We start from the raw sequence: 54,798 nt of genomic DNA, 5'->3' as shown, positions 1-54,798 counted from the left end.
ATCACAGGTAGTGATAATCATGGGATTACTTAGTTGAAACAACATTTATGTCATCAGTTTCAGACCAAAGGATTTTGGGAAACTTCAATATTTCTTGGGAATTGAAATTGCCTAATCTAAAGATGGTGTTGTAACATCTCAAAGGAAATATGCTCTGTATATTCTTAAAGAGACTTCCTTGTTAAATTCTAAGTCTGCTGAGACACCTATGAATCCCAGTGTTAAGCTTATACCACATCAGGGGAGCTCTTTTCATATCCTGAAAGGTATATAAGATTGGTTGAAAAACTGAACTACCTCACAGTCACTCGGCCTGACATTTCTGTAGTTAGTGTGGTAAGTCAGTTTCTTAATTCTCCATGTCAAGAACACTAAAATGAAGAATCAAAGTGATGATGTGGCTGCCACGTACTCAAAAGATAACACACTTGATGATTCCACGTCAGCATAGTTTTGATGATAACAAACAAACGTGAAGGAGAATGCTCAAAGACGAAGCAACATCCAAAAGAAATCAAGCAAATGTGAAAGCATGAAAATCAAGCATCAAGACAAGTCCAAGAATCTCAATGGTATATTCTTTTAGGACTTAGGAAAATATGTAAAGGTGTATAGATTCTAGCATTGCAGCTATTATTTTTTACTGGCTCCTGTAAAAACTGTGTTGTTTTATATAAAAATAACTTTTTCAAAATTTATTTCTTAAATAGCCTATTTTAGTTTTTTTTATTTCTTAAAGAAATCTAATTTAAAAACCTGTAAAAACTCGTAATGCTATAGAATTAATTTAATTTAAAAGACTGTGATATATATAAAATTAAACTCCGCTGTAGTTTAAACGTACGTCTTAATTCAAGCTGCATTAAGTATTTTTATTTTTAATTTTTATAACAAAAGCACCATTATTCTAATAATTTAAATTTAACTGAACTGAAACGATAACTTATAAATTTAATTTAGTTAAGATAATTTCATGTTTATAGACTACTCAACAAAATGAGTACTTTTCATTAGTTGAAATGATTTTTCATTAATTAAAGTATGCTAAATTAATTTCTTTAAGGAAAAACACAAATTTGAAAATGAATACTGTGATAAAAAAAATTCACTCCTTTGCTTACCAAAAAAAAAAAAAATCACTCCCTTTAAGAGGTCTATCTTTCTACAAATAACTCATTAAAATATGACTAATCATATCTATTTTTAGTTACCGTACCATGTTTTTTTTAAATTAATTGCACTTACTTTAACTATAACACTCCGACAATGGTTTCATCAAATCAATTAACATATAAAGTATAATTGATATCCTTTTCTTCAACTTAATTACATAATTTCCACATCTTTATTTATACAAAAAAATAAAAATAGATTCCGCATCTTTATGTCAGATATACTTAAACATATTTATGAATTTACATAACTAATCTCTTTTAATTTTAATTAAATATTGAATAAAAATTTGTAAATTCAATAATAAAATTTATAACTTTGATGAATATTTTTATCATTGCATTAATAATATTTAACATAAAGTCTATAAGTTTGAAGAAATAATATGATATTTTTTAGAAAGAATATTGAAGTACACCTCACATATTTAATGCAAAGCTACAGCAACAAGTGGCATTGTCAACTAATTGGCACATTTCATGTAAATGCACAAGTGAACAACTCAGTGGCAGACACGATGAAATGAGCTAGTTAGAATTTAGTGCCCTCTGCATAATCTGCATGCTGCACGTGTCCCACCTACTCATGCTCTGCACGTGTCAACTGCATTGCTTTTTCCTAACCAAACCAAACCCCCATCTAATTATTTTTTATGCCCATCCCTCCGAAATTTTTTTCTGTAAATCGGATATACTTAACTTATTTGGGTACATTTTTTTTTATAAAAGGTAAATTTTTTTACCATTTAAACTTTTATTTTTATTTTTATTTCATTTTTATCCTAATTTTTTTGCCCTTTTTGGACCGACGCACCATGCATAGGTAGTACCAAAGAATTGCTTCATCCCTTCATTGAATACTCTCACAAATCTTAAATTTTATTTATCTCTAATAAATATTCTCATATATATTTTTTTTTTATCAACCATAATTAACTCTTTCGGACGAGTGGCTCAAGATATCTTTACAAGTTTTTACTTTTTGAACCAATTGTAAAACTAATCCTGAATCAGAACTTAATCACAGTTAAAACTCATTGCCCCTTCTTAAAGATATATTTAATAAGAATCAAACACAAATTCTCTTTTTATTCTACTCAACCTACATTATCAACTCAACTACATCCGCACTATTCTCATATATACTTTATGTGGTTGGATGAATCAGCTCAAATGATTAAACCAATCTTCGGAATTTATTATCCAATTTTAATAACATTCATCAACGTATTTTCCAATTTCAATTACATTACAGGGTCACGGGCACACTTGATTGTATATTTTCACTATAACTATCGGTTAGGTAAAAATTATAATTAGACATGAAAAAGAATAAAAAAAAATGAATTTTTCAGTTTTATAGAAAATCAATTAATCTTTTCACTTCTTTACATTATTCATTAAATATTTATTTTCCGATTTTTATGAAGGTATCCTGATAAATAATATTGTAAAATAACCCCTTAGCATTGTTGGGATTAAAAGGTGTTAGGATTAAAAATAAGTTTTAGTAATCACAGATACGAAAAATGTCAGCACGTGCAGATGTATGATACGTCATACGGTCATAGCACTAATGCGGAAAAGAAATGTCAAAAGCATATAAATAAGATAAGTTGTAATACCGAAATTATCATAATAAGATACACTTGATACTATCTTAAATTCTTAATTATTCAAAATATTGATATGGTCACTGATGATACTAGTACTGGATCTGCCAGTGAAGTTCTTATTGACAAATCTATTATAAAAAAGCAAGATTATGAAATGATGCATAATAACACAACATTAATATTATTGTATAAGGTTCTTGAAGTAGTATAACCATTTATAGGGAAAGGTTATGAAGGTTGCATAATTGACAAAATTAAATTGTTGTCAACAAAGTCATAATTTAGGCCAGATTTTGACTTAAGTAGATCCGATCTGTTTCAAAATATTTTTGACTTAACCTGGTCTATTAACTTTGTGTATGATCAAATTATAAATTTGGTATGTCTAATATTTAAAAAAGAAGACAACTTAGCCCAGGCCTTTTAGCCTATTAAACATTCAATAATTAAAAAATAATTAAAATAATATTACTTTATTATCCACAATTATTAACATAATAATTTTATTCAAAATAAATAATATGATATAGGTCAGCATGTAAACTTATAGACCGAACCTTGTAAAAGAAAACTTACGACTTACTTTCTAAAAATATTTTTTTAAAAGCTTAAACCTATTTTATTTTACTAGATATAATAAACCAAATCTGACCTGATATACACTGAATTGTGGGTCCCTAATAAATCATGTGACCCATTTATCACACCCTTGACTCAACTACTCAAGTAACTATTTAGATATGTGATTTTCTATAAGAAATAATTGAATAATAACAACCCTTATATATGTGATCTGGATAAAATAGATTCATTAGAGGTCCAAATACATAGAACAAGACCCAAACCCACAAGGCCCAGAGTGTGGCGCAATGACTTACATCGCGCATAACAGGGTGCGATGCCACCATCGCGCATGTAACCACCCTTTAACATAACTTCAGAAATAAGGAAACAAACTCAGGAACTAATAAAGGTCCACCGCGCCTTTGAACAAGTAAACAGAAGACAACACCAGCTTGCCACCACTCTATCAAGGTAGCCTGACATCAAGAGATAAAGCTATTAAAGCATTATCAGAACCTACAGCCCTTGAACAGCCAATCAGAGGCTATACCGTCTTCCTAAAGCGGCATCAGAACCACTATATAAACAGATGGTACATTGCCAGATATTATCATCTAATTCAGCAAGAATACACATACACTTGTCATTGATACTGACTTGAGCGTCGGAGTGTCATTGCAGGTACTCCTAATCTGACTCAACGCGCCGAAGGAGAACTAAAGTCCGCTCATCATCATCCTCATCCACTAGCCCAAAAGATAGATTATTCAAAAGATTTTTCGCTTTAACCATGTGTGATTTGGCCCAGTACACTTTGACCGGCCTATATTGTATTTGATCTTCTCAATATGCATTCATAATCTTAATTAACAATGGCCTTATTAATTTGGGATGAGTTAATGACCAGCATAACAGAGGAAAACAAACCTATAAATGTCAAGGGCAAATAATATTATCATAGAGATACAGTTTTGAGCAACAATTAACATAACAGTTTACAAATGAAAGGTCTTGATAACATTGAAAAGTGTTTCAAACACTCTCTGTTCCTGGACACAACGTTCAATGACATTTAATAATGTGGATTGTTTTTATTATATTGTATAAGATAAAATACTCTTCTTATATATACAAATTTTTGTTGGAATCGACTTAGTTTTTCTTTTCTTTTTCCTATTCTCTCTTATCTCTTCTCCTTTTATAAGTGTAGGAAGATTGTTTTTAATTTTATCCTATGCAATATAACAAAAACAATTCCCTTTAATAATATGTAATATTGAGGTTTTAAATATATAACTGCATATTTATTAGATGATAAAAGGGTGTCATATATAACTCATAGGTAGGAGAGAATTTCTCTTTCCACACTAGAGTAATCAAAAAATACAATATCTCATTGCCTCGTCAATTCATGTGTAATTTCAAGCTATAAAATTTCTACCTTACTACATAAGGTCATGTCAATAATTATCTTCTTTAAATGTTTGACTTTGATAATCATCACGAGAATGTCATTCACTTACCACTACACTTCACTCTTATTGGTCCATCAATCATCGAGTTTGGGTATGAATATCTTTACATTCTATAATTGTATGTTATTTTTTAATAGGCAGGGTGAGAATATTGATATTTCTATTTACCTATTCACATTTTCCTTTAATTTCTTAATGTTGTAATCATTGTAGTAAAACCTGGCTCGATCCGGCCGGATCGACTCGGGATCCGATTATCGGATCGATTCGAGTCAATCATTGGACCGGTCATGCATTGACCTAGTTAAATTTGAACAAAATCGGCCAAACTCGATGATCCGGTAGGGTCATGCATTTAAAAAAAAATTAAAAAACTAAAATTGTTTCATCTTGTCAGAAAAAAAATGTAGAACTCATTTTAATTTTTTTTTTTGTAATTTTGTTTGCTAGTATACTCTTCTACAATGACCTCAAATTTCAGCTTTCAATACCGAAACAATTTGCTGAATAACAAATTAAGAGAATATGACATATGTCATTTTAATGTAGTTGAATTTGAAAAATATGAGTTCAATGTTTATTGAGAAGTACATTTATGGAGATTCTGAGTTACAATTTAAATTGACATAGTAATAACATGCATTTTTTTTTTTTGAAAATATTTCAATCGGTTCATTGCTTCGCAATTAATCTGATTCAGGACGGGTTTAAGATTAAAGCTTTAAAGTTTAAACCCCTCCCAAATGTGGTACTTGACCCGATTCCAATAGCGTGCATTTTTATTTATTTATGTTTCATATTTTTGAGCTTATTTAGTTAACCTTATTGAATTCATTTTAGATATGAAGAATATAATTGAATTTATATGTTAATATATATATAATTTTCTTTTATATATTTATATATATCCGGATCAATCGGTCCGACCAATGACCCATTGATCCGACCAGTGATCCAGTAACTCAGTACCCCAACCGAATCGATGCCCGGGTCGGGTTTAATAACACTGGTTGTGATTATATAAAATAACCTTCACCAATTTTTTTATTAGTAATTTAAACTTTTTACAATTATACTTAATTGACTATTATCACATTTATGTGTTAAATGTTTATTTAATTAAATTAATGTTTAATGTATTAATTAAAAGTTTTTCCCCTGAGCTTAGAATGATCAGGTAAGATCTTTTTCTTAATAAAATTTTAAATACAAAAAAGTTATCACACAAAATGTTTTATTTCAAACTTCTTAGTTCTTACTCTTTATATTTTTGGACATTATAAATTTAATATGCAGTTTATTTTTTTTAATATTACTAATTACAATATATCATCTTAAAAATAAGAAAAATAAAAATAGAATTTAATATATAAATTTTTGAAAAACACAGGAGATTATTAAAATATATACATATTTAAAAAATTTGTTAAATCATAAAAAGTATAAACGAACAAATGACAATGTTAACAGGCAATAGCCAATTTTACCAAAAAAGAAAGAAAGGCAATAGCCAATAAATAGTAATTTTCCAATTAATTCAATAAACTTACCCAAGTATTTTTATGAATAAAATGAGATTAATCTTTCTCATATTATAAGTGATAATTTTATTTCTCATATACATATAAAAATATGTGAATCTCATATGTCATATGTGATTATATGAAAAGAAAAGAAAGAAAGAAAAAATAGATCTATATATTTTTGGGGAAGGGTATTGTAACAACCAATTAGAGTTACTACCAATCAATTCACCGTTAGATATATTATGTTGAACCAACAGTTTATTTATTTCCAATTTTGAATGGTTATTATCTTCCTTATTTAATACTTTATATTTATTTCTACCTTTGTATGATTTTGATTCCCCATATTTAATGTGAAAACAAATGTGGAAACATTAAATATGAGGAATCATAACCATACAAAGATAGAAATAAATATAACCGTTGAATTAATATAATTGATCTAATGGTAAAATTAATGGGTTTGTCTACTCTCATGTTATAGGATTATGCTAGGACACAAGATGATGAGACCCACCACTAAAAAAGAAAAAAGAAAAGAAAATAACAGCATACTTATCGAAGTGTTTATGGCATAAGATAGTAATCTCTTGCAACATGAGACTACTATTTCTCAAAATTAATTGATAATAATATTAATAATAACATTAATGGATTGTTACAATATCTTTTTCCTGCCGTGTACCTTATATATATGTATAGAAAAATAAAGTTAAGGAGAAATGCAATAAAATATTACCCATGAAAATCAAATCACATTCCTTGAGCCCCACCAAAGCCAATGGCAAAATAGAATTATGGTATTGTCCCCCGTGGTGGCACCAAAATTTCTATGCATTCGTTCCTCTCTCTGTCTCTGTTCTTAACACACTGTGGTTGAAGAAGAAGCTTTTCTTCCTTTCTCTCTGTTTATTATCTCACGCATATATTCCCTCATATTCATTCAATTTCTCTCAATCAATCAATCAATTAACGCACTCTTCTTCTCTTCCCTTTTACACTTTCGTTTAAGCACACTGTGTTATTTGATCCCTTTTTTCTTCACCCCAACTCTTTCAATTATTTTTCTGGGTTTCTTTTATCTTTAGAATCTCATAATCACCTCACCGCGATCGTCTTCTAATGCGGAATTGTTGTTTGGTTTCTGAGAAACTCCGAGAAAATCAGAGTGTTCCCGTGTGTACTCTTTTTTATCCTCTATTTAGAGGCTCAGAACGCTCGACCCAGTTCTAATTTTTCTGGGTTTTGTTCGTTATTCAGTGGAAAAACGAAAAAAGAGAAGATTTTTGAATTTGGGTCGTGTCTTTTTTTTTTTTCTGTTTTTTTCTCTCTTAATAATAGGATATTTTCCTTCGTTTTCTCGGTAACCAAACGGGGGAGAAGTTACTTCGTTGACAGGCTTGGAAAATGCTGGGGACTGCCCTGCAATTTCGTGGTGTTCGTGGTGAGGATCGGTTTTACATTCCGGTGAAGGCAAGGAAGAATCAGAATCAGCGTAAACAAGCTCAGAGAGACAAGAGTGGTGAAGCTGAGAGTGCTGATTCAGCTTCAAAGAACCAACTTGTTGCTTCTGAGAATAGGAATCCCAATGAATCTTCATACTCGTTGAACAAGCCATCTTCATGTCCTTCTGTAGATCCTGCTAGTAACATTGATAGGTTCCTGGAGTCCACAACGCCTTTAGTGCCGGCTCAGTATTTCTCTAAGGTTGATCTCATCTGTCCTTTATGCTATTGGTTATCTTTTTGAGTGTTGATTTTCGCTTTGTTGGACTTGGAGGGTACAACAACCTCCATTTACTGTGTTTGGTATGTCTTTTAGTATGTAACTGTTGATGGAATATTAACTCTTACATGAACAGCTAACTGGCTTAGGACATAGTTATTGATGTTTAGTATTATCATTATCACCATACATATGATTTAAGATTTGTTCTTATTCTGTTTTGGTTGTAGACAACAGTGAGAGGTTGGAAGACTTGTGATGTGGAATATCAATCTTACTTTGCCTTGAATGATCTCTGGGAATCGTTTAAGGAGTGGAGTGCATATGGAGCAGGAGTCCCCTTGCTACTTGATCAAAGAGAATCTGTTGTCCAATATTATGTTCCTTATTTGTCGGCTATTCAACTATATGGTCAATCAGCTAAGAATTCAAATGCGAAGCCAAGGTATTGGCAATTTTATATGTAGAGTCATGCTTTTATATATGTGCATATGAATTCGTAACTTTGAGTTGAGACTGCAATGACCACTGGAAAGATGGTACATTTATTGTTGATAGATGAAGCTCTTTTTCTCTATCTCTGTGATTTGTTTGTTTTGTGCTATGGTTAATTGATTTTATGAAGTATTGGATTATGTTAGCAGTGCCGGTTGAAAGGTGAAATCATGGAAGCCTTTTTGTGGTTATCACTATCTCTTTTTATACATTTAGTTCCTTGGATTTTGTTTGCTTCATTTTCAATTCTTTTTTCATCCTTGGAAAAAGACTTTCTTTAAGCTGGAAGAGTGGATTAAATGGCTGTTTGGTTCGTGGTACTTGCAGACAGGCAGCATTTGAGGGAATTGATAGTCATCTTCTTATATTTGACATGTTTCATTTCTGATTAATATATAATTTGTTTCCTTGTAATGCTTCATGGATCTCTATTGTACTGCGTTGAGTATAAGTGAAACAGAAATTTAATAGAACTAGAAGAACCCAAATGAGCAATGTATCTAGATGTTTGTTTTGTCTGCTATCTTATCAATTTTCATTTCTTCCTCTTTATTCCATTCATTTTAATACTTACCTCTTATGCAGTAAAATTTAAAATCTAATTTTGTTTGTTGGATTTAGTCCTTTTATACTACCAATTGGTTTGACTTTTGATGGACTATGATGACTTTTTTTTTTTTTAATTTCATTTTAGTGAATACTTTTTAGACCTTTTTGTATCTTTTCTTTACTCCTTTCTCTTTCTGGCTACTGATTCCTGTGTGTTACCCACATGTTTCTCTATTTGTGAATTCAGTTTTACTATTTTCATTGTATGTTATTTCGTTGTGCCCATTTCTATGCTATTTTTAGTTTTACTGAAGAATTTGTTTGTACTTTAGTTTGTAATCTTATCTCATTTCTTTTGTCATTAGGTACACCAGTGAAGATAGTGACGGTGATTACTACAGAGATTCAAGTAGTGATGGAAGCAGTGATAGTGAATTTGGAAAAAGAACTGAACCTTTTATGGCACAAAGAAGTGGTCAATATCAGACAGGCGGTGTTTCTTTTCAAATGAACAGGTTATCTGTACAGAATAAAGATAATACAATGCAAGAGGGATTTTCTAGCGATGACAGTGAAACTGGGAATCCTCAAGATCTTCTTTTTGAGTATTTTGATCAAGATCCTCCTTATAGTCGTGAACCATTGGTTGACAAGGCCAGTACTGGTCTAAATTAATATATGTCTTATTTGCAGTTATTTTAAACAGTCCATCTTATATTTTGTTATATTTGGACAGATACTAGATCTTGCACGTCACTATCCTAGCCTGAAGTCGTTGAGAAGTTGTGATTTATTGCCAGCCAGTTGGATGTCTGTGGCATGGTGAGAATAATGTGATCTATTTCTTCAGTGCTGAGTATGTGTCAACTAACATTCTTTTATGGTATCTTATAGGTATCCTATATATCGAATACCCACAGGTCCAACATTAAAAGATTTAGATGCCTGCTTTCTTACATACCATACGCTCCATACACCCTTGACAGGTAATCATGAAACTTTAACCCTGTGTTTGACCTGCAGTGGCATAGTAGTTCTTGCTTATCAAGATTCAGCACTTATTGGTAGATGTACTCATGCATTTTAAACTTAATTCATGTTTCACCTTTATTATATCTAAGGAACAGAAAATTCACCAAAAAAGTATTCATTTTTTTGGTCATCAAATATGAAAGATGGGCTTCTACTCAACTGGCATGCATTCACTGAACTTAGCTGTTATTTTTTATTTTTTCCTTTCATTTGTCCTTAATAATGATAAGTTCTTCCTCAACACACTCTCATAAATAAATCATATTCTTCTCTATGTGCCTGTGTGTGTATTGAAATGAGCTCTATAATTGATTATGATAATACAGTACGAGATGAGGAAACTGAGGAAGAGAGATTGTGTTAATCATAATTCTTCTGTCTGGGTAAAGCATGATGGGAGAGGTTTTTTTTTTTTTTTTGCCTTGTCAATTATGCCTTGATCAATTTAAGAATATCTAAAATATGTACTTGAGTCTTGACATTTGTAGTTTGTACTGGTCGTTGGTCGATTCCACTACACTCTGTTTCTTTTATTCCTTATATAGATAGTAGATACTTGAATCTAGTTCACAGCTTGTACTTTAACTTCCCTATTTCTCATTTCCCCCCTTGCATATTATGATTTTCTGGAGTACTTCATTATTTTTTCCTTTCTTGGATATCATCTCTTTTCTGGAAAAGTCTAGATACACATCACTTTACAATCACATTGCTCACACCTGCTCAGGTGCTAGCTTCTGAATGCAGTGTGTGGGACGAGCTGTACTCATGTTTCAACTTGTGCAGTTATGAACATATTTATTGCAAGTGATCTGCATTTACTCGTATTTCATCTTTTAAAGGATCAATTTGTTAGAAGCATAGCACTCTGGGAAGGGCATATTGTTATTCAAATTGTAAAATAAGAAAAAGAAAATTGATTCTAGTAATAGATTACTTTACTGGCTGATTGTTGTTATATCAGCTGTTATTAAAAGTAATGCTTCCTTGCAAAAATGTGAAGGTAATCTCAGTTTGCGTGTGATGTTCACCACTTATTTAAAAAACTTTCTTTTAATTACATTTTACAGGAAATGGAGGTACTCAGGCTCCAGTTTTGGTTTATCCCAATGACATGGATGGTGTACCAAAGATTTCCTTGCCAACTTTTGCAATGGCTTCATATAAGTTAAAGGGGTCTATTTGGATGCACGATGGAGTTAATGAGAGTCAACTATCAAATTCTCTCTTGCAGGCTGCAGATAACTGGTTAAGGCTGCTTCAGGTGAATCATCCAGATTATCAGTTCTTTGTATCCCATGGCACATACCACAGGTGAACCGAATGAGTTGACATGTCATTACATTCTCATGGGTAAATCCTAAAGCTATTAGCCTTGAATTTCTGTGTTCATTGCTTGGTGCAAACTTGGTATAGTCCATCCATCTATTGAGACACTAGTGGAGATGGGACTGCTAATGTGTGTTCCTGTTACACAAAAAATGAGTTGATCTCAAGCGAAGAATGAAAAAAGAAAAAGATAAAAAAAGTTGTTTTGTATGGAAAAAAAACTGTGACATAAGTGGAATGCCCTAATGGAAAGGGACAAAGAGCTGAATAAACCGCAAAACAGGTTCACAGGGAATATTTGTGGCATTATCCAATCGTTTTCAGCTCAGTAATGTTTTGAGTTTTTAGACTTGAGTATTTTTCTTATATTGTGATTTTGAAAAGAATGGATTAGATATGTAGATTTTTCTGTATAACATGGTACAATTTTGGCTCTCCATCAGCATATCTGATGAACATGTCGTTACTCTGGTGAGAGAAAAGGGAAAAGTAGATGGTGCTGTAAAAGATTCTACTGTTTCAAAATAAGTATTGTACTCTTATGTCAGTAATTAGGTCAATTAAGGTGTAATGTTTGCAAGAGTATGAATGGAGCTGATGTTACTGTACAATATTCTACTGTTTCATTACCTGCTATTTACTAAATTCTATTTATATGAATGTGATATATAAGACTTGATAGTATAAGTTTGTACTATACGTTATGACATTTTTAGTTGTTTGGTGTAACCATCGTATAGTATAAACTTATACAACATAATTCTTTAATACATCAAAATGATGTATAACTTAATCAGGCTTAAGGGCTTGTTTGGTGTGATGTATAAGGCCTAATAGTATAAGCTTATACTATACGTTATGACATTTTTAGTTGTTTGGCGTGACCATCGTATAGTATAAGCTTATACACCAGGATCTCTTTATATATCAAAATGATGTATAACTTAATCAGGCTAGAAGGGTAGGATTAGGCCTGATAAGGGGTTGATGTATTAACCAATGCAATTCTCAAGAATTAATATATTATTTTAATGTTAGTATATTAAAATAAAAAATAATTTTTCAATATATAATTTTTAAAATATTGGAGATTTTTATTTTTATAAAAACTAATATATTTTTTGGACATATTTATCAACATATTTCTATAAAAATTAATATCATCTGATATACTTGGAAGAATTATGTAAATTCATTATTAAAATGTATTTTTGACAAAAATATTTATTTTTAACCTATATAGTATTATACAGTATATTATCAAATTTTGGATGATATTATCTTATACAATATATTATCTTATGCAATATCATGCCAAACGCTGGATAGTATTAAAATTTAATCAAGTCTTATACAATCATGCCTTATACTATCAGGTCTTATAGCCTTATCATATACTATGTACCAAATATGCCCTTAAGTTTGATAAGGAGTTGATGTACTAATATTGTTTACAAGTACAATTCTCAAGAACTAATATATCATTTCAATATTAATATATTAAAATAATTTTTTTAATATATTATTTTTTAAAATATTGGAGGATATTATTTTATACAATATCATACCAAACGCTGGATATTATTAAAATTTAATCAGGTCTTATACAATTAGTGTATTTTGATTTTTTACGACAATAAAGAAAATGTACATTTTAAACAGTTGACAAACTTATGCATCTCACGGATAAATATTAAATATTAGAACTAAGGATGTACATTGGCTGGGCTGAACCTATTGAATGAAGTAACCTCGGCTTGTATTTTAATCAAGTTAATTTTCATTACTGTCCTAAATCATATTAAAGTACAAATTAGGCCAAATCAAGACTTGACCAACTATTTTAAATACACAAATATTTTTTTTATAAATATGATTATATTTACTTTTTCCCTATACCAAAACCTAATCCGATTGACTAATTGCATAATAAGTGAAGAAGATGACAACAAAAACCATATAGAATCATGGGTCTTTATCAAAGTTTAGGATTCGATAATATGTCACAGCCGATGAGCAAATTTTTTGAATAAGATATTTAATATTGGGTAGGGGGCCCAATTTGGACCCAAACACTTTGTATAAGAGTGTCAAAACGGACAGCAATTGATAATTCAGCACGATTAGCCAAATAAAACAAGTGGATTAGATAAATAAATTCGATGTGTAAATTTATTTTAACCTGACTTAGTAACCTTAAAAAATTGTCAAAATCAACAACTAATTTATTAAAATTACTATGATTATCTTTTTTTATAAGTTTACAAAAGTTTCTTATTAATTAAAGACGTACTAACTTTAAGTAATACTTAATTTAAAATCTTTCGGTAGTTAACTTAAGTATACACATATAACCAAATGAGGTGGTAGCTCAGTTGGCGCATGAGAGCTAAGCAGGTGGGGATGAGAGCATATGTTTGAATCTCTCCAGTACCACTTTTGGGAAGGGCTTAAAGCCTTAATCCTGGATTTACCCCGAATCGAATTAGTTGTGAAACAATGAACCGATTGGAATATTTCCAAAAAAAAAAGTATACACATAAGATAATCAAATAAATTATTCAAAATTTATATTTTTAGATAATAAGAATAAAATATTGTAGACTAACATATTGACGTTAATGATTCACAACATGCATTGAGTTGGACTGATAATTTATTAGTCAAAATTAAATTTGATTGGCACCTGAGAGTCTGCGACCCGCTGGTTAATCCAAATGTATTAGAGAAGAATTGTCAAATCTGGATGCCATCCACTTCCTATATATCCCAAACAAATATTATATTTGGTACGTAAATAGTGTTAAAAAATTGCAATCTCAACAATATTTCCGAAAAGTTATACTCTAAAAATAAAGGGCAAATTATTTTAGTATTTGTGGAGGAAAAATATTTTTTGCAATAGATACCAAACAAGGGTGGGCTCCATATTAGTGTCTCTTTCTTTTTTCTTGAAGATCTCTCTTTTGTGTCTATTGTCATAGGATTTGGATTTTTTCATGTGAAAAAATGATCATATTATTTGATCACAGTTACTTATTTAAAAATTATATATTTTTACTTTTTTTATTTCATCACCAATAAATAATTATGATTATAATCAAATATTATGATCATATGTTCACTTTTCATACTCAGAGGATTCAAATTCATTGTCACATATGCAGAAATAATTTTCTGAAAAATAAAATATAGCAACGACCTTTTTGATATTCTTTGTCGGAGAAAAAGCAGTTTAAATTTGACAAAAGTGACAAAATAATAATAATAATGTCAGGACAAAAAGAATCATGAAACGTTAGGATTTGAGACGAGGGGCCCACTCGATCTGTGTCAGTCAATGATTATCTGGCGAATGAAAACGTTAGACGAAAGCATAATTAAATTATTAATTATTAATCAAAGCCATAAATTAATTAATTAATTAAACTGAATAAAAAAAAGAAGGAAAAAGGAAACTAGCCGTTAGAGTTTGCCCAAATTCAAATGAAGTAGTCTCGCGTAGCACACACACTCCAATGCCGTTTCATTCATTTGAAGAATCATCAACCACACAGAGAGCGATTACTCTTCAAACCCTAATTTTCAGCTTCGAATCTCTGCTTTCTTCTCCTGGATCTGAGTTGAAGAAATTACTCAACTTGTGTTCGACCCAAGATTGAAGTGAGTTTCTGCTTCCATTTCCATTTATTTTCTGGATTTCCTTTAGGACTTTCTGATCTGTTTCCATTTGGGGATTTTGACTCTAATTTATATGCTTCTTCTTTTTTTCTTTTAATTTACTTTCCTATTTTATGGTTTTCCCAAAGTTTAATGCGTAAAATCAGCGTGAAGTTAAATTAACAGTGTGATTAAAACTTTCCTTTTTTTTTTTCCTTATTAATTTCCGCGATTTGGGTTTGGAATTTTCTTAATTAATACTTTGCATTTCATTATTCTGCGGCGAATCAGTACTATATCATCACATGAAGCATTTGATTTTCTTCAATCCGTCAATCTCACCTTTTTTAATATAAATTTCACTTAATCTTTTTTTTTTTTTTTTAATTTTTTTTTTGTTAGAGTTGAAATTTTGTGCTTGGTATTTTATTTGAGCACAATTCATGTAAATGTTTGGTATTAATGCAAGTGTTGAACAATAATCAGGAACAGGAATTGTATGAACAATAATGTTGAATTAATAAAATGTTATCTTTTCAATCTTTTTAGATTTATGTCCATTTTCTTGATAATTTCCCCACTGTGACTTTGTCTAGAAGATGACTGTGAGAACACCTGGAACACCAGCTTCAAAGATAGATAGGACACCAGTATCAACCCCAGGAGGACCAAGAGCTAGGGAGGAGAAGATTGTGGTTACAGTAAGGTTAAGGCCTTTAAACAGAAGGGAGCAATTGGCTAAAGATCAGGTGGCATGGGATTGTATAGATGATCATACTATAGTGTTTAAACCACCGGCACATGAACGTGCTTCCCAACCAGCATCGTTTACTTTTGGTATCAAATGAAATTGCTCACCTTGCTTTATTTTTCCAATTCACTATAAGTTCAAAGTTCCTTTTATGTTTTTCTTTCTTTAATGTCACCACACTTTTTATTTTTTATTTTTTTTGTGAGATTGTGGTATTATATTTTATATATTTGTTAACATTGCTTTTCATTTTGCAGATAAGGTTTTTGGTCCTGCTTGTTTAACTGAGACTGTATATGAAGAAGGAATAAAGAATGTTGCATTATCTGCATTGATGGGCATTAATGGTACTGGGATTGGATATTTGTATCATTATGTATTGACCTCTCTTTATGATTTGTGCCTCTGCTAGAGCCTCACTGCATTATATAATGATTGCATGCTTATTTTATTGCAGCAACTGTTTTTGCTTATGGGCAAACTAGCAGTGGAAAGACATACACAATGAGAGGAGTAACAGAGAAGGCTGTCAATGATATCTATAACCATATAATGAATGTAAGTTGTTCCAAAGATCCCAAAATGCAAAAAAGGACTAGATAGGATTTCGAAGGTTGTTAAATAACGACTAATCTCTTCAATTGGCATGATTTCAGAACCCTGAAAGAAATTTCACGATAAAAATTTCTGGACTCGAAATATACAATGAGAATGTCAGGGACTTGTTAAATTCAGAATCTGGTCGCAGTTTGAAGCTTCTAGATGACCCTGAGGTAACCGCTGAAAATCCTTTTCATTTTTTATTTAACGATCATGCAACTCAGAAGCTTCCTTGTCCTGAATTTGGAATTCATATTTTCATATCCTGCATCATCTTTGAAAATCTTTTTTTATCTTTTATTTGAGCTATCAATTCAGTAGTTTCCTGAATTTGGAATTTTATATTTTAATATCCTGCATGTAATGTAGAAAGGTACGGTGGTTGATAAATTATTGGAAGAAACAGCAAAAGATGACAAGCATTTGAGACATTTGATCTCCATTTGTGAAGGTAGGAAACTTTCTTGGCTTGCACTGACTTATACCTGCTTCCTTATTCAAACAATTTAATAACTTTCTTTTGTTTGGCAGCTCAAAGGCAGGTTGGCGAAACTGCTCTAAATGATAACAGCTCGCGGTCACACCAGATAATAAGACTGGTCAGTGATATACAATTATTTGCTCTAACTCGCAGGAGATGATTCTCTTTTCCTTTTTCCCTATTCATAAGTAATATGATATGGAAACATTTTTTGCCCTTTTGGTGTATATTGCAGACAATTCAAAGTACTCTTCGTGAAAATGCAGATTGTGTGAAATCTTTTGTTGCAACCCTGGTAATTGAAGTTTCCCCCTTATCTAATTTTAAATAGGTAGAGTAATTCTTATGTCTAACTAATGTCAATGACTGCAGAACTTTGTTGATCTGGCTGGAAGTGAGAGGGCTGCACAGACACATGCAGATGGCACTAGGCTCAAAGAAGGCTGCCATATTAATCTTAGCCTGATGACTCTGACAACCGTAATCAGGAAGCTCAGGTAAGAATCGATGTTGTTTACAGAAAGTTGATTAGGTCGTCTTAATGACAGATATCACCTTGGAGTGCCATTAGAACTGAGTCTCAACTTCAGATTTCACCTTCTTCTGATCGATTATTTTCATATCATCAAATGCAGTGTTGGAAAAAGAAGTGGTCATATCCCTTACAGAGATTCAAAGCTCACACGTATATTGCAACACTCCCTTGGTGGGAATGCACGCACTGCTATCGTTTGTACTTTGAGTCCAGCACTAAGCCATGTAGAGCAATCGCGAAACACTCTCTTCTTTGCTACCCGGGCAAAGGAAGTAACAAACAATGCTCAAGTTAACATGGTAACTACTGGTTCAAAGTCACCTTGATGATATTTTTTTTTTTTTTCAAATCAGCAGAACAAAATTTGACATCTTTCTTTTCAAATGCTCTGCATAGGTTGTTCCAGACAAGCAGCTTGTCAAACATTTGCAAAAGGAAGTAGCAAGGTTGGAGGCAGAGTTGCGCACTCCTGATCCAGCTAAAGAGAAGGATTGGAAAATTCAACAGGTAAATTGAAAAAAAAAAAAAAAAAACTGATTATTAGGAACAAGTGTGATATCATAGTACTCAATAATGTTTCCAATTATGTCCAGATGGAAATGGAAATTGAAGAGCTGAAACACCAGAGAGATCTTGCACAAACTCAGGTGGATGAGTTACGCAGAAAGCTTAAGAATGACCAGCAGGTCTCTCTCCTCTCTCTCTCTCTCATGATTCATTTCTGTAAAGAATCAATTCAACCAAAAGGTTAAGCTGGTGGGTGAGGGGCTTTTTAATGGTTTATAATATTCTCTGACAATTTCAATTGACTTTAAGATCTTTTTGCACTTCAGGTCTCAAACCCAATTGAATCACCACAACTATCAGTCAAGAAGTGCCTATCATTCACTGGTGCACTATCATCGCCAAAACCAGAGATAGGCTGTGAGAGAGTAAGAAGCACAACATTAAGACAGTCCATGAGGCAATCGTCTACTGCTCCTTTTACCCTTATGCATGAAATTCGCAAACTTGAGCACCTCCAGGAGCAGCTGGGTGAAGAAGCTAATCGAGCTTTGGTAGTATTACAAAAGGAAGTGGCATGTCATAGATTAGGTAACCAAGATGCAGCTGAGACAATTGCAAAGCTGCAAGCAGAAATAAGGGAAATGCGTGCGGTTAGGTCAGCACCCAAGGAAGTTGAAGTTGTTGGAAGCATGGTTTCTATCAACAAGAGTGTCAATGCTAATCTCAAAGAAGAGATTACCCGACTTCATTCACAAGGCAGCACCATTGCAAATCTTGAACAGCAGCTTGAAAATGTTCAAAGGTCCATAGACAAGTTGGTGATGTCTCTCCCGAACAATTTTCAACATGTAACCAGTGAAGCATCCCCTAAGAATAAAAAGGAACACAAAAGGAAGAAGCTGCTTCCTTTGTCTTCAAGTAATGGTACCAATCGCCAAAACTTCATAAGATATCCCTGCTCACCATTATCAACTACTCAGCAAGTTTTGGAATCCAATATTGAAAATAAAGCTCCTGAGAATGATGATACTGTTTCAATTGAGACTCTGCCAGAGTCTGAGAAGGGGACTCCATCGAAGAATGAAGAAGTTGGAGATGTTTCATCGAAGGAAAATACTTCAGGTTATCGACGCTCTAGTTCAGTCAACATGAAGAAAATGCAGAAAATGTTTCAGAATGCAGCAGAGGAGAATGTAAGAAGTATAAGAGCTTATGTCACAGAATTGAAAGAACGAGTGGCGAAACTACAGTACCAGAAGCAGTTACTTGTTTGCCAGGTGTGTTATATATAAAAAATCTTCCCGCTTTCATTGCCATTGCAAATTCTCTATTTTCATGTATTTACTTACTTTTCACTCATGTCCTTTTTATTTGGATATCTAGGTGCTTGAACTTGAAGCAAATGAAGCAAGTGGCCACAACATAGAAAATGAAGAGTATACATGTGAGCCGGAGGAACCACAAGTTTCATGGCAAATAACATTTAGAGAGCAGCGGCAGCAGATCATTGAATTATGGGATGTATGTTGTGTCTCCATTATTCACAGGACCCAGTTTTATTTGTTATTCAAGGGAGACCCAGCTGATCAGATATACATGGAAGTTGAACTAAGGCGTTTAACATGGTTGCAACAACACCTAGCAGAACTTGGGAATGCAAGCCCAGCTCCTCATGTTGGAGATGAGCCTACTATCTCTCTGTCTTCAAGGTTCTCTCTCTCTATATATATAAAACCATTCTCTATTAAATCCCGACTAATGAGGATAGGGGTGAGGAAAATTCTTCTACACAGTTTTACTTTGTATATTTACAAAGAAATTGTTTCCCACTTCTTCATGCTCACCCTCTTCCTCTTCCTCTTCCTCTTATATATATATATATAAGAATCATGTTATACGACGTCCTACAACAAAAATAATATGTGCTACGGATAGTACATAGTTATATCGAGTATGGAAAAAAATATAATATTATAATTATGTACTATCCGTAGTATATAATTATTTTTTTTGCATGACATCCTGCGACAGAACATCCGACGGATCCATATATATATATATATATATATATATATATATAACACCCTTCACTCGGTGAATTTTGAATGTGAACTTTTTATTGATATTTATAATAATATGCAGTATGAGAGCTTTGAAACGAGAAAGAGAATTCCTTGCTAAGAGATTGACATCACGTTTGACGCCAGAGGAGAGGGAGGCGTTATATATCAAATGGGATGTCCCCCTTGAAGGGAAGCAGAGGAAGATGCAATTTGTCAGCAAGCTTTGGACAGATCCACATGATCAAATGCATGTGCAGGAGAGTGCTGAAATAGTTGCAAAGCTTGTGGGTTTCTGTACTGGAGGCAACATGTCAAAGGAGATGTTTGAGCTGAATTTTGTGCTTCCATCTGATAAGAGGCCATGGTTAATGGGCTGGAATCACATAACAAACCTTCTCAATCTGTAATAAATTTTATGTTTGTAACTGAAGTACCATTCAAATCTTGTACATGGAAATTAATTTTGGCGAAATGATTGTTTTCGACAATATATTTCTCCAATAAACTAATCCAATTCATGGGATTATCATCTATAGAAGAATTCTTTTTAACATGTAGTTCGCAGCCTTGGAGTGCGATTTGTGCTATATATGGAGTACTGATATACTCGGGGGTGACCATTTGGAAAGAGCTAAAATTTGATCGGATTCTTGGAGTACTGATATGGCTCTCAACTATCTCATTTTCATTGAGTTTTTAATTCTTATTCTATTTATTTTATCTTTCTATTTCTGTAGGGACAGGTTTTGTAATTTCTGTTATTTTCCTTTTCATTATCTTATTCTGTAGTTTTTTTTTTTTTTTTTATATTTTGAATAAAAATTATATCGAGAGTTGCGACTACTCTAAATCATTATTCGTTCTGCTCAGTCAATTTTGAATATGCTGGCATTAATAAGTACAAGTTTATGTTTATGACACCCGCACTCAAAAAGTTGAAATACATGGTTAGTTTGCCAGCTCAGATTTTGACCACACCTTGTTTACTTGCACATTCTGTGTAATATTGTTTATTTGATCTAAACTTGTGCTAATTGACGTGTTCCAAACTTTAATTCTTACAAAACTTAAAGGAGTTGTTTAGTGAAAAAGATAAAGAGGATATGATAAAATAGATTATGATACCCTGCTTTTTCTCTGGTATTTGAGGAGCTAGCATGATCTCCTTCTGTCTCATTTTATCTAGCTACAGTCTTGCTCTTATCGTATGAGAGCCTGCCCCCTCCACTAGTCAAGAAAACAAAAAAGCCATTAAGAAATTCAAGAAAGCAATCTGATTTACTAGAGTGAAAAACAAAAAATCTCGAAACAGAACAAATTCAAGAAAACAGTTGAGAAAACCTAAATGACTTAAGATAGAAGTCTAACACCCCGTTCTAGAACCAGTTTTGTTAACATTACGTATGGCATTAAGCGCAGTTACAATCACAACAATTGAATTATAATACGGATAAACTTTTTTCTTTTTATTAATAACCGTTTCTGATAAAAATCAATTCTGTAATAAAAATTCCAAAAACTGTAATCATAACTTAACCTACGAGTGGAACACTTAATGCGATTTTATTTAAACCATACGTTGGTACCCCAGTGTGCCAAGTAGTCTCCTTAGACCAACAAGGCTTAAGAACTCATTTTTATTGTTATTCAACACTAAACACCTCCACTTTTTATTTACTTAAGGAATTTTATACTACTTTTATGGTCCTCATCTCCCAATATGTTATAGATCTTTCCGTTAGCTACGCGTGGGTTCAAACCGCGCTCAATTCGAAACACCGTAGCTCAAGTTATAAATTTTCTAAGAAAATAGTGTTGAACCCACAAGGCCCGACGCGAATAGCGCCACGAGGCAGAGAATTTCTAGATTTTTGGCGCGAACAGCGCCACGGACAATGCCAAGAATACGTTTTTCACCTGTATGTGGGCGCGGTTAGCGCCACAGGTATGGAGATTGACACCAAAATAGGATAATTCAATCTACTTTGGTATTTTACCCACAATTTGAGTTATACTAATCTGATTGACGCATTCTTGGTCTCGTTGGATAGCTAAGAAAAAGATCTATAACTTCTATTAAGACACAAGGGTCCAAATCTATCATATAGGATATAAAAAATGGACAACAATACAGGATATTCTTATACTTACATTGATTCTCAACCCCAAAGGTTTTCTTTCACCTAATAGACATTATATAACCACTCCAATACATGATTCTTAGCTATTTCAAGACACATTTATCAAAATAGGCATCCATGCCCTTCCATCATATATACAATAAGTACAATATTACACATTATCCAAGTGTCTTTAATACATAATAATGGGACTTTGCTTCAAAACACTATGATCAAATCTTTGGCTCCCATCAACAAAAGAGACACCAAAGGTGGTGAGCATAGGCTAAGTCCACCAAAATAAAGCATGATGTACACATATCAAATAGCTTTCAAATGTGAATCCTATACATGGAAACTACTAAATGAAATGCATAACCAAAATAATGCAACATCCTTATGTATCAATCTAGTCCAAGTATGGTCACTTGCCACTAGAGGCTCCTGCAGCATCTGTACCTGAAAGGGGGTCCCACAACACGGGGTGAGATATATGAATATACCTCGGTAAAGCAGGGGTCCTTGGAGCATTTCTCTACCCCATAGTTTACTCACAATATAATAGCAATAATCAGTAAATAATGCAGTAAATACATATCCATGCAGTGTGTAAAAATATCTCTATGAGACATCTCTCGAGCTCTCATGTTGTCCTAAGGATACTTAGATGCAAAATAGTCCTACTGGCCAGCTAAACTACCAAGTATGAATTACGCATCGTCATGCAACATACAAAACATAGGGAAACACCATAAGACACCATCTTATGCCACACCCAGTGCATACATATACGTATAACAAAGCATTAAACTACTTTATTGCATTTATATACACTATTAACAACCACTACCCATTCCGGGCTTAGTGGAACAATAAAGGGATCAATTCCCAAGGTCCAAAGGCTTACCTCAATTGCTTCCAATCTCAACCTTTGTTTACCACCAATGAGCAATCAACCAAGCTTTACAACAATACCAACAATCTCACAAACAAACACCTACACAAGGTGTAATGCAATCAATCTATTGCATCCAAGAATATATCGATATTCCTCAACCAAACAATCAAATTCGCACCATAACTAAGGCATGAACTTACCACTCCCAATGAGCTAGTCAAGCTCCATGGCTTCCTCCAATAGTTGGTCACTCAAGGATGGTCCAATTGCCTCAATCCTAGCCATCACATGGACACAATCAATATCCAACCAAACCATTGTTTACAAATGCAAGAAAATTCACAACCAAGCATATATTCTTGCAATTTTCATAGTATAATCAAATGACTATCTAAGTTCATTTCTACCATTTATTCATTATTCCTAACAATATTTGTAAAGGGATTTAACTTCAATATAACTCAGACTCATAAAAATCACAAAATCACTATTCATCATCTTCAACCTCAAGCAATCTCCATGGAAACAAGGTTGGAAGAGTGGAAACTTACCACACAAGGTCACACAACCAATGAATGTTGACCTCCTAAGCTTCCCTTGAAGGAAATGCCTCTAAACTTCTCCAATCTTCAAGTTTTTCGCCCCCTAAACAAGCCAAGATCTCGACCCATAATGGTTCCCAACTAACAAGGAGTGGTGGGTTTTGAAGAGGAAGGAATTTAATGCAAGTTTGCCCTTGGAATGGATTGATTTGGGTAAGAGATGAGTGAGCTAGGGTTTCTTGGTTGAAAATGGATTCTCCTCTCCTCTCTCTAATTTGCATGAAGAAAAATGAAGGAGTGGTCTCGTGTTTCACAACTTAACATAGTTAAGTTATTTTCACGGGTAAAAGTTATCTATCTAGTTAACTCCGTTCTCTTTCAAATTTTACTCAAAAGTCTGAAATATTTTTCTAGGAATATTTCTAACTTTACTTTTATATTTTGGGTACTTTTGCCTACATCTATTTTTACCTTGTAATTTTCACTTAGTGCACTTTTTACCTCAAAAGTGCCCATAATTCATTTAATTAGATATTTTACCTAATTCAACTCATTAATACAAATTTAATCGTCTAATTATATGTAATTAATTAAATCTCATGGTAAAAGATATTACAAGAGGTGTCAAAACGAATTGACGTGACATGAATTTAACATAATATGAATACATTAACACGAACATAATATGAATAATAGACAAACTAGAGATCAAAATGGTAGTTGACAAAAAAATAGGTTAAAATTAAAAAAATTACAAATCAACATGAATTTGACATGTGGCACTACACAATTTTGGATATTTTTTTTCAACATGTATTTTTTTTCAACATGCAAATCAGATTGCTTTCTTGAATTTCTGGATTGCTTTTTCTTTTTTCTTAGCTAATGACACGGGTTCGTCGGTGGCAGAGGCTGGTAGGTGATGATGTGGTTTACTCTCACGTTGCCAGCCCAAGAAGAGGAAAGTGCTACAATCGGGAAAAAAAGGTGTGACTTTTACTCTCCTATCCTAATCTATCCCATTCAACCCTAACCCAAAGTCTGCTTCACGATAGCTTAAGAGACATGTTAGGTAACAATATCATATATGTTAGGTAACACGATATCATACAGCTAAAATAGAGTTGACTGAAACCAGAACCTCAAAACACTATTAACCACGTCAATTGGTCGGATAAATGTAAATTAGTGGGAGTCTTTGTGTGCTACACAACATAACTAATCAAATAACCACTCGTAGACATTAATTCCACGAGAGAGATAAATGCGCCAATTGTGTCAAAACGATTTTCATTACTTGGAAGAAATTACATTTCTCTCTGGAATATAAAAAGCTAGCTCAAAAGGTGAGAGTGATCTAAGACTTTATAAATTCCACATTAATTGCTCATTCAACCAACGTGGGATTCCAAGTCCCATATCTTGCAAATGGGTCGTGAGAGTATATCACATTTTTTTAAACTAGGAGAATACACCTCAGTGGGATGATAGGAGAACACTTTTGAACTATGCTTGAACAAAAAAGCAGTGGTTCTATTTATAGGAGAAGATTTAATGTGTAAACGCGTTGATCCATTTTTCTTCTTCCGTGTGCAATTTGATTGCACTTATTGTTTTTTGGCCACCCTCCAATGAACAATTTGAATGCAACCAAAACTCATCGTTCACAAAAAAGTGGCTTTCAACTGCATCTAGGCTTATGTCAAGGCGTGAATAGAATAAAGTGAACTAACTCACTAAACATTGGATAAGAGTAGTACATGGCAATCTATCCTATCATATCTTCTCTATTCTTTTCCTTTCCTCTAATTAAAGGTTGAAAAACCACTAATTTTTTTTCTCATTCTTTTAATTGATCATAACTTCTCTCTTGGTTGTTTATGTTAATGGGTTTTTATCATTCAATTGAAGGAAGGAATACTAATTCATAAGTTTCAATCTGTCCAACGGAAGTCAGGACAGAATTTCTTATTTATGGCATTTCCATACTCATAAGGTAACTTGAATGGTGCACAATTACATTGTTATCTTTTTTCTCTGTTTGTTCTTGATGGCTTGTTACATTTATTTATATCAAATGCTGTTCTCACAACAACTCCATTCCAAAGTCTAACTCTTCACTAGAGCTGTTGTAAACTGTAAAGAGAGAGAGAGAGAGAGAGAGAGAGAGAGAGAGAGAGAGAGAGAGGATGTTAAGAAGTAAACATGATCTGATAATGCTTTGATATATAAATACAGCTTTTTTGCATCAACCAATGCAAGATGAGACCACACCATAGAACTGAAATGGAATGACATGAAACCACAGCATCACATCCACTAGGACTAGCACTTTTACTACTATTAAAACATGTAGACGATAAACCACACCAAATATAATATACTTTTTTTTTCTAGTCTCTGGCCAGAACACTTGCATCAAGATGCATATGCAGGCAGAGAGAACCTCTTCATGTTTTAACACTTAGCACCTTGGGAAGGGAGTCCCACAAGTGCTAGCAACTTTCCTGGCATTGGGAGAGTCAACAAACTTCTTGAGATTGGGATTCTTGAGGTATTGGCAGAGGCAGGGTTTCTGTTCCTTGATCTTGGAGCAGCATAGGTTAGATGGAGGAGTTGAAGAGGTGATTGCACTCACACATGAGCTAAGCTGTACTGGGCTGCATGTTACTGCCATTGACACTTGAACTTCAGCCAGAAGCAGAACAAGCAAAGTGCACAAAGCAATGTGTGCTGCTTTCATTTTCACCTTAGGATGGATAGGAACTTGTGCTTGAGTTTAGAGGATGAGAGTAAGAATGAGAGGGATGATGAATTGCTTCTGTGCTGGTTCATTTTGGGTTGAGTTTCCTCCCTATTTATACTGTGAGATTAGTGAAAAACAAAAAATAAAATATGTGAACTGAAAATGTGGGAATGTGGGGATGAATGTAAGTGTAAGGGAGAGTGAACTGTAGGTTTGGCCCACCTATTTGAAGTTGGTCTTACATGATAAAAATTACTGGACTCCTGAGATTTAGCACTCACACTACCACTGCTTAATGATTTCAGGTAACTGTAAATATTTTTAGATGTAATCTGCACAAGTTCCTTTTTGTTTTATTGATAGTATGTTTGTTTTTTTTCCTGGTATCTGATGGTCAAGATTATATGACCATTTATATGTTCCTGTATAATATGTTGCTTGGTATCTTAGAGTTTAATTTTAGAGATGTTAATGAACATTTGTAGTATTTTAGACTCTTAGAATTATTGGTTCCCTCAAAGTCCATCTCAAGAACTATGACATTGCACCTTTCGGTGGAGCTTCATGGTCAAACCGATTGTAACTGATAAGGTTGAATTGCTAAAGCTGAAGCCAAATTTATCTTCAGTGCAATGATTTCCTACTGTCACAGTTGTGTTACAAAACTTCAATCTCTAACCAAATGAGGGTAACAAAGGGAAAGAAAGACCCCAAAACATGCGGATGAAGTTATTTTTCAGAGTAAAGGACATTACATTGTGGCAGGGGTAAGAGAAAACTAAAGATATCAATACAAAGCTCTATATTTCACCAGAAATTTTTTCTTGACCTTATAGCATCCAAGAATCTTGGCATCCAAATGTTGCATAAAAATGTACTAAAACAAGGCCATATTTGAACTTATCTATCGTAATAAACACTTATAAAGTATTTCAATTCTATTCAAATTAGTTTAACAAAACATTTAATTCATATAAACATTTTTAAAATCATGTTCATAAGTTAGTGTTAAAGAACTTTGAGGTCACCACCCCAAAAGCTAGCTCAAAGGGTGGGAGTGCCCAAGACTTATAAACTCCACATTAATTGCACATACAACCAATGTGAGACTATATATCTCAACACGCTCCCTCACACGAAAGCCCACTGGGCTTGAAGGGTGGACAACATACAAGCCCATCTACATGTGGAAATTCCACTACAAAGAAAGTGGGAGGCGGTGAGATTTCGAACGCTCTGATACCATGTTAAGAACCTTGAGGTCACCACCCCAAAAGCTAGCTCAAAGGGTGGGAGTGCCCAAGACTTATAAACTCCACATTAGTTGCACATACAACCAATGTTAAGAACCTTGAGGTCACCACCCCAAAAGCTAGCTCAAAGGGTGGGAGTGCCCAAGACTTATAAACTCTACATTAGTTGCACATATAACCAATGTGAGACTATATATCTCAACAGTTAGAAACTAAAACCTTTGAAAGTAAGCTCTGTTTTTGCAAAAGTTTTAACAACTTGGGCAGTAATTTTTCTATAGTAATTTCCCCCTAAACATATTAGAGCCTCCATTTCTCGCATGGTTTAGGACAATATTATAATATTATATATACTCACTTTGTAACATCTTGGGCGCTGACGAGGGCGGGGAGTGATCGCCGGTGTGAAAGGGCATGGACAAGGAGCGGCCCTGGCAGACTTCCAGCGACGGAGATACATGGATGAATCGAATCAACACCCGAAAGAGATGGATTCCAGAGACTATGCTGGTATGGGATGGTACAGTTTGGGAATAGCTTATAAGAATTAATTGGTACTACCTATACTAACAAGATGCATCTAATTTTCGGTTGCCCAGAATGGAAGAACTCTATAGTCAAGCGTGCTTGACTTGGGGCAATTTTAGGATGGGTGATCTCCTGGGAAGTGTGCGAGTGAGGATAAAGCACGTTAAAAAGTCTGGTGTTAGTGTGTAGGGACAGTCGTTGATCCTTGCAAGTTGCCAGGCGTTACAAGTGCTATCAGAGCAGGGCCTCTCTTCCAGTACGGTGTGGTTCGAGGACGAACCAAGCGGAAGCTGGTGGGCATGTAACATCCCGGGCGCTGACGAGGGCGAGGAGTGATCGCCGGTGCGAAAGGGCATGGACAAGGAGCGGCTCCTGGCAGGCTTCCAGCGACGGGGGTACATGAATGAATCGAATCAGCACCCGAAAGAGAGAGATTCCAGAGACTTTGCTGGTGTGGGATGGTACACTTGGAAATAGCTTATAAGAATTAATTGGCACTACCTATATTAACAAGATGCATCTACTTTTCGGTTTTCCGGAACGGAAGAACTCCATAGTTAAGCGTGCTTGACTTGGGGCAATTATAGGATGAGTGACCTCCTGGGAATTTTTCTTGGGAAGTGTGCGAGTGAGGACAAAACACGTTAAAAAGTCTCATGTTAGTGTGTGGGGACTTGATCCTTGCAAGTTCCCAGGCGTTACACACTTCACAAGAGGGATGATTTTTTTTATTTTTCTTATATAAATTCTTAAAAAGTCAAGCCAAGCCATTCAGATGTGTAACTCATAAATGGTTAACCGGTTCAAATGACTTGATTAACTACTTGTTAATAATCAATTTCATTCTATCATTTTGGATTGGTTTAACTTTTTAAGAATATTCTCCTATTCTTTTCCCATATCTTTCTATTTTCTACTACCGTTCATGAAGGTATGTGACCCACCACACTGACACCTTTCGGTGATATTGATGTGTGTATTTGCTTACATCCAGATATAGTTCTTTTATGATACAGCCACATGCTCTCTTATGATGAACAAAACACGCACTCGGATATTGGTGAGATGGAGTTTACAAACACTAGCCATCATGACAAAGCAAGGTACTACATTGTGCAATAGATTGCAAAGAATAAGAGTGTTGCCATTGTATGATTAGCAATGTAAAATTATTTTTAATGAGCAAGCCGATTGAGAGAAATCTCTGAGATTTCATTGAAGCAAAGGATTTGAATTTGATCACTATCAAATTAATATGTTATAAAAGGCAGTAATTAGTAAGCATTTCTGAATTGTCTAAAGAAAATTCCTATGATCATGATGACTAATTAAGACCCATTTAATTGACCTTATACATTTCTCGCCAACTTAGAAGTTTTCTATATTATATTGGAGATTGGACACATATCACCACAAGAAGATTCTCGTAGAAATGGTAAAAAGTGAGGATTAGATTTGCTGTTTTGAATGTGAAAATTTGTCCTAAGAAAAGTGAAAAACAACCAAGTGGGGGACTTGTCACATTCAAAAGAAGGTGGAATTTTGCCTTTGTAGGCGCCTGATCTTTGAAACTTTCATTTTAGTTCAGATTTGCAGCAATGATCATAGACCTCTACTGTGAGTGGAAGAGAAAGCAAATCCCACTCTGCCTTGGGAAGAGAAGGCTTCTTTTTTCTTTTTTTATCCTCTAAATTTTCTCTTGTTCTTTTCTGATATGATGATAGAGGGGAGATTATGTAGAGTGGAGGAAAAAAAACTACTATAAGACAGGTGTATTTGTCCATTTTCATTGGCAAATCTTGAGTTTAACAAATGTTACTATTAGAATGCCCTTAGTATATATGCTATGCTTTTTGTAATTAAATTAACTGCAAAAAGATCATAGTTTAAATTTAGCTTGGATGTACTGTATTTTTAAGCACGCCAAGCATTAATAATTATCAGCTCAATTGTACAATAGTTAATTAGCGAAAAGCAAAAGAGGGATCAAATTGGCGTGAATTCATGCATATAATCATTAAATTTACTGGATTATTTTGGTCTATTCTAAGTCAAAATGAAAGTGGTTGTAATTTGATTCAACAATTAAAGTGCTTGTTATCATGCAGTGTGTGGGACCATAAAATTATGGTACCTTCAACTTTTAATCTTCATGCTCACTTGACCATTGATGATTTATCATTGCTAAGCATCAGTCAATTTTGTCCTAGAGAGTGCTGAACAATGATAAGCTCACATATCAATCTGCACTAGCTTATTTCACTGTTATCAAGCACCCAACACCAGCATCCAACTTTACTTTTTCTCAAGATTCATGTCCCTTTTATTTTCCTTATTTTATTTACTTGTTTATTTGGCCATCCATATTCCTTTTGCGGGAAAATCAAGGTTAATTACTTTATATAGTTTACATAGAATGACTATTAAGAGAGATCTAGTAGTAATCTTGCATGCTCACCTTCTGCTTGCTGTAGCCATCAATTTGCTAATATGAATGGATCAATGAGACTCCTTTCAGTCTATAAACAGTTTTTCTAGGCTCTGCAGTGCTGTTCAATATATTAATCATCGATTATGAGGTGATTTTGTGGGCCAGAAGTATGCAATTTAATAGAATATAGCCATATAGGCGTGTAATAATGTATGATTACATATGCAATGTGGGATTAATTAGGCATGCTTATGCAGCAACTTTTCCGAAAAGAGTATCCCAAGAGAGTAAAATATTTGTCAATTCAATCATTAGTAAAATTTAATAGAAATTAAAATATAAGCTGTGATCACAAATTTATTTATCAACAGAAATATTTTTACTTTTTTCTTCTTTTATATGAAAGTTTCAGCGAAAGTTTAAAGGGGTACATAGAGATGATCAACAAATATAGGATCTACGACTATCATGCTTACTTTTAGAGTAAAGTATCTTTTGGGTCCTTAACAAAAATTATAAGATCTATTTTAATTTTTTAGGAAAAAAAAGTCGTCTTGTAGTTTTTCTGAAATTTAAAATAGACTCAGTTAATTAAAACTATGGTCCCTCTGAAATTCAAAAAAGACTTGCGTTAATCCCTCAAAAAGATTAACATGGGTCTATTTGGAATTTCAGAGGGATCATAAGTCAATTTTTTTTTAGGAGATTAAATTGGGCCCGTTAATATTTGTCAATGACCCAAAAGTTACTTTACTCTTAGTTTTATTACTCCAAATAAAACAAGTGTTTGCGTGAACCAAAGTTTTGTGTTTTGTTAGTGGATAGTAGTTAACATGAGATATATGAATTAGTGGTGTTTATGGAGGATATTATATATTGCAAGTGATGGCAGATCACCATGCACAAAAAGTAGGCATAGAGTCAAAAGAGGTAGGTGTGCACACGTAGTGACAACTAAGAGAGATTATGATTTCAAGGGAGATACTTATTTATAGAGTGGTTTACCTAATAATAGATAACACTTGATCAGTCCAAGAGAAAGTTAGACTGAATCACATACTGTTAAGTCTGATCCAATAACAATTTGAGGCGATTTGCATTTGGATGGATGTTATCGCGGGATACACTTGCGAGATGGTAGAGCTAGTGTTGAATAACTTTACTTGCTTGAGACAAATAGGGTGAGGTACTTGCAAGACACTTCCACGCTTAAGTCAGTATATGATCAATGAGTTTAGGTTAAAATAGATCATATCATCTTACATGGGCTTCAAATCTCCATTATATAATAGTTGTTGGATGTCTTGTTTATGCCGCCTTAGTATGATAATATTTAATTTCATTGGTGGACTAAGGTAACTTCTGTAATCGATCTTATGTGTGAGATACCTATTTGTGTATTTTCCTTAGCTATTGGCTGCAGTGGAGGCTATAGAGTTCTGAGCAATTATTATTGGGTTTTATTAATCTCATGTTAAAGGAGATAAGTTATCTCATGACATAGAGATAAATTTATGGGTTCCACCACCTGAAAAAATAAAAAGGAAAGAAAAAAATGTGGCACAGTTATCGAAAGGTGTGTAGGAGAAAAACTTATCTCATGTAATATGAAAATAGTTTTTCCCATTATTATTATAACTCTATGTCTATGGGATAACTTGGGGGTAGATGTGTTTCCTTACTCTTTAAGCCTTAGTTGTTAGGTCTCTTGGGCCATATATTGGTTGGACCCAATATCCCGCTTGGAATGATCCAGATCAAAACACATTCTCCACGACTTGTGGGGCCAATTATATGGTGAAAACAACTTTAATTTTCTAATTGGTTCATTAAGTAAAACATCATATATTGGTTTGGGAAAAAGAAGATCCAAAGCTTGAGCTAAATAAATATTGAAGGGAACATTCATATGCGGTTGTGTTTTTTTTTCATTATGTAGGTATCTTTATAATTTTCGTTAGTGATGATTCTTTGTTATATCTCCCTATTTAGAATGAATATTCATATTATCATAATACTCATCATTTTTGTCAAAACAATGGTGCCATCTCATAAATATTTTTGCATGTTTATTCTTCTTCTACTGGGGTAATTATATACATAAATGAGGACTCTAGGTCCATTACAAATTAGTTGTCAATCAGCTATAAATAAGCAAATGAAATAACCTGTTACTATTTTTATTTAATACAAATCTCCTATTGTTATTATGCCAGTCTCCTATGACTATACAAATAAGGAAATTAATCTATTTAATACAAATCTCCTATGATTATGTAACTGCAATCAATGATAAAAATTCCAACAATTGTATAGCTCAACAAATATTATCTCATTTCAAAACTGCCCATCAAGTTGGTACATAGATATCAATCATGCCCAACTTGCTAATTGCTTCGTCAAACACTTTTCCCGATACAGCTTTTGTCAAGATATCGACTAACTGATCTTCAGATTTGATGTAGAGAAATTGAATAATATTTTGATCTAGCTTTTCCTTGATAAAGTGCCTATCCACTTCTACATGCTTGGTTCTATCATGTTGAACTAGATTATGGGCAATTCCAATAGCAGCTTTATTATCACAATGTAACTCCATAAGCTGAGTGTAGCAGATTCCTAAGTCTTGTAGGAAGCTCTTAACCCACAATAATTCGCACACTCCATGTTTCATTCTTCTAAACTCTGCTTCTGCACTCGATCTAGCCACAACTTTCTGCTTCTTATTTTTCCAAGTAACTAGATTGCCTTCAACAAAAGTAAAATATCCCGAAGTTGACTGTCTGGTAGTTTTATCTCCAACCCAATCTGAATCTGTGTAGCCTTTAATTTCGGGATTGTTGTTTTTTTGAGAAAAACAGACCTTTCCCTGGACACCCTTTTAAATACCTCAAGATTCGATTCATAGCAGCCATGTGATCCTCACTTGGGTTGTGCATAAATCTGCTCACAACACTAACCGCATAAGCAATGTCTGGCCTAGTATGTGATAAATAAATTAGCCTCCCTACTAGCCTTTGATATCTGCCAACATCAGTCTGTACTTGATCAGGATATAAGCCCTGTAACATCCCCGTCTCGAGCCGGTTCAATTAACATACATATGATAAAACAGAAAACAGCGGAAGACTTAACTTACGAAAATACGAGTTAACTTTTTCTTTTTCTACTTTAATTCTTACTCGGGGTAAACGAAATCGGGCAGAGTTTCCTCTATAAATCGGACAATCGGGGATTTTCCAATCCCTCTCAGAAGCATTTCCTGATAAACAGTTTATACAACATAGTAATCTAGAAGTACCAGTCATGCAGATACAATCAGATACCCATCCATGGGCGCATGCAAAATATGGCTCTGTGCCACTATCCTAATCAACATGCAATCCAATACGAAATCATAAACTGAATAATACATCATCATATGACGTGCCTGAATACCCAAATGTACATGCATCCAAGTGACAGACATGTACAAAACATATACAGGCCATATACAAAATAAAGGATCAATATCGTGATCCATCAAATGCGGAAATACTAAAAGACATCAAACACTCCAAAAGGTAGTAGCCTACAACCACTCAAAATCCGATCTGTCAACTGCCTCAGCCACGTGTCGTGTCCCTGCCTAGGAGGACTCACCGGGAATCTGGGCACCTGAAAATATGTCCCCAAAGAGGGGTGAGATTACAAATCTCAATAAGCTCCAGGTTTATAGAGAATTCTCCATACCCCTGGCTCACTCCTGCATGAAAGTCAGATACAGAGTATACAAATACAACATATAACAGATATCATAACAGAACAGAGCATATATCCATATCATATCAGAGATGTGCACCGTCATTCCCAAGGGAGGACCCCAAGCGGAACCAGACATATCAGAGGCGTACACCATCAGTCCCGAGGGAGGACCCCAAAGCGGACATCCGGGTACTATACAATCAATGGCCAGAGATTGTTACAGAAATCATATTACAGAAGTCATATCAGAGCAAAACATATCATGTTATCAAATAACTCTATATGAATGCATCTATACAAAGCATCTAAATCACAGTCATACAGTCCAACCATAGTTCACTAACCATGGTGGAGCACTCAAGCAGGAAAAGACTCCTTAAACATAGAGCTTACCTCTTGAAGCTTTACCAATACGCTTACTTGTGGAACAAGTTACTTTTATCGCTTCAAGAGATTTCTGATCCTTCTCAATCCCTAGGCACACCTAGAGAATAATTTACAATGCATCAATAAAATGATGCAATACCATGATTATTTCATAAGCATACATTTTATCGCTTATTTTCCTTTCTTTATATTTTTGCCAATTCTATGCCAATACACAAGTCTAGACCTCTATACACCCGTTGGCGTTCTTTAATTTAATCAAGCATTTACTTAAGAATTTTTCACATAAATCATGCTATTTTTCTTTAAAAGTCGCGGGAATACCCTTAGGGACTCAAGGTATTTTTCAACCATTTGTTAAAGCATTTCACTTCTTAGCTCATCCATTGGTATATTAAAATGCAACACATTTTATTAGAATAAAATGTAACCAATATATATATATATACCCCTAAACATCCTATAGTTCGAAACATAGAGCAAGTATTTGTAGGATTTTTTTTTTAACTTTGGCATTTCCACCAATTTATCCATTTACACTACATTCCAACATATTTTACCTTTTCAAACATACAATAAAAATTTGCATGATGAACCCTATATAACCCATGAAGGCCGAACCTAGGGGGAAAATACAATAGGGCTTTTCAATTATTTTATCACATGTGGATACTTACTCAACACTATAACTTCCTAAATAACAATAATCCATCATAATTTTCACATTCTATACTACTTTATTTCCTACCCAACCATGCTCATGACTTTCAAAACATTATTCACACTAATAAAGCCATAGGGTTAGAGTTTTGTTACCTCCAATGAACTACCCAAAGCCTAGAAGGCCTTCACCAAGCAAAGCTCGCTCCAAAAATCCATTTTTTCTTCTTGGTGAATAGTAGCTCGAATTTGGGGAAGAGAAGAACTCTTCACACACTCAACAATAGCTCAAATTGATGGGTGTAATGGGTTCATTGGGTGGTTTACAAGCAATCTCATGTGGTGGACTTTGTGTTTTGGTTGAAAATTGATGGAGAAATCAAGCAAAATCAAGCCAAAACCCTAACCCCCCCTTAGGTGATGAAGAGCTCGGTTTTTTGAGGGAAGGGAGGAGAGAGAAGCTGAGGTGAATAGTGATCTTAAGTCACTTAAGGTCCTTATAAGCACATGTGGCTTTTAACATATGTTTTTCTTTCGCGTATGTTCACTTAAACTGACCCGGAACCAACTTAAAGCTACAAACATATTTTTATTTTTCTGAAATCATTTTCATTAATTTTTATTTTCTAAGAAACAATATTTATAATTCACAGTATGATTTTTGCACCGTTTTTAATGAAATGCACTGTGAACCATTAACTGTACTTTATTTATTTCTGAAACTTAACACTTATAAACTTATCATTTTCTTGGGCCTATATTGACTTGCTTGGCATATATTGGACTTTCCTATTCTTACTTCATCAATTATTTGTTTCTGGACTCTACCGGTTGCTTACACAGCAGTACAAAATACCCGGTAAAACACTATTCATGAGATTTTCACGGAAAGTGCCAGACTATACAATTTTTCATTCTGAACTCATATTTGTCGTCAGAATTATCAAATTATGTCTCTAAAATTATTTTGCTCTTTTTAAGCTCTACCGGTTAATTCACAAAACTGTAAATTCTCCGGCAGAACGCATTGTTCATAACATAGTCATGATTACAGTCAAAATACTCGGAATCACTCACTAAATCTAATTATGGCATTTAAATCCTTAAATTAAATCTCTAATAAAGATTTACCATATAGGGTCATTATAAGCCCAATACATGATTCATTTCGATTTGTGTTTCTACTGGTTTACATGTTGTCATTCTTTTTTTTACAAATAGATCTAAGATGTACTTTTTTGTGACAAAAAAATCCCCTGATTTGATCTAGCAATTTCAATTCCAAGAAAGTACTTTAATGATCGTAGATCTTTCATTTCAAACTCATTTGCTAAATGTTTTTTCAATAACTCCATTTCAAATAAATCATCACTAGTCAAAACCATATCATCAACATACACTATTAACACTGTTACCTTTCATCCATTGTGTTTTATGAATAGGGTGTGGTCTGCATTACTTTGTTTGTATCCAAACTTCTGCATGACTAGAGAGAACCTGCCAAACCAAGCTCTAGGTGATTGCTTGAGGCCGTGTAGTTCTTTTTTTAATCTACACATTTCATTTCCCTTCAAGTTGGCATGTTTGGCACCTGGTAAAATTTCCATATATACTTCTTGTTGCGACTCGGAAAGTGCATCGGTCGTTAAGTAATAAAAAAGTACTGGAGTACGAGATCGTTCCCACGAGGATTGGATTTCAAACACTAGTTCGCTAATTGCGATTTAGTTGGACAATCAAGATTGAGATTAAGAGAATTGAAAGTGGAAACAATTAAAAACATGCAAATTAAAATTCAGAATTAAAAAGAATAATTGAAAAGATGATTGATTAAGAATTTAAAAACAAGCGTAGTTAGGGTTTCAACTTCCCCAATCTCCTTTATATGCTATGAATTAAACTGCCAAGAATCTGTTCTTAAAATATTTCCAATAAATTCTTTCTAAGTTAATTAGGGCTCAATTCCTTGTTACCCTAAATCTATGTGATCTTGAAAGAACTCTAGTTCCCCGATTATTCCCCAAGAAAACATGCATTAAGATCAAGAATTAAAGGATTGCACAATTACCCTATGTCTATCCTTAGATCACAAGGATTGTGATAAATCTATCAAGTCAGGGTTTATGCACCAACATCTCTATTGTCATACAATTCTCCTAAATCAATCTATAAGGAGCAAACTCATAGAAAATATTAAAGATAGATAAATTTATTCAATTACTAAAAAAAGAATTCAGAGACAACTTAATTCATAAAACATAAAGATTCAATTGGGTTCCATCTACCCCTAACTACATAAAATACTAGCCTAGCATACTGAATTGAAAAACAATAATAAAGAAAAGAGAACCTCAAGCCTCCGTTGATGTGTTGTTGACTTGGTTCCTCAGTGCTCCAATGCTCCAAAACATGATTCCTCCTTGTGCTTCAGACGCCTCTCCGTTGTTGAATGAATGATTCAATTGGTCCCAAGGCCCTTTATTTATAGATGAGAATATATCTTTTTGATTTCTTTTCTACTCTTCGTGAAATCTTGTTCACATCTTGATTAAGATATAAAATCTTCCTTGGGCCCAACATTGATCGAATCAGCACGTTTTAGTGCCCATTAGGACGCTCAAACGTTCTTATAGTATATTATTGTCTGCCTTAGGGCGTTTTAGCGCGCTGTTGGGCGCTAAAACGCCTTCTTCGAAAGGTATTTTGAGTCTGTCAGCGTGTGTTAGCGCGCTGTTGGGCGCTAAAACGCGCTCCTTTAGTGGATTTCTTCTATTTTTCTTCATTAGAGCATTTTAACGTGCTATATGCACGCTAAAATGCTCTTCTCGAGCTAGAAACTACTTGTAACTTGCTTCCTTTGAGGCTTTCAATCATCACTTTGCATTCCTTTTGCTCCATAACGATTTACTTGATGTCAAAATCCCTTGAAATAAGAAATATTACAAGATGTTAGCTAAATATTCAATCTTTATGACTTTATGGTGTAAAACCCTAATTTCCATGCAATTCATGATATATTTCTTGTATAATTAAGCCTAAAACCATGGTAAACCAAGGGTTTATCACTTCTTCTTCTAAGTCTCCATTTAAAAATGCATTATTTACATCAAATTGCTCGAGTGGCCAGTCCCTGTTAGCTGTTATAGAAATCATAATACGAATTGTGTTCAATTTTGCTACTGGTGCAATTGTATCTTGGTAATCAACCCCGTATTTTTGTGTGTATCCCTTAGCAACTAATCTGGCTTTATATTTGTCAAGACTGCCATCTATTTTAAGCTTCACATTAAACACCCATTTCAATCCAATTGGTTTCTTCCTGGTTGGTAAAGGAACCAGTTCCCACGTTGAATTTTTTTGTAAGGCCTTCATTTCTATATTCATGGCTTCCTTCCAATTTGGATCATCCAAAGCATCTTGCACATTGTTAGGAACAAATATACTAGACAATTGACTAACAAATGCGATATATGATTATGACAACTTATGATTGAACATGTAGTTACTGATAGGGTATTTGACCTTAGAGTTTGGTTCTGGTTCATATAGCTATTTTGGTACACATTTATTTGGTCTTTGTGACACTCTAACAGGTAAGATGAGATCATCTATGATATTTGAAGAAATAGGAGTAGGATTAGTGTTTACCTCAAGTATAGATTCAGGAATATCCAGGGATGATGCCTCAATTATAGGTGTTAGACATGTAGCAAAATCATTCGAGGGAAGGGTAGCATCCGGTTCGGGAGTGTGTTGAAGAGTTGTAGGGCAGTGAAGAGGAGGAGAAACAGTTTGAGTTTGATTATTGAGCAAAAAATATGTGGACATTTCTTCTCCAGTAGTAGGTATCTCCCCCTGAGAAGAAGTAACAGAATCTCCCCCTGAATAATATGGTTCCAATTCTCGAAAAGACATGTCCATGGTGACATGCATTTTGTGGAGAATGAGATCATAACACCTGTAACCTTTTTGTACAACAGAATAACCCACAAATACATATTTTTTAGCACAAGGATCCAATTTGTTTCGTAATACCTTGGGGATATGGATATACACAATGCATCCAAAAACACGAGGCTCAAGGTTGGAAAAATGAGGAATGGAGAAATAAGATACCAGTGTCTGTTGTGGAGTTTTAAAGTGAAGGGCGCTAGATGGAGTACTATTAATGAGGTAGGCAGCAGAAACAAGAGCTTCACCCCAATAGGTTTTAGGAAAATTCATACCAAAAAGGGAGGCACTGACCACTTCTAGTAGTTGTCTATTTTTTCGTTCAGCAAGGCCATTCTGTTGCGGTGTATAAGGGAAAGAGGTTTGGTGTTGGATCCTCTGTGTGCTCAAGAAATCAATAAAGCGGCCATCTAAATATTCCATGCCATTATTAGATTGTAGAATTTGAATCTTAGACTAATATTGGGTTTGGACCATGCTGTAGAAATTTTTGAAGGCAACAAAGACATCACTTTTGTAGTGACAACCAAGTCATTCAGGTACATTCATCAATAAAAGTCACATAATAGTAAGCTTTTCAGAAAGAAAGCACCTTTGCAGGGCCCCAAACATCGGAATGAACAACTTGAAATGGAATAGAACTTTTATTAGTACTAGAAAAATAAGGAACTCTGTGACTCTTGGCCAATTCACAAGTACTGCATTTGAAATCAGCATTATTAAAATGGGAAAAAAACTGAGGAAACAACTTTTTCAGATAACTAAAGAAAAGGTGACCAAGTCTTTGATGCCAAAGCCAAATGGTAGCACGGGACTATTCTGAACCGGTTGTTGCACATGTAGTAACCAAAGAAGGATGGCTAGGATCAGGAACCTCCAAGAAGTAAAGCTGGCCACGTCTAACACCATAACCAAGAGTCGTCCGAGGCAGGATATCCTGAAAAACACAATGAGGGAAAAAAGGTTACTGAACAATTAAGCTTTGAAGTTAATTGGCTGACAGAGAATAAGTTGTATTCAAGAGAGGGTACAACCAACACAGAGTCTAGAAATAAGCTATCAGAAAGGGTTAAGGATCTTTGACCAGTAATTTTTGAGGTACCCCCATTGGCAGTGGAAATAACGGATTGGGAAGAAGTGCAGAGATTGAACAATTGGGAAGAATCTTTAATCATATGATCAGAAGCACCTGTGTCAATTATCCAAATATTATTCCTAGACAATGTATAGAAAGTAAGAGACTTACCCAAAATACCGGATTGAATAAAATTAGTAGCAGGGACAGGAGCATCTCTAGCGGAGACAATGGTCATGGCTTTGGCAGGTATTTTCTTCCAGGGACGTTTATTGAAATCCCACCATTCAGGATACCCAATCAGCTCATAACACATATGTTTAGAATGACCAGAATCACCACAATGAGAGCAAACCAGGGAGAAACTGCAACTAGAGAGATGCTCCGCGCAGGATTTTTAAGACTGAGGAAGTTGTCCAATGCGAGAATTATGGGCCAGCAGGGCTGAAAGATTCATAGGAGGTTTTGAGATTGTTCATGGGAAAAGAGAAATTCAAAATGGGTAACAAAAAAAGAAATTCAAGTCAGGAAAATTGATGCAAATTGATACTGGGTAAAAGAAGAAGAATACGATATGGGAGTTTTAATGAAAATAGATTCCTGGATCAGAAAAGCTTTGATACCATGTCAAAACAATGGTGCCATCTCATGAATATTTCTGCATGTTTATTCTTTCTCTACTGGGATAATTATATACATAAATGAGGACTCTAGGTCCATTACAAATTAGTTGTCAATCAGCTATAAATAAGGAAATGAAATAACATGTTACTATTTCTATTTAATACAAATCTCCTATGACTATTCAAATAAGGAAATTAATCTATTTAATAAAAATCTCCTATGATTATGTAACTGCAATCAATGATAAAAATTCCAATAATTGTATAGCTCAACAAATATTATCTCATTTCAACAATTTTGTAGGCTCAATTCCATATTATATATTTTCAATATATTCTCAATGTATTTTTTTTTTGAGAAAGCCAAAACAATTTTCTTTTATGTCTTTGATTATTTTGATTCCAAGAATTTGTTTTGCAGGACTGTGGTACTTCGTTGCGAAAGATAAGCTCAACTTCATCTTATTTTACCCTACAATTAACATATTGTAAATATATAAAAGTAAAATCAGAAAGCCACCGACTTCATACCTCTTAACAAATATGCAGTAGTTGGCGTCTATTTTAATGAACTTACATTCAATCATGAAATATTCAAATTTCTTATAGCACTGTTGAGATACTTGCTTTTAAGTTATGAAGACTCTTCACTAGCCACCGGCGTACAGTATACCAATATAGAAATATTTGACACTATGCTTGCTAGCATACTAGATGAGAAGTAATACTCAATTATTTTGTCGTTAAAAAAGAGTTCTAATTTGGTCCACTAACAGTATGAATGTTTTTTATATTAGCATTTAAAAATAAGTTAGTCTATCATGATTTTTTTTTTAAATTTTAATTCTAATGTTGTGATTCTGATTGTCAAATTAATACTTTCATTGATTTGGTAATAATTAAATGAATTGATAATAAATTTAAAATCTTCTTTTTGTCCATTTTACCCCACCAAACAATAAATAAACATAAAAGATATAAGTGACTAAAAACAGAAGTATATGAGCGTTAGAGATAAAAAAAAATTAAAATTAAACCACATGGAATTTTCAAACTTTTCCGTGTTACAATTGAAAAAATGAAAAAAAAAAAAAACTTGATATGAGGAATAATATAAAACTTAACCAGTTAAAAAAGAATTAATCTGTTAGTCTTATTAGGGTAGAGAAAAAGGCTAAATTATTTGTTTGGCTACTATCAAATTCAAAAGTATCTGCCAAGTGCCAACAAACCAAATTTTTTGTGTCTCTTTTATATATAATCGCATATTTGCATAAAAAAAACACATTTGAATTATAATTTGCAAATAATGGTTTGGTCCAACGGAAAAATTATTAAAATTCTTTTATTTTTTCTCAAAGTATGGTTTAAGACTTAAAATTAGGTTTAAATATCATGATTTTGTCATACATATTATTACCAGATAAAACTATGGGGTTTGATTTTCTCATGTTAAATGAGAATTCAATTCTCATGTTGTAGAGATAAAAAACATGTGGGACCCATGTGTTAGAAAAAATTATATGTAAGACTCATGTCAGCACGGAAATCGAAGGGTGTGTAGAAAAATTTGAATTCTCATGTTAAATGAGAATTATAAAACCCTAAAACTATATTTACGTACCTTAAATTGAGATTTTGTTGTGCAAACCATAATTGAAGCATGCGAATAATTAACAATGTGAATTGATAGGACCGAAACTTGAGTTACTACAGACACTATGTTAACATAGTCCCACACATATACCAATTCATTTGAAAATCGGAATGTAAATATAAAATTTCATACAATTATTTTGAAAGATATTGACAACCCTTCATGGCAATAAAAATGCACCAATTAATGTTGACTTCATGCTATTACTTTACAACTGGAAGATCAAGCTTGGCAGGTGCAAGTTCAGGATCCGCTAAAATGGCATCAAGATCTTTCCACTGAGCATTAAAGTGACCCTTCAAGAAGGCAACAATTAACCCACCCACTGTCCTTCTCATTAAGTCCTTAGGACCAGTCCCATTCTTACACATACACTTTGACAAAATAGTACCAACCAGCCCAGGTGTTTCATCATCTAACATGTCCATGTGACCATAGTCCTTTGCAACAAAATGTACACAAGGGGGTTTGCATTCATTGAAAAACTCATCATGGTTCACCCCATGAGGAGCACAAGGTGGAGCACAACAATTGGGCTTCTCTGGGCCTAATCCAGTGCCAATTACAGCTACGGGTATGTTTAAATTGAAGGATTCAGGCACACCCGTTAGAATATGAGGAAATGTTCTACAAATCTTACACTTAGATAAGCCAGCTACAGGGTCTATGCCTACAAGTGCTGAAAAATTGAGCTTAGTTTTAGCATAACCAAGTGCCACAGCAAATGCAGTTTTTCCACCTTTACTGTGGCCAACTAGAACAAGGTTCTTCAATTTGGCTTGAACATGCTCAGGAAGCAGAGGTTGAAGTTCCTTGGCTATCCAATCCACAACTTTTCCTGCAAATTCAACCTCATTTGGTCCAGACAAAGGCAAGCCATTGCCAAACTAAGACGGCAAACCCAAAATTTATGTTAGAGAATAAAAATAAAAAAATCTTTTTTCGTGTCAAATTTGTTAAGAAATATAATAAAATCACTCAGTTATTGATTTCTCATGTCATATGATAATTTCCTTTTCTGTTAACACAATAAATATGTGGGTTTCACTGAAATATTTTTTCTCTTTTCTCTTTTTAGTGGGATTCACGTGTTTGTCGTGTCATCAGGAGAAGAAGTTTTCTCGTGTGACATGAGAAATCTTTAACCTAAAGTTTTTAGTAGAATTGGTTCAATAACATGATATTAGAGCGTGAGCTTAAGTTTGACACTTGTCACCCAATTTACCAAATAAAAAATAAATTTAAGCAAGGTAACTAAAAAAAAAAAATTAGCATATCCATTATCATGTTTCAAAAAAATAAAAACAAAATAAGGTGTCAAGTGAAGGGGTGTTAAGAGGAGTGATATGATAAAATCATTTATGTGCATCCTCCTAATGACTTAAACTTTTTAGAAGAATTGTTTGGGTGATAAAAAAAGTTCACAATATATTGATTAATGATATTTTAGTTTTTAATTAATATGGTACAAGCGGTTAAAACGTTACTAATCTCAGTAATCTGTTAGCTAATTTATACAAAATACAACTTATTAAACAATAATTGAGTTATTTTTAACTAGTATAAAAATAATAATAATAAAATTGGTTTGTAAATAAAATTCATGATGCAAAACTAACCCCAGAAATTAGGACGAGACAAGGACATATATTAGGGTTATATTTATTTTATTTTATATGAGATAACTAAATTTTCTACACACAAAAGATGGGTGTGTCCCATTTCTTCTTTTTTCTCTCCTCTTACCTATGGGTCCCACTTGCAATCTTGTTTCTACAACATAAGATAACTATTTTTCTACAACATAAGAAAATTATTTCCCTATATAATAAAGTGTTTCTTTTACAGCATTTTTTTTCATACGATTCATCACAGCTTGTTTGAAAAAATAATATAGACAGTGGTTGTAATACGTATTTATTAATTATTAAAAGTATTGTATAAAAATTATGCAATGATAATCGTACTTAACGGTGGGTTTTTTTTCGGAAAAAGTGTGTATCATTTTAAAAGATGTAAAGTTGTGTCAGTTTATTTGTATTAAAAAAAAAAGTTGTGTCAGTTTAAGAGAGAGAAAGAGATAAATAAATGAGGAGAAATAGTTAACAAAAAAATAAAGGTGTGGATCTCACCTCTTTGTGAGAGCGAAATGATATAAATTGCGTCATTTAAAAGGAAAAAAAAAATCCTTTTTTTTTTTTTTTCATTTTTTGGTATCCGTACTCAAGGGTGGTTTGTTAACCAATAACTACCACAAAACACAAAAAAACTATACTTTATTTAATCATTAAAATAATATAAATAAATGACAAAAAATAATTTAATTAACAACACAGATTTTTTAATTTTTAATTTTTTTAATAATTAAATCCACATCACAAAATCCTAAGAAAGTTAAAAACACAAAAGTTAAATTTGACATGATAGTGTAATGTAAAATATTTAATACATTTATTTATAAATTATCAGTTGATAATTAAAGTGATAATTTTGACTTTTTCATTTATTTATAAATTTTTTATTAAGATTATGACCATTGATTTATGAATACTGAGATATCTCATATAATATAATATGGTAAAAGAAAACATGAGAAGATTTATTTTCAAAGTATATTGAGAAAACATAATTATAAATGATAAAGTGTTAAGGAGGTATACCAGTTGAGGTGCAACAACTATGAATCCATGTGAGGCTAAGTGGCCTAGGAGCTTTGAATAGAAGCTATTGCGAATGCAGAAGCCATGGCAGAACATTATTACATAGTATGCGCCAGTCACGGTGGGCGTAAAGACCAGCAATGGTTTTGGGGGTGAGGAAGTGGTGGATGTGTCCACGTTGAATTGCCTCCATTTGATATCTCCTTCTTCAAAAACACTTTTGGTGCCCAATTCTGGTTGAGCTCTCTGTGACAACGCCATCATCACTCTTCTTTCTTACACCAAAGCCTTTGCTTGTGAAATGAAGAATTTAAATTTAAACCTACGCATGTACATAGATTTCTTTTCTTTTTATTTTATTTTGGGATAAAGGTGATGTTGATGTTGATGTTGATGTTGATGTTGATGTTGATGTTGATGTTACATAGATTTCTTTTCTTTTTATTTTATTTTTTTTGGTGAATGCGTGTAGATATTTGTTGTGACAAGTGTCAGTGTCTCATTGGCTTTTTTTTAGGGGAAAAAGAAGTATCATTTAAAAGGACACAAGTTTTGTCCTTTTAGATGATTTACACAAAGTATGACCGGTCATACTTTGTGTAAATCTTGAATATTACTCTTTTTTTTCTCCGCCCCCATTCACATCGCTGACGTGTAAAGTGAAAAAAAAAACTTTTCAGAATTACACAGAGTATGACCGGTCATACTCTGTGTAAGTCACTAAAAAACCATAACTTGTGTCCTTTTAGATGACACATACTAAACCCTTTTTTTAGTGCCAGATATCTGTGTACGGTAAAGTTTACAATAAAGATGGATTTTTTACAATAGAGATGGATTTTTTTAAGTGATCCGGGACCACTATCCATTGGATAGTCATTTTTCCAAAATGGAAGATTTTTTCCTATTTAAATTTATTAGAGATATATGAAATTATTAATGTAAATCACTCAACAACTTAAGTTTTTGGGTTGAATTGATTCTAATTTATATGATATCAGAGCCTCCGTGTTATGGGTTCGATCCTCACATTCCCCATTTAATTAATAATTAATTACGTCTTGTGGAGTTTCTTAGCATAGGTAGGCTGAGCTTGATGCATCATCCATCCTTCAAGCCAAATGGGCTCTCGTGTGAGGTGACGATTAGAAATATATAAAATCATTAATATAGCCTCACTCAACAGATTAAATTTTTGACTTAAATTAATTTTTACATAATCCCTTCCTTTTTTTCATAATCCTTTTTCTCTCCATTTTTGGACAAGGAGCATGTGCTCGGCGAGTACCAAAAATGAGCTCCAATAGACACCCCACTATTTCAGCCGTAGGCCGTGAAGTATTTTACATGAATGGTAGAAATTTAGGGATGCAATATTATGCCTATGCCTGCTGTATCTACTTGTCTTAATACCATTAAATTAAAATTTCAATTAACCTTCATATTTTTTCTCTTGTCTTGAGATTATGATGTAATGATATTATAAATGAGTAGATATAATAGATATAAAAAAAAGGTATGCATAATATCCTCCTCTTGAAATTTAATAAGGACAATTTGGTTGGTAAGCTTCGTTTTTTTTTTTTAATATTGTTTTTTATTTTAAATGTAACTTTTGTATCATGCATTTTGCAAACTTATGTTGTTGTTTTGTTTTTAGTCCCAAGTAGTAATCCTCATGTTTTAGTTTGTTGCCTCTTTTTTACTAACATACATTGTGCGATTTTTTTATTTTTTTTTGTAATATGGAGGGGCCAAGCCCCACAAAAAACAAAACTACATTATTCTACTAATACCAGAGGATACATTCGTTGCATCCTTTGACAGCAGTTCCATTAAACATGGTGGAGGAGATAAATTTGAACCATGATATTGTTTATATCATAATTCTTCGCTAACCAGTGGGCACAAGCATTGTTTTTCGTGCAAACATGAATGCAACAAGCCTCCCAATCCACAGCAAACCATTTTCGAATCTGTAACACTACCCTGGATTCCCTAGGATCCTCGTGACCCGCCTGCACTAGTACTAACGCAATAGCATTAATAGTCACATATGAATAGTAGAGTTACCAAAAGAATCGCCAGTGGTTTTGAACTTTTGATGGAAGTGGATTCTCTCACGTGAAAAAGTGGTCAGTGATCATGTTATTTGATCACAACCACTTATTTAAAAATTATACATTTTTCTTTCTCTTATTTCATCGTCAATGAGTGGTTGTGATCAAATAACATGACCACATGACCACTTTTCCACGTAAGAAGATCCACTCTCACTTTTGATACACATATGAATCAACATGATTGATTTCCACTGAAGTAGATGGGATGTTTTGTTGATACATGAATGTTAAGTGAAGGTTCGGACTGTGTTGATACACAGATGAAATACTCCTATCAGATTCATCCTCAACTTCCAATGCAGAACCTACTGAAGCAACTGCTAATTTGACACGTGGAGAGGAGGCTGTTACGTAGCTTTGAAGTTCACCTACTTTCAGTTTTGTTTATCAACAACTTTCTGTTGTTCAGTTAGCAGGTTTCCTTGTCAGTTATTGCTAGCAACAGTCTTAACTTAGCTTTAGCTTTCCTGCAGCTTTACCAGGTGTTAGGTGTATGTATATAAGTGTCATGAGACTGTACTTTGTAAATCACTTTTCCAAATAATGAATTTCTCGATCAGTAAGATGGTATTTATCTAGAGTTGAAGTTTGATACTTCAACCAAATGCTGGTACCTCGATTAATAGTAAAACAATTAAATAAGTGGAAAGAAAAAAGATTTTGGTTCAATTCCTGGATATTATTTTTGTGAAAAATTTAAATATTTTCATTCCTGATTCACTTCACACTCTGGATGAATTTCATACTTGACTAAAAGAGTTAAAATTTGTAAGGATACAATAAAAAGCCAATTTGTCTCAAAGAAATAATTAAAGTTAGTTAACTTAAAAAAAAAAACGAAGTTTGATATAGCAAACCAATAGAATTGGTCTAATTATAAGAAATTTAAATAATTTATATTAAATTATGTGTTAAATTTCTATATAAAAAAAAAATTTGATACAGCGATAATATGATGTATAGTTTCATAACGTATTTGTGGTATGATTTTTTTAAGCACAAATGCTCCACGCTGCTAGGCCCATGTCCTGCTTTAAGGTCACTGTGGTCCAGTCGACAGTCAATTTCGTAGTAAATACATAGGGGACCGTTTTTTTTTTAATTTTTAATTTGTTTCATCCTGTAGGTATCTTCATAATTTTCGTTAGTGATGATTCTTCATTTTATCTCCCTATTTAGAACTAATATTCATATTATCATTACGAGGTTTGCATTTGTCATTTAACATAACACAACAAACTTTCCTACACACAACATTGTGTGGAGCCCACACTTTTTGAAGAAAAAAAAAATATTACGGCACGCAAAACGAATCTCTATAACATTACACAATCATTTTTCCTACAACATAACTCTTATAAAACCCTATCATTATACTCATCATTTTGTATGCTTGGTTCCATATTAAATATTTTCAACATCTTTTCAACAAATTTTTATTTATTTTATTTTTTCTAGAAGGCCAAAACAATCTTCTTTGATGGTCTCTGATTATTTTGATTCAAAAATTTGTTTTATAAGACCAAATTTTTTTATTGCGAAGGACAAGCTCAACATCTTTTTCGGGGCAACTATCTTTATTTAAAATTATCCTACAATTAATATATTGTCAACATATAAAAGTAAAATCAGAAAGTCATCAATCTCATATCTCTTAATAAATATGCAATAGTCTGCATTTATCTTCATAAACTTACGTTTAATCATAAGGGATTCAAATTTTTTATACCACTATTGAGATACTTGCTTTAAATTATGAAGACTCTTCACGCCACTGGCCCAGTGGTGGACCCAGGAATTTTTTCTGTGGGGGGCTAAAAATTAAACATTTGTTTCTCTTTTCAAACATAATATATGAGAGGCCAAAATATGAAAAATTAAATATTTGTTCCTCTCTTCAATCACAATATGTGGGAGACCGAAACACCAATCCAGAGAACATAACTCATAAATACCTCTTTTAACTTGTTATAGAGAGAAAGAAGGGGGGGGAGAGAGAGAGAGAGGTGGAAGATGTCACAGTAAAATCTACTATCAATTTGAAAAAAATTACACATTTTCAACCCCTAAAATGAACATTTTTTATGCAAAGAAAACAAAGAAAAAGAGAATAGAGCAAAGGTTTAGATTTCACAAAAAATATATACTAATTACTATAATCTAAATAGATAATTCAAAGCAGACCTCTCTCATTTCTTAACCTCTTTTCCTATTTACTAGCCCAACAAGAAAAAAAAAAGCCAAAGATAAATCAGAAGAGACAGATTGCCAAGAAGCACAATCACCAAAACCCTTCTGCCCCTCACTTCTCTCTCTGTCACGAATCATCATAAAAGAAGAGGGATCGAAAGAATAAGGTTCATTTTTTCATAAGACTCACGGACTTCTTATTTTTATTTGTGGATGGGAAGATTTGTGCTAACATCTAAGCATAATAAAAGTTGAAACTGTTAGTTTCAAGTCGAGGTTTAAACTATAATTTAAGGGGAATATTATATTTACAAACTACTTCACATTAATGGAGAGAGAAAATGAAGATTTCTTACATTATACTTATGTTAAAAAAATTCTTCAAATTTTGAGAGGGGCGACCGCCTACCCTAGCACCCCCTCGGTTCGCCCTGGCCTACAATATACCAATATGCAACTATTTGACACTATCATACTAGATGAGAAGTAATATTCAACTATTTTATCGTTAAAAAAGAGTTCTAATTTGGTCCACAAACAGTATGAAGTTTTTTATATTAACATTTAAAAATAAGTTAATCTATCGTGATTTTTTTAAAAATTTTAATTCTAATGTTGTGGTTCTGATTGTCAATTTAGTACTTTCATTGATTTGGTAACAAATGAATTGATAATATTATTATATAAGAAGTTTTAAGAGAGAAATGTAAAATCTTCCTTTTGTCCATTTTACCCCACCAAACAATAAATAAACACAAGAGATATAAGTGATTAAAAATAGAAGTATATGAGCATAAGTGATAAAAAAATTTGAAATTAAAATTAAACCACATGAAATTTTCAAACTTTTCCGTGTTACAATTCAAAAAAATGAAAAAAAAAAACTTAATGGGAAGAATAATATAAAACTTAACCAGTTAAAAAAGATTTAATCTGTTAGTCTTATTAGGGTAGAGAAAGAGGTTAATTTATTTGTTTGGCTAGTACTATCGAATTCAAAAGTATCTGCCAAGTGCCAACAAACCAAAATTTTTGTGTCTCTTTTATATATAATCACATATGTGTATAAAAAAAACATATTTGAATTATAATTTGCAAATAATGGTTTGGTCAAACGCAAAAAATTATTAATATATGTTCTTTTATTTCTTCGCAAATTATGGTTAATTTAAGACTTAAAATTAGGTTTAAATACAACACAAATATGATTTTGTCATATATATTATTACTAGATAAAACTATATTTACACATTTTAAATTGAGATTTGTGCTGTGCAAACCATAATTGAAGCATGCAAATAACAATGTGAATTGATAGGAGACAAACTTGAGTTAATGCATACACTATGTTAACATAGTCCCACCCATATACCAATTCATTTGAAAATTGGAATGTAAATATAAATTTTCTTACAATTATTTTGAAAGATATTGACAACCATAAAAATGCTCCAATCAATGTTGACTTCATGCTATTACTTTACAACTGGAAGATCAAGCTTGGCAGTGCAAGTTCAGGATCCGCTAAAATGGCATCAAGATCTTTCCACCGAGCATTAAAGTGACCCTTCAAGAAGGCAACAATTAACTCACCCACTGTCCTTCGCATCAAGTCCTTAGGACCAGTCCCATTCTTACACATACACTTTGACAAAATAGTACCAACCAGCCCAGGTGTTTCATCATCTAACATGTCCATGTGACCATAGTCCTTTGCAACAAAATGTACACAAGGGGGTTTGCACTCATTGAAAAACTCATCATGGTTCACTGATACGACTCCAGTACAGGAAGGGAGAGATGGGAACGTGGGTACCGGAGTGGGAGATGCGTTGAATACAAACAAAGAAGAGGTAGACGGTGGAGAAGGTCCCAGAAGGGGGACACGGGTCAGAATGAGATCCAAGTGGGTAAAGGACTATGTGCTGGAGTAATGTGGGCTTAGCTGTAATCGAAGCTCAATTGCTTACTGATAGTAGATGAGTCAGTATGGAGTTTAATAAGGGCTGGGCCACACCCGTAAGCAAGGAAGCACGGACACTTGTAAAAACAGGAAGAGTCGGGTCCGACACGCTCCGACACGGCGACACGCTCCGACACGGTGTCGGACACGCGGTTGACCTTTTCCGACACGTTGACCATTCCGACACTCGAATTTGACCGTGTCCGACACGGTCAAATGACATTTTCGTAATTTTTTTTAATTTTTTTTTAAAAAAATTATTTTTTTTAAAAGTTAAAATATATTAATAAAGCTTCCACCTGATCATATCAATTTTATCTTTTTGTCTTTTTTCCCCTTAAGTAGATAATAGATCATCTCAGCATCATTGTTGTCAATTCCTATCACGCTCTTGTTGTATCTTCTTCTCTCTGATCTCTCTAATATGATTTGATCTCTCTATCTGATATTATATATCTCTCTCTCATCCCAGTTCTTATTTTTTATTAAAGCTTCCATTTTTATAACGTGTTGATGGGTATTATTAATTTAGTTTCATTTTTTTGTTAAATTATTAAATATTAAATGAAATATACACTATATAAATTAAAAATATTATTTAATATTAAAACGTGTCCCAACGTGTCGAAATCCATAATTTTTTTGGATTGACGTGTCGGAGTGTCGTGTTGTGTCGTGTCACGTGTCGCGTGTCGTATCATTGCTACATAGCCCGTAAGGTCCAATAGCTGAATGTTGAGTCTGTTACTCAGCTCAAATAGGAGTCACGTTTCTTGCATAGGGTATTGAATATTGTAATAGAGTCTTTTTTTTCTTCTCTCTGAATTTCTTGGAGTTGCCAGCAAACTCGAATTGCTATTGAATTTTCTTAATACATTGTCTTTCAATTTCAATTGTGCGTTGAACCTATCATTTTTGGTGCTTTCATTGAGAGAAACTTCTGATCATCATCATGACGGAGGGAACTCGAAGCTCTGTGAAACATCAAACTGCTATGGAAGAGTGTATGTCCAGAATAGCACACCACGAGGAGCAGTTCAATTCCTTGGGCAATCTGTTGCAGGAAATGAATTTAAAACTAACTATGATGGAGGCAAAAATAGATCAGAACCAAAAACATAAGATGAAGGGAGAAAACTCATCTGGTGAGGGACTTGGATGTCTATTCGGCAATAATGCCTTCAAATCTGTTAAGCTGACAATTCCTCGCTTCAGTGGAGGTAATCCTGAGCTGTGGATTCATAAGATCCAACAATTCTATGGATTCCATGCTTTAACCGATGCTGACAAATTTACACTGACATCATTCCATATGGATGATAAGGCTGAAGAATGGTATCATTGGATGGATCGTAATGAGCGGTTGCATACATGGCAACAATTTTTAGGGGCCTTGCGAGCTAGGTTCGGTCCTTCAAGGTATAGAGATTTGAGAGGAGAATTGGGTAGATTATCTCAGACAACAACAGTGGAAGTATATCAATCAAACTTTGAGCAGTTGGCTAATCAAGTCATCGGCATTGATGATGTAACTCTCCAGAGCTACTTTGAATCCGGATTGAAATCAGAGATCCGTAAAGAGGTACGCATGCACTTACCTACAAGTCTGGAACAAGCCATTGATTTAGCTAAAATAGTAGAAGACAAGTTGAATGACAAAAGCACTAGCAGACCATATTACAACAAAAATACACAAGGGAACGTTAACAACAGCCAATCTGGCCTCTTACCAACACCAGCAAAACCCCTTGCTATTGGGGCTGGAACGTCCAAGAGTCTGTTGTCCATACAGAGGCTCACACCTGCTGAAATGTTAGAAAAAAGAGAAAAAGGAATTTGTTGCTACTGTGATGAGAAATTAAATAGAAATCATGTGTGTAAAGGCAAGATGTTCCTTCTAATGATTCAAGAAGAAGGAGAGCACCCTGACGAGTCAGAGCCTACAACCTTGACTCACGAACCGGTTGGTATAGGAACAGAGAATACAGAAGTACAGATGCCAGAGATCAGCTTGCATGCTATGGCAGGTCAGCACTCAAATAGCACCTTTAGAGTCAAAGGAAAAATTCGCAATGCAACAGTACAAATTTTGGTGGATGGGGGTTCAACCCACAATTTCATACAGGATCGCTTGGTGAGATTTTTGGGTTTAGAAACTAAACCTACACAAAAGTTTCAGGTGTTAGTGGGCAATGAGGAGGTTATGGATTGTTTGGGTATGTGTCCAAAGGTGGCTATGGGTATACAGGGGCATTGTTTTTCCCCTGATCTCTATGTGTTACCTATTCAAGGAGCTGAAGTTGTTCTGGGGGTGCAATGGTTATCGGAGTAGGGTGACATCACCATAAACTACAAGAAACTGGTCATGAAGTTTGACAGGGGTGGACAACCGGTGGAGATACAAGGTGAATCCAGTAATACCATGGAAACCATCCAATTGAACCAACTACGAAAACTGACTTCTTCCAATTCAGTAGCATGCTTGTACCAGCTACATGCTATTAAGCATCCTCATGTGCCAGGAACCATAGGTTTTAAAGAACCTGATTACCGAGTACAAGAATGTTTGCAATACTATGAGAAGGTATTTGCCAAACCCACCAGCTTGCCACCACAACGTCAGGAAGATCATCAAATACATTTAGAACCTGGAACAAAGGCAATTAATGTTAGACCATATCGATACCCATACTTCCAATAGACAGAAATGGAGAAGATGGTAAGAGAGATGCTGGAATCAAGAGTGATCCGTCCCAGCCTGAGTCCCTTTACATCCCCAGCATTGCTTGTTAAAAAGAAAGATGGTACCTGGAGATTCTGTGTGGATTATAGAGCCCTCAATCAGGTGACTATAGCTTACAGTTTCCCCATTTCGATGGTAGATGAGATGCTGGATGAACTGGCCGGAGCTACTATTTTTTCCAAGATGGACCTCAGGTCTGGTTACCACCAGATACGCATGGCTGAGCAGGATATATGCAAAACCGCATTTCGCACACATGAGGGCCACTACGAGTTTCTGGTTATGCCCTTTGGCTTCACTAATGCACCTGCCACCTTTCAGGGAATCATGAACTCCGTCCTCAAGGTATTCTTACGGAAGTTTATAATTGTTTTCTTTGATGATATTTTAATTTACAACAAATCATTGGAAGAGCATTTGCAAC

General features: G+C 33.8%; 3 protein-coding genes across 3 annotated transcripts; 2 read left to right on the top strand and 1 right to left on the bottom strand.

The window, feature by feature from the left end:
* The first annotated feature begins 7,200 nt into the window (after positions 1-7,200).
* On the top strand, positions 7,201-12,094 carry LOC133298022 (uncharacterized). Its single transcript, XM_061497260.1, has 6 exons — positions 7,201-8,060; positions 8,309-8,523; positions 9,488-9,776; positions 9,859-9,944; positions 10,017-10,108; positions 11,225-12,094. The coding sequence occupies exons 1-6, from the start codon at positions 7,761-7,763 to the stop codon at positions 11,470-11,472; spliced, it is 1,230 nt and encodes a 409-aa protein (XP_061353244.1). The 5' UTR covers positions 7,201-7,760; the 3' UTR covers positions 11,473-12,094.
* Positions 12,095-15,742: 3,648 nt separating this feature from the next.
* On the top strand, positions 15,743-20,487 carry LOC133298021 (kinesin-like protein NACK1). The gene is made up of 14 exons (XM_061497259.1): positions 15,743-15,980; positions 16,152-16,241; positions 16,352-16,452; positions 16,551-16,667; positions 16,864-16,945; positions 17,026-17,093; positions 17,211-17,270; positions 17,348-17,472; positions 17,611-17,809; positions 17,907-18,017; positions 18,104-18,196; positions 18,344-19,294; positions 19,401-19,726; positions 20,160-20,487. Exons 1-14 carry the CDS (start codon positions 15,743-15,745, stop codon positions 20,485-20,487), a joined length of 2,889 nt encoding a protein of 962 aa, XP_061353243.1.
* Positions 20,488-42,898: 22,411 nt separating this feature from the next.
* Positions 42,899-45,616, bottom strand: LOC133298018 (chlorophyllase-1-like). Its single transcript, XM_061497256.1, has 2 exons — positions 45,356-45,616; positions 42,899-43,582 (listed from the first exon to the last, which is right to left on the bottom strand). The coding sequence occupies exons 1-2, from the start codon at positions 45,614-45,616 to the stop codon at positions 42,899-42,901; spliced, it is 945 nt and encodes a 314-aa protein (XP_061353240.1).
* Positions 45,617-54,798: the final 9,182 nt, after the last annotated feature.

Source organism: Gastrolobium bilobum, unplaced genomic scaffold (assembly GCF_033153095.1).
Source record: "Gastrolobium bilobum isolate Gb01-03AN ecotype WA unplaced genomic scaffold, APGP_CSIRO_Gbil_v1 utg8278, whole genome shotgun sequence".
Taxonomy (NCBI): domain Eukaryota; kingdom Viridiplantae; phylum Streptophyta; class Magnoliopsida; order Fabales; family Fabaceae; genus Gastrolobium; species Gastrolobium bilobum.
The sequence above is the reverse complement of the archived record's forward strand: the minus strand, read 5'-3'. Positions and strand labels throughout refer to the sequence as shown.

Excerpts from the sequence above, each read along its gene's own strand:
- LOC133298022 (XM_061497260.1), top strand. The coding sequence starts at position 7,761 with ATGCTGGGGACTGCCCTGCAATTTCGTGGTGTTCGTGGTGAGGATCGG. Across the intron at positions 8,524-9,487 it reads AATTCAAATGCGAAGCCAAG|GTACACCAGTGAAGATAGTG; the intron begins GTATTGGCAATT and ends TTTTGTCATTAG. Across the intron at positions 9,945-10,016 it reads AGTTGGATGTCTGTGGCATG|GTATCCTATATATCGAATAC; the intron begins GTGAGAATAATG and ends GGTATCTTATAG.
- LOC133298021 (XM_061497259.1), top strand. The coding sequence starts at position 15,743 with ATGACTGTGAGAACACCTGGAACACCAGCTTCAAAGATAGATAGGACA. Across the intron at positions 16,668-16,863 it reads AGCTTCTAGATGACCCTGAG|AAAGGTACGGTGGTTGATAA; the intron begins GTAACCGCTGAA and ends CATGTAATGTAG. Across the intron at positions 18,197-18,343 it reads AGCTTAAGAATGACCAGCAG|GTCTCAAACCCAATTGAATC; the intron begins GTCTCTCTCCTC and ends TTTGCACTTCAG.
- LOC133298018 (XM_061497256.1), bottom strand. The coding sequence starts at position 45,616 with ATGGCGTTGTCACAGAGAGCTCAACCAGAATTGGGCACCAAAAGTGTT. Across the intron at positions 43,583-45,355 it reads TAGTTGTTGCACCTCAACTG|TTTGGCAATGGCTTGCCTTT; the intron begins GTATACCTCCTT and ends TTGCCGTCTTAG.